We start from the raw sequence: 69,981 nt of genomic DNA, 5'->3' as shown, positions 1-69,981 counted from the left end.
TGAAAATATCAGAACCTCTTGTTACTCGGTGTGAGTGAGACAGATTTTTGTTTTCGTCCTCTCTCAGAAAACCTTTGAGAATCACCCCGTGAACCTGGCTGTAATCCTCTCTGAATGTCTCAAAGAGGAAAAGAAAATCCTGGCTTCAGCCTCTGAGGCACAAGTAAGATGACAAATCAGTCTAGACTGCAGACATTTTTTCTGTATCTGAAACTTTTTAGTCACAAGGAACTTTTGACTTTTTACATTATGATAAATCTGGTCGTACAGCTCAGTGCTTCTTAAGTCAAAATAAAAACAACACTCAAGAGTAAACCAGAGTAAAATACCAAGCCTTAGCTACATCAGGCATCAGGTTTGGCTGCTTGTTTGTTGAACAGTATAATTGAGGTTTAAAGGAAAGACCACTGGAGCCTGAGTCGACAGCAATGACTTTCCATAAGATGTCCTCATGTGTCAATAAAACTGAATACATACGTATCTTTGTTTTTTCAGGGTTGCAGTAGTCCAACCGTGGAGCAAAAAAGGAGAATGCTGGACATCAAAATCAACGACGTCAGAAGGCAGACTTTGGTAAACTGACTTAGACTTTAACTTACATTGATTACAAAGCAGATCTCTGGTTTATGTCCAGAGAAGGATACCATGAAATCAGGAGGATAGGTCACACTGAGTTATAAGAAAAGTTTGTTTTGGAGGTGGATTTTTTGGTTATTTCAACACATTTTCCGTTTTTATTTCAAACACATATTTTACTGTCTTGGCTTTCGACTTCAGTAGGGTGCAGGAACAAAACGTTCTCCCCTTGTCTTCCTGTATGGCATTCAGCCAAGTCCACTGGTGGTCATGACGGTGCATTTCAGTGACACAGTTTAGCTGAGTCATAGCACCATTTTCAATTACACTAACACATTAAAGAACCTCTCTGCATTTATACCAGGATATTTGTTGCACCGGTAGAAAAGACGCAGTCTTCATTTTAGATATAACTCTGATAGAGCTGCATCTTATACACTCATTTCACAGTATTGCATCATCTCTTAATCTGTGAAACTTTGGCTCTGATTCAGGAGGTGAAACAGGAAACCAAGTCCCTGGAGGGCCTGTACGAAAAGCTGGACTTCATTCGGAAGAACTGGCAAAGCCGAGGTATGAAAGGAGGCATAAAGAAGTGTGATTTGTTTCTCGTAAGAGCTTGTTAGTCATGGTTTATATGTCATGTGTCTTTACCAGTGGAGGAGCATGCTGGATTCCCTCAGCCCCAGGCAGTTGTAGAAGAAGAATGTCTCATACAGGCCAACATCATCATGCAAACCAATCAGGTACTGTGTGAACCCGTCAGTAAATCAAGTCACTGTGATGAGGATCATGTACAGAGAGTGTCAGGTCTTGTCTCACCTTGTTGTGATTCCAATCAGCATTATCACCCGCTCACCATAAAATATTTGTGTATTACCCAACTTCGAACTAAAGATACAAACAAGTTGACTCAAATATTGACTGAAGTATGATTTGATTGTGATAAGATCATTTATATTTTAGATGCTCATAAATAGCTCCTCTGATTCCTCAGGTGGTAACACTTCCATGGCAACAAATTCTTATCAGTCTACTTGCAGGGCATCAAACTGAACATTTCAGTTCAAGGTCAAGTTAAAATGTTTGCATGCGTCTCTGTTCTTTGGTACCTTGAACTGACACATTGATTGACTGCAGCACCTGAGTGATAACTCTTCTCACTCAACCAGTCCTGCAACTCTGCCAAAAAAGTGACATATCAGCTCATTGTGTATTTTAACATCCCTCTCTGTTTTTGTGCTTCTTTTCTCTGCCAAAGTGTGATCTTCAAGATACAATGCCTCTAACCACACTTGTTTCTGTGTTGCAGACGGTCCAGAAGCAGATAGTGAAGATTTTAAATCAGACAAAGCAGATCGTAGCGACTCTCGTCGACGTGGAGCTCCCTGAGTGGAAGCAAAGACAGCAGTTGGCCTGCATCGGGAGTCCCGTCGACACTTCTCTGGACTATCTGGAGAAATGGTAAAAAAAATAACTTGTGCTTTTTATCTTTCAAGATGAGAAAGAAACTTTGTATACCTAAAAAGTGTCCTGATTAATATTTGATTACAATTTTCACAATAACAAAGAAAGCTGAGATTGACAGAGAGGTGATCTCACACTTGGAGAGCTTCATGTAGGTAGATAGATTCTACAGCACATTAAGTTTTGATTGTTACAGCCTCACTTGGCAAGATCAAGCCCTCGTCAGGAATCTATTACGCATCACCACCGGCTACCATTATCCCTTACTTAATTACGACATACTGATGTTGTTCACTGCATGATCTTACACACAGCGCTAGACCCTATTACGTGATCCTAGTAACTGTGTGCAGTGATTATCACCTGGCTTGTGGAAAACTTCGAAGCTGGTTGACTCCAGAATTTGACTCCAGCTTTTGACTTAATAAAATCAAATCTGAATTTGATGATAGAAGCTTGTATTTACTACAAAAACACATCATGTTTGGAGTGTTAATTTGTGTTGTATCTGCAGGTTCATGGCGGTTGCAGAAGTGCTGCTACAAATACGCAAACAGCTGCAGAAACTGCAAGACCTGATCACAAAATACAACAGGACTGACGCCTCCAGCCTTCCTGGTCCCATGCAGGAAATCGAGAGATTTGCGTTGTCTCTGCTCGAAAAACTTCTTTCAAAGTAAGACAGTAAATCAGGACTGTTATGGGTATCATATACAGCTAATACACTCAGGCTGATACACAGTGTTACATCGTTGATATGTTTTTCTGTGGTCTTGCTTTGCAGCGCTCTGGTGGTCCAGCAGCAGCCTGTGATGATGAGTCAACCACAGCGTCCTCTGATAATTAAGACCGGGGTGCGCTTCTCAGTGACAGTGAGGTAATGCTACACCGAACACACTCCGACTCGGCTTTTTGAGGGGAAAACTCTCCACTGTAGAGATGTTGCTTGTTTCTGTTTCAGTCACATTATTAGCCTTTGTTATTCGTTGATAAAAATGCTACCTTTTAATCTCTAAATGTGAGCCTTGAACTTAAGAACACTTGATTTTAAGACACATAAGATTCATAAATACACAAAATCCTGAGATATTGTTGTTGAGTATTATAAGAGGAAGACATACTTTTTAAATTAAACTTAAGTTTTTGTTCCTCTGGCTCTTCATCATGAGTTAAACCTTAGTATGATGATTGGTTACCTGATGTATGCATGCCTCTAAAATAAGACTATTTGTGAATATCATAATATAGTAGAGTCATCTACTATATCATCTACAGAGTAGTGTTTCTTTTCTTTTAGTTAATGTTTTATGATTATTCTTGAAGCTTCTGTTTCTCTTTCCTCTCTCAGGTTCTTAGCAAACCTCACAGAATTTGTCCAGAAGTGCCTTCTCAAAGTCACGCCTGTGTTTGATAAGTAAGTCAATGGACACTTTGACAGAGCCTGTGATGATGATTTAAATCATTTCACTTCACATACATCTTGTTTTTATCTATCTTTCCTCTCTTGAAAGCATACATGTCATATCCTAATCACTCCTGTTGTGTCTTTTGTCTCCAAATGAAGGGATGTTGAAGAAACAAAGACACTCAAAGGGTAAAGTGTAGAAACACAATTTAAGAATCAGAAGTGATGAATCGCTAATATTAACATTCATGGACTCGGACACACTGACAGTCTGATGTTGTGTTTGTAGGTTTCGTCAGTTTGACATCGTCAGCAGTGACTATAAGGTGATGGACGTGTACCCAGGAGGTGGAGGATTGGAGGCAGAGTTTGGTCACATGGTGAGAAACTTCACAAACAGCTATAGAAGAGATACATGAATTAAAGCAAACCTTCTCATTTTGGGGATCTTAGAGTCCCCCTGTAATAAAACACGTTAAAACATAAACTTCAGTGACAGTTTGTATTCTTTGTTTGTTTTCAGTTACTCAAAGAGAAGAAGGGGAATTCCAAAGGAGCACAAGAGGTAACAAGAGGCTACAGGTTCATGTTACTGCCCTGCTAGGTCAAAACCTTTGGCCTCAGTTGTGCTGATATCAAAGTGTTTTTATCTTCTCAATAAGTCGCACAGCCTTACAAGTCGGCCTGAGTGGCCACCGCAACCCCAAACAGCATAACCTAGACCCACAACATCTCGAGGAGTCTTCATCCCCCTCCATGTTGCTCTCATCATACGTATGAGAAGAGAAAAAATGAAAGAGAGAAACATTGGAGAGAGGACAGACATGCCAGAGCAAGAGCAAGTGGCCTGTTTTGTCTGGAGCTCATCCCCACTGGGTCAGGCTGCACACTTTACCTCCCCTTACTCCCCAGTTTCATAAAGGAAAAGAGGAGGTGAAGAGAGAGAGACAGAGAAAACAGAAAAATCCTCCATGTCACGGAGGGTAAAGAAGAGGAAAAGAGAGAGAGTACAGGGAATAGAGAGATGTTGGAAACAAACCTGATGATGCTGTACTTTCCTCTATTTCTGCTTTTCTAAGGGAGGAGGAGAGAGAGAGAGTCTGAGGAGAGATGTTGAAAATAGGCCAGAAAAGCCTGTTTTGGCTTGAGCTCACCCCTTTGAGTTTGGGCTGTACGCTCTCCCTTCCTCTACTTCCCCATTTTATCGGGGAAGAAAGGAGAGAAGAGTTAAAGAGCAGAGAGTAGAATCTGTAGAGATGTTAGAAAGAGGACAGCAAAGCCAGGGCCAGTGTGAGAAGCTGGTATGGGATAGACTTCACTCCTACCAGGATAGGCCGTAAGTAGCCCAAGTACTCCTGAAAGGTGCTGATATATTGAGCACTTGGAGTCTGCGCTGTAGGGATCAGATGGTGGCCCCCATCCTGCTCCTTTCATATAATTAAAGCACACAATTCACTAAAGACAAACCAATGAGATGACAAGGTTATGGAACGTTCTGTGTTTCAATGTTATGATAAACCCTGCTGCTTACGGACTCTCTTGGTCATGTTAGCATGCTGTTTTATCAAGTCTGCATATATCAGCCTTTTTTCTCATTATCCGTCCATTTATTTAAATATTTTCAGACGAACGCGTCGGACCGACCGGCCAGCAAAAGGAAAAGAAATCAGAGTGAAGAAGACCAGAATCATCTGTCAGTCACTGAAGAGCTCCACGTCATCAAGTTTGTGTTGAAGTTTCAGCACGGTGGACTGGACCTGAGCATCGAGGTGAGATAACATGATGTTCAAAATACAATCAGATACATTTCTGTTTCTTTTCGCTCCTGACCTTAAATGGTCTCCTCTTGTGTCGGTCCAGACCAGCTCCCTGCCTCTGGTTGTCATCTCCAGCACCAATCAGATCCCTGCCGCCTGGGCCACTATCATGTGGTTCAACATGCTGTCCAACAGTGAAGCAAAGGTAAACACGACACTGATCAAAGCATGAGAAATACCAGGGTTTGTTTAGCTCCATGATTAGACACATTTACCAACCTGACAGTCAGAACATGCATCTATATTTTCAGTGTTTGGGGTGCTTATGATCAGTAGGTACAAATAGTATTAGAACAGCTCCAGTAGACTTCTGCTGGCAGCCTTTAAATAATCCATCATGGCTTTGTGGTGGTTGATGCTCTCAGAAGAGCTCCCAAAGGCAGGATGAATTATACTTTAGATCTTCATTTAAATATAAAAAAATCTGTCAACTCTCTTTGTACTCGTAAGGAAACAGCCCACGATGCTATCCTTTACCCTTCTTTAATATTTCCTCTGCAGAACTTTGTCTCTCACACGTCAGTAGAATTCATTTGATGCCTACAATGACGATCATGGCTAAGAATAACTCACAACACCTGCTTGAACACATGATACCCAAAGTTCTGACCTGAAAGTGCTGCCAAAATGTAAGCCCGACAGGAAACTTGGAAGAATTCCAAGGAGAAATAAAAACACAGGAGGTAGTGCGGCTCTGATGGACTTTGAGAAATACAACTTCTTCCTAAAAATTGAGACATCATCTGTCGATAGTCCATAAATGAAAAAGGAGACCAAGACGGCCTTCCTTCCAAACAAATCAACAAACTACAATATATCCAGAACTCTGCCGCCCACCTGCTCACCCACACCCGCTCCCGTGACCACATCACCCCTGTCCTCCAAAACCTCCACTGGCTCCCTATCAAACAGCGAATACATTTTAAAACCCTCCTCCTCATTACCCACAAAGCCCTCCATAACCAGGCCCCCTCCTGCCTCACCGACCTGCTCCACCACCCCCTCCCGTAACCTCCGATCCTTCAACGTCCGCCTGACCTCTCCCTACCGCCTGACACCAAGCACTGAACCTCGGGGATAGAGCTTTCTCTGTTGCCGCCCCCACCATCTGGAACGCCTTACTACTAAACATTCAAAACTGCCACAATCTGTCCACTTTCAAAACACTCACTAAAACCCTCCTATTTAGAACTGCTTTTAATGTATGATTGCTTTTAAATGTATTTTATCTTTTTTATTCATGTTTTTATTAATCTGTTGATTTATATGATGTTTTTATCCTCTGTGCAGCGTCTTTGAGTATTCAGAAAAGCGATTTATAGATAAAAATGTACTATTAATAATTACTTTTATTTATAACAGATTGGCCCTACTTAGACCCCTAAAGATGTGAAAAAAGGGCTAAGGTTTTAAAATATCACAACCATTCTCATCACCTTTAACCTGAAGTCACATCCAGGTGAAAGTCAGAAAGTCTGATCTGATTGTCGCTGCAGATCAAACTGTGTTAAGCGTCCGTGTCTCTGTTCTGTAGGACCTGTCCCTGTTTCTCAAACCGCCCTCGCTCACCTGGGAGCAACTTGCACTGGTACTCAGCTGGCAGTTTTTGGCTGTGGGTGAGATGGAGCTGAACCCAGACCAGCTCTGCGCGCTGAGAGACAAATTTGTGGGTGAGTGTTTGAACGCCTCGTCTTTAGCTAAATGATGTCACTTCACTCCAGGGATTTTCTTTTCTTCTGAGAAACAAAAATCATTTTGTGAGGGAAGTTGATGTTTTTGCATTGGTCTTTTTCATGTTTTTATTTAGCTCTCGTGTCTTGATTAGAAACTAGATGTAAATGATTGTATGTTAATTATTTTAAAATGTGTTATATTCATGACATTTCCTCCACAGAAGGTCCTGATGGTCTTGTTCACTGGAAGGACTTCTCAAAGGTGAGCTACAGTCTTGTTAAATTCATGTTGACACTCGCAGGACATTGTTTATTGTGCATGCTCACTGAACTCAACCTTCCCTCTTGATGTTTTGGTTTTTGCTCTCGATTTGGACAGATTGAGTCCAGTGCCTGGTTTTGGATTGATGGGATCCTGGACTTGATCAGGAAACATTTGCTGGATCTCTGGCGGGATGGGTAAGGCACAATGAATACTGCATACACACAGTATCATATCATAATTATCACATTTAGCATGAGACGTTGATCTGTGTACCAGCATCTTTCAAGCAGTAACAGTGGGCCTTATTCACCAGCTGGTCTTGGGTCCAAATATTCTTCAAACCTGCTCACAGATTATAGAAAAGTTCTGAAAGTTTCCTCCCTCAGGTTTGTGCTTAAGTGAGAAGAAAGTCTACAAACACTGAAGAGCAAACTACCACATCTTTGATTGTTGATATGTCAACGTTTTCCTTGATTCTGCAGCTGTATATTAATAAGTAAAGCTATAAATCTGATCCTGTGTGGTCTCCAGGTCCATCATGGGGTTTGTGAGCAGGAAAAGAACAGAGGCCCTCCTGAAGGAAAAACAGGCCGGGACTTTTCTGATCCGCTTCAGTGAGAGCAACAAAGACGGAGCTATCACCTTCAGCTGGGTGGATAAGTCTAACAGTGGTATGTTTCTGTACTTTTATGTGTGTGGAAAATATTGTCCACTGCTGTTGTCCCGCGTGATCGCCTGCAATTGGTCCAGATCTGTATCTTGTGTTTGCTTTTCTGCCGTATAGAGACCCACGTGCACGCAGTCGATCCATACACTAAGCAGGAGCTGTCAGTCAACTCTCTGCCGTACATCCTTTACAACTACAGCCTGAAAGCCCAGGCGAACACAAACCGGAAACCTCTGCTCTACCTTTACCCCGACATCCCAAAAGACACTGCCTTTGGACGCTACTACACAGTCCCAGGTATTCTCTCTTACTTGAATTTCCCTTTGATATCAAATTGTTCTTAAGAACCGAGAATAAACAATACCTTATCTGAAGATGAACATTCTTTTCTTTTTCTGTCGTTGACTGAATTATCCTAAAAGCTCCGGCTATAGTCTTGAAAACATTCACCTGAGATGGTATGAATATTTGGCCTTAGCCTCACCCGTTGCTTTGTCTTTTTAAAGCCTTACTGGCTTGGTGTTGGTTTTCTATGGACATATTTTAAAAGCCAATGTTGCCTATTAAGTTAAGGATTATGTTTAATCTTTATTAAACATGAGCCCTGTGTTGACATCTAATCACCTTTGTTCATGCAGAAAAGGCACCACCAAAAAACGGCAAGAATGGATACGTGCTCAAGAAATTCATTCCTGTTTCGAGGTGAGTAAGAAAGAGGACTGAGTGTGAGGGGAAGAGTTAAGAAGAATTATTACCCGGCTTTCTTAATGATATTCTGGTTGTGTACGAAGCTTGATTCTGATTGGTCAAAACCCCTTGACAGCAGTTATTAATATTCGCTAACATGAGCAACACCAGAGTCAAACTGATCACACGTTCAGACCCATTTAACAGGCAGATAAGAATCCATCACCATGGAACGCTAACTAAAGTGGAATCACTGGGATTCTTTTTTTAAAAACAGTAAACATAAATCATTTTCAATCAATAAAATAATATTTTAATCAATGTTTTTGACAACGTGTTTGTATTTTAAGTTAGTGGCCGGGTAACAAGCGGTATAATGTATGGTTAGCAGGTTGTTATGGGGAAAAGGACCCCTTTTTCGAGTCTGTGTCCTGTCTCACCCTTTCGGCATTCTTCTTCCCATAACAACCTGCTAACCATACATTATCCCTTACATAATGGAAGTTTTAAGAATAAAGTCGTAACTTTATTAGAGAAAAGATTACATTCCCATTTAAATCACAGATTACCAAAGCCTAAAACCAACAGTTTTCCTGTGAAATTATTTATTAATTCTCCTAATTTTGACTCTTTGTTCTCCAAATATTACAAAATGACTTCATTCTTATAACATTTCTTCTATATCGTTACAATTTAATACATTTCCACAATTTCGGTATTAGGACTCTTATGATATGACTTAATTCCTAATAAATTACATATTTATTCTTGAAAAAAAAAGGTTTTATAATTATATTTTTTTGACTGTATTATAACATTTATTTTCAAAATATTACAACTTTAATGAAATCTTGAAATTGAACATTTTTCAAAAATAGTTCTACTTTCTGCTTGAATATAAAATATGACATATTTATTCTTTTCTGTTATTAATACATTTTTTGAATATTACAACTCCAACTTCTCCGATTTTTTACAGCTTCATTATTGAAACATTACAGCTCTTGTTCTCCTTATATTACGTCCTCTTATATTTTATTAATTAAAACATATTTATACTTCATATTACCACCTTATTCTTGTTATTATACAACTTAATTTTCTAAATATTACTCTATGTTATGATTCATTCTTGTAATGTGATGACCTTGATCTCTGACCTCTTATTTTAAGGCTCTTGTTCTTGTAGGATTGAATTATGTCCTCCTCTTAGAACCATTTTAAAAAAGTACTCTTGTTGTTACATGCTTTAAAGGGGATTCATTCTATATATGTTTTACAGCAATCCTACGCCGCCTCCCTCTCCGACTCGAGAGCTGGAAATGATGGAGACAGACTCAGATCATCACTTAAACGTGGGTTTGACATTTTACAGCAACAGTCATTCCACTGCCACCATTCAAAGCATCATTTATTGATATTTTTATCTTCTGGTAATATTAAACATTTGTTGCTGTTCATTTTTAGACTTTTCCACTGCAGTTCACTCACCAAGGATTTCTTTGTTTCTTTGTAGATGGGGCATCAACAAGTGATACAGGAACTCTTCCCTGATATATTCTGTCACACACCCGGACACCCTGAACTCTTCACAGTCAATCAAGAGATACTGTGTCTCCAGGACGACTCTGAGTACCCTTTCAGCCAGGACTGACTCTGAGGCAATGAATACAACATGGCACATTTTCATTCTGTGAGCAAAAAGCTTAAATATTTGGAAATTTAAGTGGATCGTATGTCAGTAATGATCACAAATCTAAAAACAAAGTCATGTAAAAATAAAGATCAGGGGCGCTGGTGGCCTAGTGGTCTAAGCGCCTCACACACAGAGGCTACAGTCCTCGTCGCAGGGGTCACTGCTTCGATTCCCGGCCGTGACCATTTCCTGCATGTCTTCCACCGCTCTCTGCTCCCCACATTTCTTGTTTCTCTTCAGCTGTCCTATCAAATAAAGGCAAAAAGCCCAAAAATATAACTTTAAAAAAAAACAAAAAACAAAGATCAACATGTATATAAGGTCTGCTCTGAACTGTGATTTAAAGAACAAAATCGAATCACTAGATATAAAGCATCTGCATTTGCTATTTTGATTTAATCGATATGGGACAATAAAGCATGTTTTATCAAAGTAGTTAGTTATATATATTTTTTTTTTTTAAAGAAAGGAAAGAAAAACAAAGGGAACTTCTCCAGACATTCAAATCAACAAAGAAAATTATTTACTGAAAGAAGAGTACCTTCCGTTATTCACTTTAAATGATGTGCTCAGCGAGTAGATTGCAAAAAGATGCCATTCGAATTTTAAAATAAAGGTTTCTTTATTGTGAAGATGATAAATGCAGACAATAGTTTCGTTTAGATCAATAATATCGGATTTAAAGTATTACACTCGCCACTGAACATAATTTACAGAGAAATAAAGATTTCTCTAAATGCATTTAATGTGGAAGACACCAGCTATGTTTAGTAACGGATGTCTCTTACTTTGTTTTTTTCAATGTATTTTATATTTGTTCATGCTGATACTCTGCCTTTCAGGAATATTGAGTCCTCCTGCTGTTAAAACATACTGTATGTTTTTGTTGTTGTTGTTTACCACTCAAGGGAAACACCATCCTAAAAAAGTAGCTGTACAGTATGTTTTTTTAAGACATAGAAAAGGAAACTGTCAAGACTCAGAAAAACTTGAGTTTAAAGCACCATACAATGTTCTTTTCTTTTCTTACATTGGTGTCTTCTCTTACTTGAACATTTGTGGTTATAATATGCACTATTTTTACTTTTTCTCGCTTTTATAAATTGGATGTTTCATTTCACTTTGATTGTATTTTTTCATTATAATACGTGACAACTAAAACTTAATCAATAAAAGGAATGAATTGTGGGTTGATCTTGTTTATGTCAGACAGAATTATCTCAACCACCATTTGATTAATTTGTTCTAACGTTGGTTCTGAACCCTGCTGTATCTGGAGATGACCCATTACGTGGCCTTCTACAGGACAGGTTGTATTTATCAGAAAATATTTGAAGGGTTAATTCGCAAAAAAGTCTGAATGTTTCAAAAACATATTTTTCTATTACTGGCTTTAGGTATTATAAATCAACTGAATTTTGGGTGGCTTTGACGAAGTCAAAATTACGTTACTAATTAGAGGTGTCTTAACAAATGTAACTTTATTAAAAATGTGTATTAGAAATAAATGTATTTTTTGAAAATTCATAAAAAATTGAGTTATCAGCTCTATGGTTATCAGCGAATGATGCGAGCTGTACCATGATCTGTACCCGGCTCTCACAATATTGTGAGCACATGTTCTGTTTGTTATAGTAGAGCCCTGATTGGCCAACGTCACGTCCCGCCCGCCCATTTCTCCGCCCAGACGCGTTCTGATTGGACAGTTGAGTCTCTGCTCATGTCTCTCCATCAAGAGAATTCCTCGGACGGCACCGCGAGGGACACTGGGTAATGAAGTCCGAATGGCACTTCTCGGTTACAGATATTCTCCTCAAAGAACCACAACTCCCATGAGTGGAGCAGAACCGTCAGAGCAGCCTGAGACGTTCATGTGTGCAGTTCAGCAGATGATTTAACTCTGTACCTGTTAACAGAGCCGTGTTAGTGACAGATATGACGGAGGGGACGTAAGTAATTTACTTTAATTTAAAGGATATCATTGTCGAAATCAAATTCATCTTTTTATGTTTAACCTAAAACGTTGTTTTAAGGCAATAGAAAGTCATTGGTTGTTATTCTACAGTGGTTTGGGATAAAAACTAGACTGTATGTGGCTTTGTTATAGTTTTGAGGTGGATTTTGTATGCCTGTTACTGTTATTACCCACAATAAGCTAACATTGCATTAATCTAGCCAGGGTAATTAGTGCAGTTTGAAACATGTATCTAGTGTATTTGTAAATTAGTTTTTTATAAATGATTCTGTTATTAAATTTAAATAAGCAGCTCTGTGTTCCTCCAGTGTGCAGCATTACTCTAATTATCCACTTTTTCATGATGTTTCTAAATAGTTCTCTTCAGTACAAGAATTTCTTCTTCACTCATTTTAAATACCTTTGTTTGATGAGGTCAGTTACCTCTTTGTATACTTAAATTAGAGTTATATGACTGAATGTACAGCCACACCATGCATTGTTGCAGTGAAAGTTGACAAAAAGTTGCTCTACCTGAACCAGTTACAAATTTGATCAGTATAGAAAATTACACTAATCATTGTTACAGTTTTTGACCCTTCCCCTAAATAAATCTAAAACCTTTTCCTACACTTAGTGATTATGCTTACAATTAAGAAAACAAATACCCAAAGTTAAATATCCTCTTTCCCTTTGAAAAATGTCCAATAATGAACTTATTATCATTGTTATAAAGAATTTTGAAGACTTCATTGGGTTGTGGATTATAAAGAGATCCTGTCATCATAGTTTTTCCAGCAGATAGCACAAGTTCCATAGTTTACACAACCGAAAAGTCACACATTTGTACTTCAGCTGGCTGAAAATGTGTAAATATTTCTTAAAAAAAAAGCTTTTTAAATATTTTTGTTTTGTTATATTGTTTCAAAATCCATGCAGAAAGTCTGGTCTTCATACATCTCAAAAATCTCTATATTTTTTTTCAAGAAAAAGTTCCCTCTTTTAAAATCAGTATCTTTATGCGTCTCAAAATGCGTGCCCTGGTTGTTGTACCTCATAGGCACCTGCGGAGGCGAGGAGGGCCGTACAGGACAGAGCCAGCCACAGACCTGAGCCGCTGGAGGCTGTCTAACGTGGAGGGCAGGCAGACCTGGCGCTATGTGGAGGATCAGGGGGCACCGGACAGAGAGCAGACGATGCTGGAGGCACATTGTCTGGGCCTGGACACGGTAAGCTGTCAAGCATTACAGTTGAATAGAATAGTGAAGAGGTAGCTGGTGGGAGTCCAGAGCTGGGGAATGAACAGCGCCACTTAGTAGGGCTTAGTAGGTGGTGAGGCAGGCTGGCAAAAGAGAGGGAAAACAGGTGGAAGTCACAGTGGAGGGCTGGCAGAAAGGCTAAAACTGAGCTGGACTTGCAGCACTTAAAAAAAAAAAGGAGAATGGCACAACAATCTGACTGACAGCAAGACTTCTTACAGGAGATGATGAGGGGAAAACCAGAACACACAAAGCACTCTATTCTCACATTATAAGGTCTGAAAATAAACAAAAAATAAGACCACACTCACAGGCAGACAGAAGTCACACAGGAGGGATATGTCCAGGTAAGACGGCTCCCTGATTCCAGCAGTAAACAATTAACTTAGTGTTTTATTCACAGGTTCTTTATTGGACTCTGTTTTATTCACTTCTTTCTATTCAGAATTATCAAATTAAATCATACACCAGGTATCCCGAGAGTGTGAGCTACGGTCCCCTGGTGGGCTATAAAGGTACTGCAGGAAGACAACAAATGAAACCATATATACAGTATTTTTCCATTTCAGCAAATTGATGATTTGCACTTGCTTTCAAATATTTACTTTTATGAGGAACTTTTTAACATTTTCATATATTTTGTATGTATAAACTGAAATGTAAGTTAATTTGCAATGTCACTGTTATTAAAGCAAAATATAAGATGCCAATAACAGACAGTATTCTTATATTTTAAGTCTAGAAACTAACCTTTTAAATATTTTAATCTTTCTGTATCCGTGTATATTTATGATCCCTCCCCTCCCACAGAGCCAGTTTGTGTCTGGCTCCCCGGCGGCCCACACAGCTGAAGATGCAGCTCTGAAGGGAATGGACTTCTACAGACACCTCCAGGCTGAGGACGGTCACTGGGCCGGGGACTATGGAGGACCTCTCTTCCTCCTCCCAGGTAAAGCCAAATCATCTTTCTGTGGCCTCATATTTGACACCTGTAATTTGCAGCAGCTGTATTTTGCTCTTTCATGAAAATGCAAATTTGTTTACTGCAGAATTTTGCTAGATGATTCATTAAAAGCACTGCAGCAGACAGAGAAGCACACCTTATGTGGATATAGGTTTGCAGTGTTGCACAGTAAAGCTACAAAAAGAGCTGTGTAGTTTTTTAAGTTCTTGTATCCCCTTTATCTGCAATTGACTGCCTCTAAATTGCTATAGAGCAAAGTTTCAGGATCACACCTCAACTATGCCTCTTACAGCACTCTCTGGTGCTCAGCCAGTAGAGGAACACACATATGCAGTGCGTCCACATTTAGTGCCAAAATAATGGCATCAAAACTACTGAAATATCTCTTTAAGCAGACTGCAGCAGAAGATTTACACTGGAGGTGTTATTGTGCATGTTCTTCTGTCCCTGCATGAATGCCTACACTTGTGCTTCAGGTCTCCTGATCACGTGCCACATAGCAAAGATCACTCTGCCTGAGGCTTGGAAGAAAGAGATGGTGAGATACCTGCGCTCCGTTCAGCTTCCAGATGGAGGCTGGGGTCTGTAAGTTGACAACAAACTTTATTTCATTTTTAAATATCCACACACTTCATTTCAGAGGGGAGATTTCTTGACTGAGAGTTTTAGATTCAGTTGTAGACATGATGCTGTACAAGCACAGTTTATATAACGTCTCTGAGATCCACATCTAGAAGTTCAGTAAAGTCCTGTAACTAGATGTAGGTCCTGTCCATCAGATACATGATGTAGGTACTGGCTCAGGATAACTCTAACTAAGGTCAGCATGCATGCAAAGTGTAACCCACTCTAATTTCTCAACCTTAAATCATATCACTGATGTGTTCGAGCATGATACGATCTTAACCTATGAGAGTCTTGTTGTTTATCTCTTTAGACATATTGAGGATAAGTCAACAGTCTTCGGCACAGCGCTGAGTTACACCTCTTTGAGGATCCTGGGAGTCGAGCCTGATGATCCAGATCTGACCCGGGCCAGGAACAACCTGCACAGCAAAGGTGTGCAGCTGATGCTTAATGTGATCTCAGTTATAACTGAATCTGCAGCCACTGTTACACGCATAGTAATATCTCTGATCATCTGTCTGCGCTGATAACACTTTTACAAGAGCTTCCCCAAAAAAATCTATCACCTGTAATGAAGGATATAAAGATGTGAGAGCTGTAGAAAACAAACAATGATAGTTTTTTACGGTAGTGACTTCAAACTAAAGTGGTGGGATTTTCATCATCTACAGGCGGTGCCGTGGGGATTCCCTCCTGGGGTAAATTCTGGTTGGCCATTTTGAACGTCTACAGCTGGGAGGGGATGAACACACTACTACCGGAGATGTGGTAAGTCTCTGTTTCTAACAACATATAATGTCATCTTCTTTCCATCTATTATGCTTTAATAACACAAAAGGATCTGAGGTTAAAAATAGGATTATATTTTCTCAGTTAGGAGTTGAAAAATATTCCTTCAGCATAACTTTGAAATAAAACTCAAGACACAACGCCCTGATGAAAGGAGAAGCGCTCTGTGAGGAAACCCCTCCTCCCAAATATGCCCTCCTGATCAGTCACATCCCCTACATGGCCACTTCAACTCTCACATCACATCCTCCACAATTGTTGTTTTTATTAGGATGTTGTGTCAAACACAAAGTCACAGAGTGTTTCATGTTAAATACATTTTCCCACTACATTTCTTACTTTCTCAATGATATGGTTCAAAAAGCTGACATTATGTGGTGCAAAGTGTCTCGAACTGTAGGTGGGTAGATGGTGGTACTTATTATTTTTCTGTATATGTAGCCTGCTGGAGACCTGTGGGTCCATTCTTTCCTCAAATGGTCACCATGTGAATAAAACAGTTATATTGTTTCCATTGTCTCAGACTAAATCTTAAAATCTCTTTAATCTGTCCCAGGCTGTTCCCCACGTGGATGCCAGCTCACCCCTCCACCCTGTGGTGTCACTGTCGTCAGGTCTACCTCCCCATGAGCTACTGTTACGCTGTCAGACTGGCTGCAGATGAAGACGACCTGGTCCTCAGCCTTAGACAGGTGAAGAACTCATTTTACACCACAAGGGGGCGCCATACACAGCATACAAAGCCAATAATGAGCTCTAAAAGTATCACAGAGGAGAGATGATGCATTTTCATTTCTGTGTGAATTGTTTATTCGAGTTACACTGTGAGAGTGTCTTTCTTTTGAGTTAAAGGTACAATCTGTAGTATTTAACAGACGTGGTAGAAATGTAATAAAATATTCATAAATATGTTTAAATTAGTTTTATAATCACCTGAATATAAAACTCTTTTTGTTCTGGTTAGCTTATAATGAGCCTTTTATATCAACATAGGAGCTGGTCCCTTTCCAAAACACATGATAGGAAAAAATGTATATTGTCCATGTAAGTATTTGGCCATTATGAGCCTTCTGCAGAGCTTCAGTGCTTCATGTAGTCTTAGAAAATCAAAGTATGGAGTCTACTGGATGCAGAGGTTTGGTCTTTCCAAAGTTTCCCCTCAGTGTCACATCAGGATAAGATCTGATGACCTCAAAGTCCTGAGCCTCGGGGGCCGGGGTGATAAAACCACATTAATAATATTTCACCTCGCTCTTCTTTTACTATGTCTCCCATCTCTGAATCAGTGTGCGAGTAACTATCAATCACATCATCCTCTTTCAGGGATACACATTCAAACTTTGCACGGGGAACAGCTAAGCACTGTTTTTCTTGGCCTGAGCTTTCTTACGTCCTAACATACATACTCTGTATTACATTAACACATGATTTCATCTTTATTCTCCAGGAGCTTTACGTCCAGGACTATTCAACCATCAACTGGCCCGCTCAGAGGAGCAATGTGGCAGCATGTGATCTGTACACACCTCACAGCACTCTGCTCACAGTCGCCTACAGTAAGTATGAACAGCCCACTGCGCACTGATGATAAAACCTGGACGTAGCTTCAGGGTCTTTAACCTTTGCTGCCTTTCTCTGCTGTTTCATCTGTCTTGGTTTTCCCAACATAAACAACTCAGACTCATTGATACGGTTAAAGTCAGTCTGTGATCAGGGCTGCATCTGTAGTTCAACATCAGACTGTTTCAAAAAATGTTACCATAATGGTGACGAAGCACAAACGTTTGCACAACTCAGCCACAAGCACAGAAGTGACCAAAATAACCGAGGGGATTCCCTGGAGACGTGATGTTTTTGATGCAATAATGAGAAAACGTTCATATTTTCCACTGGTCTCTCCTTTAAAGTTCTGTCATGAATCATCCCTGACCTAATAACTCTGTTCCTGTTTCTCTGCAGTGGTGTTAAATGTTTATGAAGCTCATCACAGCACAACAATGAGAGAGTGGGCAGTCAAAGAGCTGTATGAACACATCCAGGCTGACGACCGCTTCACTAAATGTATCAGCATTGGACCGGTACTACACAAAATACTAAATAAAAAGCACTTTCAATGAAATGCATGGTTCGTATTGAAGCTTAGCATGTTATTTGTACTTATTTGGGAATTCAAAAAGCTTGAAGGGACTCTACAAAATGATTCCACCATGTTCTAGAACCTTCATATTTGAAGCAAACTATTATCAGATACAACTAGAAGGGGAGACGATTAAATGTGTGTCTTCCTCCTCAGATCTCTAAGACTATCAATATGCTGGTTCGCTGGTACGTGGACGGTCCAACCTCCTCAGTCTTTCAGGATCACGTGTCCAGGATCCCAGACTACCTCTGGTCAGTCAGACTGTCTTTAAACAATGTCTTTACAACTCTAATCATGTTTAGGTCTTGTTTTTATGAACCTGTTGTGTTGGTCATTATGTTATATAATATGTAACACTGAAAACAGTTTGAACAGTTTGAATACATCCTGAAACAAAGATGCTCAACAAAGCTTTGTTTGTGTTCCAGGTTGGGATTAGATGGCATGAAGATGCAGGTGAGAATCCACTCTTTGTTTGTTTACATGTTCTGTGACACTGGGTACGTACTGTATGTACATGCAGAGATAAATCATGACAATGTTGTTCCTGAAAAGCAAACATTTGAGGTCAGCTCAGTTGCTCAGTTATCCAGAAATCGGAAAATAGATTACAGAACTGACCTTGTGGATTCATGAACTTTTCATCCTTACAATATGTAAAATAACTTTCTGTTTCCGTACTTTATAATCTATCCCTTAGTGAGAGTGTCGGTCCACTAAGTGCCTTCAAATTTCTGACCCCTTTGTTTTCTTTCACAGGGTACCAACGGATCTCAGCTGTGGGATACCTGCTTTGCTGTTCAGGCTTTCCTTGAGGTATCTCAAATGAAGGCTCCTCATTCTTTTTTTTAACACAGTATTTTAATGTTTGCACTATTACATAAGCACTCATGACATGAGGACCAATTCAACCAGATCAAACAAGGAGCAAACGTAAAGATGTAAAAAGGCTGGGGCGCTGGTGGCCTAGCGGTCTAAGCGCCCCACATACAGAGGCTACAGTCCTCGTCGCAGGGGTCGCTGGCTCGATTCCCGACTGGCCGACCATTTCCTGCATGTCTTCCCACGCTCACTACTCCCTACATTTCCTGTCTCTCTTCAGCTGTCCTGTCAAATAAAGGCAAAAAGACCAAAAAAATTATAACTTAAAAAAAATAAATAAATAATAAAAAAAAGATTTAAAAAGGCATTAGATTAGATTTATTCCTGATGTCACCATCGTCACTTTCTTGTGTTTCACTATGAAAACAGCTGTGTGAGCTCATGATGAGATGTTTGTCGTCACTTTCAGGCAGGAGCCCAGGATAACCCCGGACTAGTTGAGTGCCTCCACAATGCCCATGACTTCCTTAGAGTAACACAGGTACCACCAACATCTGTTACAAAGTTATCTTTCTTCAAACTAAATAATAACAACCTTTATATCTTTACTATTGAAACGTGCTAAAGATCAGAACAGTAACTTATGTCTTATCAATTCTCTCACTCTTACAGATACCAGAGAATCCTCCTGAGTATGAGAAGTACTACAGACAGATGAACAAGGTAGAACTAATATGAGAACAGCTTTTGGATGGTTGTTAAATGGGAAGGCAAAGTGGCCTCTGACAGCCTGTAATTTATGTCCACACCTTTTCATCCCAACTTGTTTGTGTCAGGGAGGATTCCCCTTCAGCACACGTGACTGTGGCTGGATCGTGGCTGACTGCACAGCAGAGGGCCTGAAGTCAGTGATGCTGCTGCAGGAGCTCTGTCCCTCCATCAGCCGGCACGTCACCCCAGATCGGTTATTTGATGCGGTCAACGTGGTGAGTGGTGGATAAATGAATGAAGGACTAGAGGGAGCTTTTTCATTTTATACAAGTTTTGGAGAACCTCAACACAGGATGTCAACGAATCTACACACTGCTCTTCTAAAGATTATTCACCTTGTCTTTGTTATTTAAGTCATTGATAGGCTAAACTTTGTGCAGCTGTAAATCTGCTGCAGTAGGCCTCATCTTTGCTGCTTCTCACTTGTGTTTCTGTCTCTTGCAGCTGCTGAGCATGAGAAACCCTGACGGTGGATTTGCCACATATGAAACTAAGAGAGGAGGGAAACTCCTGGAGCTGCTCAACCCCTCTGAGGTGTTTGGTATGTCTGTTGCTAATATCAACAGCAAGTTTATGAAGCACCCTCGTAGATATGTTTAGTCACAAAATACTTCTATTGTTTGTTATGATCCAAATAGTGAGGAAGCAGATGTTTTAATGCCATAGCTAACACTGAATGAAAAGCCGTTACATAGAAAAATCTCCATGAAATGTTTCCTTAAAAGAAGCATCGTGCAAGTCGGTGCCTGACCCCTGAGTCTTCTAGTAGAGTTCACTGCCAGGACAGTGTCAGTGTTGCTCAACCTGCAAATACGCAGATGTGAAAAAGGGAAACAAGGAGTTAAATACAAACACAACATGTATGTCTCATTTAAAGGATCGAACACTTTTCCATTGCTCTCCATATGTTGCAATTGAATGACCTTTTTCAACACAGAAGAGCAGAGAGGATTACATAATCGTGTTTACCTGTCAAAAAGAGGATATACCATGTGTTGTGAAACCTCACTCCTCTTTGTTTCTTCCTCTTATGCACACAAACAGGTGACATCATGATAGATTATACATACGTGGAGTGTACTTCAGCAACAATGCAGGCCCTGAGGCACTTCCAGAAAGTGTACCCTGAACACAGACCGGAGGAGATAAGGTATGATACGCACATGCAGACACGCTTACACTGATGTTTCTGCAGGTATTGTTTTTCAAAGTTGAAGGTTTTCTGCTGTTTTGTTTCTTTGTCAGCTCCACTTTGAGAAAGGGTCTGGAGTACTGCAGGAAGGTGCAGAGGCCTGATGGATCCTGGGAAGGGTGGGAATACACTTCCTATTTTTCCATCTGATATTTTGCAAGTGACTGTAAAGATGGACGACATGCCTCCTCCTGTTGTTCAAAAGAGAAGCCAAAATACCCCCACAAGGGGCAGAGACATATTGCAGCTGGTAGAGTCACTATGTTTACGTCCAGCACTGTCCACTAATCAAAACCCAGATTTAACTGACCAATGACATGGCAAAGATCCCTCAGCTCAGTACAGACTACACGAGAACAGAGTCTTGTGTTTGTTTGAAGCACACACTCACAGTTATGGAAAGTTTAATGACTCTAGTGTTAGTGTGAGTTATGTTTATCTCTTCATTCCTCCTGGTCTCATTGCCGGATGAGCCAACAGACCTGTCAATCATTAATAACATCAAATAAAAATTGATTTATGTACACTACTGCAGTCAGCCAGTAGAGGGAGCTCCAAATGTTTTGGCTTCACTTTTGGAAGCTTATTTTTTTTGTCTGCCGTCTTTTTTAAATCCTCTATGCATTTTACCTGATCCTCCCCTTTGTGGTCTTTCTCAGGTCCTGGGGAGTGTGCTTCACTTATGGAATCTGGTTTGGCCTCGAAGCTTTTGCTTGTATGGGACTCGTCTACGAGGATGAGTAAGTATCGCCATCATTGATCACCAACACTGAACATAATGTAGACCTTGTTTTCCCTGACTCGTCGGGCCACACGGGACCTTGATGAACTCCTCACTTACATACCTAATGACACTGTGGTGCCTTTGTTATCAGGGATGTGTGTGTAGAGGTTCAGAAAGCCTGTCAGTTCCTGTTGGACCGGCAGATGCCAGATGGGGGCTGGGGGGAGGACTTTGAGTCGTGTGAGCAGCGTTGCTACATCCAGAGCAGCACGGCCCAGATCCACAACACCTGCTGGGCTCTGTTAGGCCTCATGGCGGCCAGGTGAGAACAAAATATTGAAGTGATATTCAGCAGTGTAGAATAAATGGTTTAGCTGATCTTTTCCTGACTGAATAATATCTCCTTAATGTTTTTTCCAACCTCAGGCATCCAGACCGGCGAGCCATCGAGCAAGGAGTACAGCTGCTGGTTGATAAGCAGCTTCCCAACGGAGACTGGCCACAGGTAATCATCTGCATATTCTTATGACACCACTCAAACTTCTGTTATTTTGCCACTAGTAATGTAAGAAGTTAATCCATTCATGAATACCATGTGGCTTTTCACTCTTCAGGAGAATATTGCAGGCGTGTTCAACAAGAGCTGTGCTATCAGCTACACCTCCTACAGAAACGTCTTCCCAGTCTGGACGCTCGGCCGCTTCTCAAACCTGTACCCGAGCAGTCCACTGGCCGGGAAGGTGAAGCTCTGAAGACCATTTTTAAGAGCTCATTGTTCATCTGATCTGCAGAGATGAAGATAAAAAACATGAACAGATTTCTATGTTTACATTCTAGCATCCACCAGAGCGACTCCCTCCAAATCTGTAGTGATAATCTGCTGTGATCTGACACACCCAGTTTATGTGCTGTTTTAAGAAGCATAGAAAAGCATTCATGTCCATGCTGCCTTAGTGTCACGCCCCTTCTGTACTATATCCACTCAGAATAAATAATTTTTATATCATTTCATCACGACTGAATTCATCTTTACTGAATGTGTTTTCCACAAGCGGCTACCTCCGGTATTTAAAGGGATAGTTTTTTTTTTTTAAATAGGGTTGTATGAAGAATTTGTCAATAGTCTTACCCACAGAAGAGAAACTGGCTAAAGAACCTGAGCATGAGCTAGGCTATCAAATTCTGTAGTACCACATAATTAAGCAAATTTTAAGAAATTCCAACCAAACATTTGTGTAGATTTGAGTGTACACTCTGTTTGAATTTGTCATTAAAGTACAAAATGATTATAATATCAAATTGCGTATTACTTTTGACTTGTCGACTGAGCAGTCTGGGAGTTTTTAAAGTGCACTGCCATTCAAAAGCTGTGTTGTCATTATTTCCCAACACAGCTGCAGTGGGAAGCAGGAAGACACAGCGGCAGTTTAACTACAGTGTGCCAAAAGGGGCAAAATACTATGTGATTCAAAAAGCTTCCACGTTAATTTTGATGCGTTGTCGCTGACAGCTCTACTTAGATGACAACCAAGAAAACTGAAATTATTTTCTTGGCCACAAACACCTCAGAGAAATGTTATTTAATGTAATATCCTGGCTTTCTTACTAATCACCTGGCTGTATTGAATATTTGAGACAACCTGATCACACACGTCCTATCAAATCAATCCTTGGAAAGGAGTCTGACACATTTATATAGTTTATGATTTCACCTCTTCCTGTTGACTGTGTGGCAAAATATTAGTTTTTGATAGCATTGGTGAACAAAACGTAGGTTTCATTTATGAAAAGAAAAAAGGAGCTGAACGATAGAGACATCGACCAAATTGAAGAAAACAGACAAAGCAACACAAACAGCGACACGGTATCAGCATTCGAAGGGTTGCAGGACTGATGGAGTGAGAAAGAAAACACAAACAGAAAAATGCTATTGTTTTTATTCTAACATAAATGAAATGTAATGTTTTAAAAAGCTATTAAGAGTACCATTGCTAAGAAATTGCCACAAACCATTAGAAATGAGGAATTTTATAATTGGCTGTATAATAAATCACCTTTAAATCAATAGCCTATTTAGTGTCAACTTGTATCTTAAGTTTGAATTAATTAACAGTTTGCACATGCAGATATAGATAGACTGTAATCTCTGAATGAAAAGCAGTTAGATAGAAAAGTCACTGTTAAACGTTTCAGCGTTGTGCAAGTTGGTTCCTGAGCCGTGAGTCTATAAGAAGAGTTCACTGTCAGGACCGTCAGTGTTGCTCAAGCTGCAAATGTGCAGATCTGAAAAAAGGGAAACAAGGAGTCAGAAACATGACGATTGTGTCACATTTCAACATTTACAGGCTTGAACATTTTTCCATTTCTCTCCATATGTTGCAATTTAATGACCTTTTCAAACATGGAAGGGCAGAGAGTCTTACTTTATGATGTTTCTATGTGACAGAGGGGATATAAGGTGTTGTGAACTCTCTCCTCTCTTTTCTCTGTGCATGGGTCTCACTCAGGTGACATCATGATAGATAATACCTACGGGGAATGGACTCGAGCACTTAGGCACATCCAGAAGGCTACCCCTATTTGGAATCTATTAATGTGTTATGTCTGAGATCACTGTCACTATTTACACAGATCAACCTCAAACATTATGACTGCAGGATCCAATCTGTAGTGTTTACATAACACTCCTACTTCCCATTCTTATCACCATTTTCTGAGAAACTCTTCATCTTTAAAAGTCTTCCTCACAACTCTGTGAATAACTTCAGGAAACATAAAGAGTATGATAATATTCTCTGAATATCATCACCAGGAGAGAATATGAATACAGTCTCAGGCTTTTGCGTGGTTAACTTGCAAACTGCCTTTGCCCTACCCAGTGCATGCTCAGAGACATCTCATGATGTCCTAACCTTTATCACAGAGTAGAATTTGGCATTGCACACACATTTTTTCCCGCACCACTTCTCACTGCACTGAGCTGCATGTGTTGGTATTTGTTTTACTCTGGTGAAAAATGTAGCTGTGGGGAGAGACTTTGAACATGCATGCTGTCAGTCAAATGAGTTCAACTCTGCAGATTGCAAGAATCAAATCTTAACTTTAGAAGCACTTAAGTCACAATTTACACAGAAGACTCTCCTGATCATCTCTTTAATTGAGGTAGAAATCGTTTCCAGAGTAAAGTAACGCTCCAGTTTTTGCCTTTCGACCCTCATGCTGTCTGAACTGGAACCTTTCTGCAGGTGTGGTTCTAAGGAATGTTTTGAGGTTTGATAGTGAAAGGTGAGTGTGTCAATGTGACAGTCGACAAATATTTAGAGTGATTCCTTCTGTGTGTTTATTTGTGTAGCTCAGGTGAAGGGACAGGTGTGGGCAGGAGCAGAGAGTGATAGATGTTGTCAGTAGTGATGAGATCATGATAACAGACACACAGAAGTATGAAACTAGTCGAGCCGGTGCTCTCCTCTTGTTTTTTTCAGAGTCTGAGGAATGACTAGATGCTGATTAGGTTTAAAAACACCTCCCACGCATTTTCCACAGAAGGAGGGCAGGGATGTGTGGGGAATTCTCCCAACAACAACAACAACAACAGGAGGTTGTGTCTTTAATGCATGTGTACATGCATTAAAGACTCACCAGTTGGTACGCTCCCTTACGTCGGCTACGAACGACTCTTTGACTCTGACTGACACTGAGTACTCCCAGCCGGCAGAGAACAGTCGTCTCTGTGCCTGGTCTTATCATGCAGGTTGATGTGAACATTCCCCGAGCAGAGACCGTTGCCAAGTAACACATTTTTAGGGAGGTAATGTGGGCACACACCCAGCCGGTGAACTCGGCCCCTGGAGACTTGATCTAAGACATGAACCCATAAAAGTTTGATTTCAGATTTTAAACCCTGAAGAACCAAAGCTCTTAAACTCCACTTTGTCTGACACCATGCATGCATGCACAGGGGGTTACAAACATATGAATGAACTGTGTAAAGGATAATGTATAGTGAACTGGTGGTTATGTGATTAAAATCAGGGCGCAGTCAACATTAAGCTTCGAAGATTGCTCACAGCTGAAATGTTAAAGGCCAGTTCTGGATCTCATAAAAGAACAATCCGGTCACATTAGAAGTCTTTCTTTACTCCTCAGCTGTGACAGTACAGGTGTGGTACCTTGTTGTGATTTTAAGGTTGTAAAAATGCCGGCTTGTCAAAAATGTTGTACAGGTAACAAAATAACTTGAAATGGCGTGCAGGAACTCATACATGATAAACTTGTCATACAATGCTCATAATGCAGGAATTTATATTTAAGTAACATCTTTAATACAATTGTTGTCCTCTTATAGTAGCTACAGCTGCATGTGTTGTATGATACAGATAGAAACTTACCTCCTTTCACCTCCTGTACTCTCACTAAACAAAGGTTTGTTGATATGGACTGTCGGTCACACCACCAATGACCTGCTTTGTGTTGAGGTGTGGCTTCACAGAGAAGGAGGTGAAATCTGTGTCTGCAGATCTGCTGTCCAGCTTTAAGAGACTTTCATTTTAAAGTATATCCTAAAAGACTTGACTTGTGACTTAAATCCATATAGACAGACTTAACTTGTTAAAGACTTGACACCAGACTTAAACCATTAAGGGCCTGACATGAGACTTTAATCTCTGAAGACCTGACTTCAGACGTAAAGCCCCGGGGATTTGATTTTACAACATCTTTAAATCCTGTAAGATTGACTTGACACGTGGCAGCAGAAACATTTATGCCTTGACTGACAAGTCAGCTGTGAAGAGCCACAGGGCTGGAATATTGATGTCTTTAAACTTGAAATATCCATAACTGGAACGGGTTTAGTTACTGTGAAATTTAAGTAGACAACATTTGAATTATACCTGATAGTTTTGCAACTAGCATCTGCACACATGTGACTTGACTTGCAGCTGTCCTTCAGGACTTGAGTCACATTTATCTAAACACTATTCTTTTATTAGAGAGAACATTAAAGTAAGATGGGTGATCTAATTACTCATCTAGTTTTCCTTATCTGTGTTTGTGTATGAAAAACTTCTTTAAGGAAGTCCAGTTTCCTTGATTTATACACAGAAGAAAGCAAGTGGAATGAGTGGAATGGGGCTTGCTTAAAGGCACAAAAGCAAACGATAAATACAAGATTGAAGCTACTTCAGTACAAATGGCTGATTAGGATGTATATAACCCCTGTCAAACTTAACCACATGTCTAGTAACATTTCAGATATATGCACCAAATGTCAAAATGAAAAAGGAACCCTTCTTCACTGTTTATGGGAATGTCCAAAGATCCAGAAATTCTGGAAAGATGTAATTACCTGTCCGTCAAAGGTGTTTAATATTAGTATCTCTCTAAATGTTAAACTGTGCATACTTGGAATTTACCCAGCGGAGTTCGTACAAACACAGAAACAGACCAAATTACTGGACTTTGGACTTCTACATGCTAGGAGAGCCATCACATTGTGCTGGAAGAGTTTGGAGGCACCCCCTATGACGATGTGGATGAAGGAACTTTCACAATGTATTGGTCTGGAGAGACTGACATATATTGCAAAAGGAAAACGGAAGGATTTTGCGCATCTCTGGGAACCATATATGAACATTATTGAAGCTGGACAGTAGATCGCATCTGAAAAATGTGGGATCAATGATATCTTATTCATGTCTTTATTCTTATTTATAAAAAAAAAAAAATCACATTCACTTTATGTGATGGAGTGTGCGTGTGTGTGCGTGTGTGTGTGTGTGTGTGTGTGTGTGTGTGTGTGTGTCTGTTTATTTAAATTGTAATAAAACAAAAATGGCAATACAAAATATGGGAAAAAAAGAAAAACTGCTTTAAGGAAGTCCAGTTTTCTTGATTTATACACAGAAGAAAGCAAAAAAGAACTGACAAAAAGACTAAAAGATGCTCCTCTAAAGCTAATTGAAAGAGAGAGTCGTGTGTGAAGGATCACAAAGAAAAAACAAACAGGTGAAATATTAAAGTCTGTGTTGAGTCTCCAGACACAGGTGTGGTATGTGTCTTTGTATGTGGTAAAGGTTACAAACAAAGCACCTTGTCAAACACCCTGTGCAGAGAACATAACACTTGGAGTGGTGTGCAGAGCGTGATGATGCCATATCAGATAAACCAGTCATGCTCATGAACTTCTTTGCAGACATACATTTCTGCATGTGCTTTGTAAAACAGGTTCATACACTCATCCTCTCACCTCCTGTACCCTCGATGAAGTGGCTGTCCTGTCTTCGGTGACCGTATCTTTGTTTAGGTGTGGCTTCACATAAAAGCAGCTGCAGGTGGAATCTGCGTCTGTGGATCTGACTGTCGGGCTCGCAGTAAGTTCACCGGCTGATGATCTGTAGCTCTTTGACTTTAATTGATTTTAAAAGCTTACGTTTGCAGAGCGTGACTGCAGTTTTGGGGTATTTTAGATAATTTATAGCAGTTTTTCCTGACCTGAAAGTGTTTTTGTCTTATTGTAATCAATTAGCTCAGGTGCTTGCTTCTGAGGGGACCACGTAATGAAAGAAATTCTGTTGATTTTTTGGTAAAACGACTTTAAGCTTGAGTAGTTGCAAAGACGAAGACTTGTCTCTTATTTATGTTCAGAAACAAGCAAAATGATCTTGCTTTCTCCAGCTCCAGCTTTGTTTTTTTACTTGATTTCAAAGTTTCGTATATGAAGATAAGATAAAAATGGCAAAAATATTCAGCTGTTCTTTGTCCGCCAGTGTCACGGTACAGAAAAACACTGGAGGTCAGAATCAGAAAATGGATCACTTGTATCTTTGTGCCCTCGAGGACATCCATACGTCTGTCTGCTGCTGTGATTTTAATCTTTTAATGTTTTCTTTTTAATTTCAGGCCTGAGGGTTTGAAATGCATAAAAACAAAGGTAAATGAAATCCTCTTTACCCAAACCTCTTTCTTCCTACATATTTGACTTTCCTATTCACAAAGTATTGACTTCTTACAGGAGGGGGCTGTGGCCGGGGAGGCCATGGTCATGGCCATGGTCATGGTCATGGACATGGACACGGAGGAGGAGGAGGAGGAGGAGGACACGGTCATGGACACGGTGGTGGGCAAGGACAAGGATGTGGTCCGAAACGTAAACGCAGGCACAAGAATGGACACAAACACCGCAAGTGCCACAAGAAGGGGAAGGACTGCCACGGGGTGAGACTCTGCTAAGTTTAAATTAAAAACAGGAAGTCAGTTTTATTTGAACTCAGATGTGAAGCTTTGAAAGATTGTGTCATTCAACCTGTGCAGATCACAGACACTGAAGATGTTTTTAATGTTAACTCAGAACAGACTGAGACAGTTTTATTGGGTGCAACTTTTATTTTATCTCTATCTAATATTTATCTTGTTGAATTATTAGGTGTCAGCCAGGCAGACATGGATCCAGGTTTTTATTTGACAAATGAACATATTTATTTACTCTCACTGTCTCCACTTAAAAAAATGCATTAAGACTACTAACCCTGACGCTTCTGAAAGATGTCATATTGTATTTAAAAAGATAAACGTATAAAGTAATTCAACTGAGAAGCAACATCCAAACCTTCTTGTATTAATTTCCTTAAGATAAGACGTATGTCCAAAGCTTCCCACAGACTGTTTCAACACAGACCAAATTGTTCATGAACTTTTAAAATATGTTAAAAGGTTGTGGTAAAGTCGGGGTGAAAATCTAAGCAGTTTGGGTTCACACATGCAGTCCAAACAGGAAACTTTTGGGAGTTCTGTGCATGTGTGAATAGAGCCTAGGACACAATCCACTTCCTCTCTGCTGACAGTAAAATTGATTTATAATAGACAAACTAATCCCAACTCTTTGTCTCTTTTTCTTTTCTTTTGTCTTTTCTACGTCTCTGCTCCAGTCGTCCAGCAGCTCCTGCAGCAGCAGCAGCAGCAGCAGCAGCAGCAGCAGCGACTCCGATTAAATGAAGACTCCTGGATGATGACGAGAAACATCTGCAAACCTTTGTTATTGCTTCTAATGCAAGAATCAAATTATCCTATAACTCAATGTCACATTCAAAACTCTGCACATGTAAGCGAGCTTTCATCTCATGTAATAAGACACGTTTGGTTTCACAGACTATGAAGCAAAAACTCAAGCAATAAATTTCATGGTGAAAACAAAGACTGATGAGTTCTCTTCACACGTGCAGCTTCAGTCTCGCTCTGTTCTGACAGGTGAGACATTCAGGTTGATTGGCTGGTTTGATCAGCTGTTTACACATTTGGATAATATGAAGCTGTGTTTCTGGCCTCTTTCACTTTGATGCGTTGTAAAATCTACAGAAAGTTGAACAATCATAGACCTTCATGGGCCTTGGATCAGAAGAGATGGTGGTGTAGGATGTAATACTGTTTTGCATTTCTGTCTGACAGAGGAAACACAGTGTGTGTTTCTGCTTTGTTGGGTATGATTTTGGTTCCACTCCTCCCATTCTCCTGGATAAAAATCGAGATAATAAAAATGTCTTGAAATTGAATCCTTGCAAAGACCAGATTTCCCATCCTGTGGAAATTGACTTGTTAGAAATGCAGCCATAGTAGTCATTACTGTCCTCCTTTCAACTCTGAAATAAACAAATTATCAAGAGAAAAATGTGTTTCCTGACATGATGATGTCATATTAGTATTTTAACATGTTGAAAGGTAGTTAGAATTTGTTATTTGACATCAAGACTTGACTTCATTAAGTTTTCAACCTAATTTCAACATTGAAATCAGATTAAGCGAGGTACAGGCTTTAAGATAATCAGGCCTGTTTTGCACTCATTTCCTGTGGTGTGAGGTATGTCAAGAGTACTTTTAGTTTCCCTGATCTGCTTGGAATAATATCGGAGCTGCACCGATTTTCTAATATTAATTATTAAACATGTTAAATTTCTAAAATCAGATATCCTGTTGTGTGAAGGGAACCCTGGGGACGGCCGAGCACAGACACTGTGGATTGTCACCTGGAAGGATACGGTAGCTAATCAGGACGTAAGGTGACTGAAGAGGAAGCATTTTGATACATTAGTAAACACAAAGCTGATGGAGGTCAAAAATAAAAAAATAAAAAAACTTGTTGATTTGTGGCAACATTGTTTGTAAAATGTGAAAATGTGTTCTGTAAAGCATAACACAATGTTTTGACAACACATTATTTGGTGCCACATTGAGGCAAAGACATTATTAATATTGTTGTACATAATCCTGATGACAACAAAATCTAGAGTGTGGTCACAGCTCAAACAGATGTGGTGAGCTTCGGGCCCTGCCCCTGATGATTGCCATTGGATTCATTTTAGTCTGAGGTGTGGCTCCATCAACAAAAGGAAGCAGAGCCAGCTGAGGGTTGTTTTTTTGGAACTGCGCTTCAGCACACGGTAAGTTCCCTCCTATGATGGCGTAATTACCAGAGAAAAATATGTACTGTGTACGTTTGAGTATACGTTTTATTCAAAGATTGATCTTCTTGCTTTCACATACTACTTCTGTTAACTGTATTTAAATATTTCAGCACCCTGTTTTTCTCAGTAAGCCTTATCCCAGTGACGGGAAGCTTTCTCCAAAGTAGTTGATGCATGATGTAATACTCCTAAACTGCTTTGCCTGTTGTGACATTAGCAACTGTATTTTCTGCACGCTGTTTAAATGCGTCATTCTTTTTCATAACAGTATTTTCTGGGTTACATAAAGAGGGGATTATTTTACATAAAGCTTGTTTTCTGTTTCAGGGTTTGGATCTACAAATTTAAAATGTGGGGGCAAAATTCAGGTAAATAACTCATTTAATGAGACTATTTTCACTTTACTCTGACTTTAACCTAACAAAATTTATCAAGCAACGATTTAAATGAAATTGAAAAATAAAAAGCTCAACCAAACCTCTTGTGCTCAACCAGGAAACCAGTATCCCACTGGCTTTAATCCTCAGCCAGGATACCCACAGTATCCGCCCCAGCCCTGCCCTCCTCAGCCGTACCCTCCTCAGCCCTGCGCACCCCAGCCCTGTGCTCCTCAGCCCTGTCCACCTGCATATCCTTCACATGGAGGACATAGTCATGGACCAGTGACTGGTTGTGGGGATGGACATGGTCATAGTCATGGTCATGATCACCATGGGCATGATCATGGTCACAGCCATGGCCACAATCATGGGCATAGTTGTGGTTATGGTTGTGATTATGGATGTAATCATGGGCACGGGTATGCGCTTCCTGGGCGTGGTTTTGGGCGTGGTTTTGGGCGTGGGCGTGGGCGTGGACATCATGGACATGGGCATGGGCATGGAAATGGACATGGGCATGGACATGGACATGGGCACGGACATGGACACGGACACGGACATGGACGTGGGCACAGGCACAGGCACGGTCACATGCATGGTCACTGCCACAAGAAAGGCAAGAAGTGTCACGGGGTAAGGTTCAGTTTGTTTGTTTGTTTATTATAGTAAAGTTCATTTGATGGTGTCTCTTAATTGTACCACAGTCAATACTCTAACCCCCCCTACCAACAAAAAACATAACTACATGATGAAGGAGGCTGCTGCCTTTGAAGAAATAATACAAAATGCTGGACTGAGCTCCTGTGAGGAGTTTTCTCTGGTAATGAAACAGTGTTATTAAGACTGATGCACTTTAAGGAAACAAAAGCAAACCAGATGAATAGGAATGAAGATTGATTATTTCTGTGTAGTTATTTTAATTCATGTTGGTGCTGCTGCTCTGTAAGTGTCAGACATTCCCAGCATGCTGCAGTGACAGCCTTTGTTTACTGTGAGAAATACATTTGACCTTTAAAGAAAATCAGGATGAGAGTTTTCTCCACAGAACAGTAATAACTGTTTATTTCCAAATCCAAATATTCAAGGACGTAATAACTTATTCTACTTGTAATTGATCCTTATTAGTCAGATACTAGTGTATATGTAAATCAGTTCAGTACAATATGAAAGCTCTGCTAAAAGAGCATTAAACTGTTTTATAACCCTGCTTTCTCACATATGATTGTACAGCCAGCTGTGTTAAATACCTTACTCTGATTGGTCAAAACCCTAGGGACAACTTGATCACACGTCACAAATTAAATAAATCTGAAGAAAGGAGTATATTCTTTATGATTTTACCTCTTCCTTTAAGCCAAAACATCACATTCAAATAGCAGCAGTGAGCAACATGGAAAAGGTGTTTTTAATATTACCCTTAATCAATTTGGAGAGCACAAACTTTAGATTGAAGGCTTATGGGCTGATCAGTCACTAGCACAAGAGACGAGAGCAGAAACCACTGAGTGAGGTTTAAACACTCAGGAGCTGCAGAGTGAAAGAGACGTCGACCAAATTGAAGAAAACAGACTTGAAGAAAACACAAATGGCAACATGGTTTGAGCTTTGGCAGAGTTATAGGACTGTGAAGGAAAATGTTCTGTGCTGTCCAGATAAATCAAATGTAACATTAATAATATCCTCCGTGCTGCTTTCTGATCCTTCTGAAAACTTGTGTTTTGCCACAGTGTCAACAGGCAAAGGTGAAATCTGCCAAACTTCTTAGACTGATTTGTGTTGATATGAAGATCAGGTTGTTGAATTTGTTGATGAGAATCAATCACCATTGTTATGGGGTTATGACCAATCAGAATCAAGCATTTAATACAACGGGTTAATGTAACAGTAGCAGCACACCAGTAAAATGAGTTCAAAAGGAGAAATGCTATCGTGGGGAGTAGATAAATGAACAGATCTCAATATTTATGTTTACACAAAGGCACAATAATGGAATTAGATGTTGCATGAATGAGAGAGACTTTGTATCTTACATTTAACTAAAGTATTTCTGTTTTTCCTCCCTTTAGTCCTCCAGCAGCTCCTGCAGCAGCGACTCAGACTAGAAGAAGACTTCTTGATTGGAGGACAAACAACATGTTTCGACCGGAGTCCTTCCTCCTGTAAAATAATCAGTTCATCTAAACTACTTGAGTTTTATTGTGTTTGTTTGTTTGCTTTCTTTTACAAATGCAGGGCCGTAAAAGACGACAGTGAATGTTTTTTATAGTCAGATTAAGCCGTCATTAACTTTACGGCCTTGTATACATTTACGCCAATAAAACAGAATAAACATGTTACTGGATACCTGCAGTGTGGTTTGTCAGTCTTTCTTTGTGATCATTAACAACCATTTTGTGATATCATCAAAAACTGGTTTCCAGTAGTCATAATGAAGTGATCTCAAACAGACAGTTTTTGACTCATATTTTAACCTCACAGTTGATGATTATCATACTGTGGGTGTTACCTATTTGTGTGAATTTATATTATCTGTACTTACTCAGGAAGTGATGAATGAGGACCTTTGTTCAGCAGTGTTTACAGCTGTACCCACCCTGCAGTGCCCTTGCACATTCACTTCAATCCAGTTATAATCACGTGCATAATCAAACACGTGCTCAGCTGTAAATCTGACTTCATGACATTTTTTGTGCTGAATTAACCCCGTGTAATCTGTTACGCACAGATTAGGGAATAAAAATCAGAACAAAACAGAGCTGCTCTAAGTTTTTGCACATTACACTGAGGCTGAACAGCCTGGTGCATATTTGTAAACGTTTTAAAATGAGGTATTGCAAAGTCATCTTAGAGCCTGGAAAACAAAAAGCATTTTAAATATGTATATATACGTTTTGATTATATGATAATATTATATGATATTTTATTTCATTTTATTTTATTTTATTTTATTTTATTTTATTTTACTTATTGAAACTTCTTTCTTGATTGTACCTATGTCTGGGTTGGTTGGTTGGTTGGTTGGTTGGTTGGTTGGTTGGTTGGTTGATTGGTTGGTTGGGTGGTTGGTTGGTAGGTTGGGTGGTTGGTTGGCTGGTTGGTTGGTTGGTTGGTTGGTTGGCTGTTGTTTCCTTCAACCTCAAGCTCTCAAAAAATAATCTCTGTATACAAAGCATTCAGTTTTTCTGCAGTTAAGTGTGATCTTTGAAGAAACCTTTCACCTCCAATTGTATTAACAGGAATGTTATTGTAAAAATGATGTGACCACTCCTCATGTCAGCCAGAACAAGTCCCAACAGGGACGACATGATGTCATGGTGTCCTCTGTGATCCAGATATGAACCATTCCTGAAGTGTTGCGTAAGAATATGAGCAGAGAGTCAACTTTTCAAGATTCAAGATATGGTTAATTTACAATCTTCAACAAAATTTAGCAGCATGGTCATTCAAGTAGTCATTGGATTATGATGCAATGTATTTAAAGTACCAAGTGCAACCACAGTGTACATGGTTTAGATATTTAGTCCAGTGTGAGGGGGGAGAAGATCATAAAACATGAAAAAGACTCAAATTGTATTAAAACTTTGACTCCAAAAGTTTAAAACTCTCTCAGAAAAGGATGAGCTGTAGTTTTAAATAGACTCTTACAGATGATTGTAAAGGGGTGTGTGTGTTTGTCCATATCTTTGTCTGTTTATAGCCGTATTGACTGAATGTTAAAGATTACACACACACACACCCATTTATGTCACAAGGCAGAAATGTGGGAGTTAAGACTCTGCCCAAAATCATGTGAGGTGGTCTGAACATAAAAGCAAGCAGCAGGTGACCGCTGTGCCAGTCGACCTGCTCTCCAGCTCACAGTAAGTCAACTCAAATCTCTGCTGAGGATCTGAAACTCTGCAGTTTGTACCTGTGTGTTCATTCATTTAAGGTGTTTCTTTTTTTGCTTTCAGTATCTGTAGTTTCATCTGGAGAGATAAAATGTACGGGCACAACCAAGGTAAATATCAAATCCACTCTCAGATACAATGATGACTTTTAACAGTATTATAATCAACTTCTCTTTTCTTCTCCTCTTAAGGAAACCAGTACCCTGGTTACCCAAACCAGCTAGGGGGATACCCTCAGTATCCTCCAGGGACTGCCCCTCCACCTGTCTACCCTCCTCAGCCCCACGGCCAACATGGAGGCCACCATGGACACGGACCTGGACCTGGTTGCTGCCCAGGTCAAGGCCAGGCACACGGGCATGACCACAGCCACGGCCACAGCCACGGTCATGACCACAGCCACGGCCATGGCCAAGGACATGGGCATGGACACGGGCATGGACCGTGCACTGGACATGGACATGGACATGGAGACAAGAAGAAACACAAAAAGGACAAGCACAAGCACAAGGATGGACACAAACACGGAAAATGTCACAAGAAAGGAAAGGACGGTCACGGGGTAAGATTAAGTCGGCTTCTCTATGATTTAGATTGTGTTGGTCTTATCTGCAACAGATACAAAGTTGAAAACCAAAAATCATAGAGCGAAAAGAAATGAATAAGAAGAATCAAAGTATTGCTCTTTTATCATCCCAAATCTGCAAACTATTTAAACCTTGAGTCGAGAAACAAGATGGATACAGCTTGTTATTCATATAATCTTACATTTACTGTAAAAACATCAGCTTTAATTTAACCTTTACAGGCTTTAAGAATATGTAAGTGTCAGATTAATGTGTCTGTGTTGTCTTTATCTCATCTGCAGTCCTCCAGCAGCTCCTGCAGCAGCGACTCGGACTAGAGGCATCTGAAACCTTCGTCCCTTTATCAAACATTGGGATTATTATTTTACTGCTTACATGTTTCTATATAATCTTTTAAAATGTCTCTGTTTCAAAAACTGCATTTTAAAATTGTATCCCACTAACCATAGGAAGAGCTTCTCCTGAAATCTCCTTATTTTGATGAAGAGAGGCATTACAGACCTTATTGTATCCATGACTGTGTTTGTGAGAATAATAAAGGTGCTAATTTCACTATTCAATCAAAATGCAATCTTCTACTTTTTTGTATTTTGTGCCCATGCTTCATAATATAGGTCTCTGTCTCTTTTGCTATTGCAACTAAGGTGTATTTGCCCAGAGGTGGACTATGAGCCACACCTTGGTCCTATCAGTACTGTAAACCCTGGAGCTGGCGCTGCAGTCACTGTAATCTCATTTTCAAGGCTTGTGTCATAAAACAGTTATTCATGTTGACATCTAGAGTTGAGATTTTAAGATGACTTATCTTTGAAGAGCAATATTACTTGGTCTAGTAGAAGTAGAATACCATTTAATTAAATGACAGACCTAGAAATTATAGCTAAACAAAGATTATAAACTCATGTATTTCAATACTTTCTAACATGTTGCATGTAAAATGAGGTTCAAGTTGCATTTTTTGTGTTGCCGTTATTTGAGAAAGCTATTTCAGACAACTATATATACTATTTAATCTTAATCTTAATCTTTACATTGTAATAAATTTCAAAGTTTACTTGTAAAGTTTTTCGTTTTATCTTGTTAGTCGCCGGTAACTACAGCAGACAGAAGGTCAAAGTTCAATATGGAGTTGTTAAAATTAGCAAAGAAATATGAAATACAAAAGTAACCAAAAAGTTTTGAAACAACGTGAGAACATTTAAAGGTACAGTGTAGAAAGGGGAGTATATAACGGTATTGCTCAATCCCTGGAAAAGAAGCTCCTGTGATGCATGAGAAGTGTGATCCTTCCTTTATCAAGTAATCTTTATTTAAAAAAATATGCACAGTGTATATAGTTTGTTTATTCTGTGCTGCTGTAGAAATGTTGCAGAGCAAGATGGCAGCCTCCATGGAAGGGGTCCCTCCCCTTATGTAAATATAAAGGGATCATTCCAAGTGAACAAACTGGTGATTATAACCTCATTGAAACATACTTATGATTATTATATTCCATTTCTGTCTGTTCTGCTAAAAAATCTACACACTCTACCTTTAACTAGTGCAATACAAAGTGAATGCATTTACATACTTTCTTTAAGATAAGATAAGATACTCCTTTATTCGTCCCACAACGGGGAAAGTCACAGAGTTACAGCAGCAAACAAGAAGGTATACAGTGCAAGATTATATATACATTTTTTTAAAAATGTCCATCAGAGACGACAGCTTGCCCATAATTCTCCTGTCAGCCACCACCTCCACAGGACCCAGGACTGAGCTGGCCTTCTTCACCAGTCAGTTCAGTCTTGCTCTCCTGTATCCTGTCCGCCCACAGCAGATGAAATCCTTCCAATGAGGCGTTCGTGTCTGCTGTTGATGAATTCTGATTCTGACGCTTTAAATACAGTCCAAATGACAAACACAGTAGTGGTATTAGCTCCTCTCCCCGGCAGGGGGAAGCGGCAGCATAGCGTTCCAGAAACAGAGCACAGGCTGAGGCTTCCTCGGTGGTGTGTACGCCCTCCGTTAGGTCACCGTATTGACCAATCAGGACTCTTGGTTTCTCTTTCAGGAAGTAGCTGCAGAAACTACAGGGGAAAGAGCAAGGAGAGCAGCAACACACACCTGACAGGGAAGCCTCTCTTCAGACGCCCTTACTGCAAACAAACTATAATTATGTCCTTAACTGTTCTCACTTCGGCCTACAGGTATGTGGCACGTCTCCTGGTAAACATGTATAATAACGTCATCTGTTTGCTGGTATTTTGTAGTTCTTGAAATGTCAGACATACTAGGATGAGGTGGGAGTAAGTCATTTCGATGTTTGGTTCTATAAGTTAGTGTTAAAGGTATTAATGTTGGAATTAAAGGTCACCTCCTTGCACTGTTAATGTGAACGTACACTTATATCAGGTGATCTGTTTAGGTTGTACAGGTAACATTAACAATCCCCTCTCTCTGCTTGCTGTTTGCAGACTGAGGTCCCTCTGCAGGTTACAGCGAATCAAGGGCCATATGGTGAGCAAAACCCTCATGTACCAACACAGTTTATTGTGTATACGCTAGATTTATGTTTGTTTTTCAACCTAGAAGACAAAGAAAATTCAAAGCATCAATTTTGCAATGAAAAAAAGAGTTGCATAAGCAAACATTAAGTCTGTGGTATTAATCCCAAATTCATCATAATCAGGATGTTAACCTCTACAATACACACGTGATAAAAGCCTGAGTTTGTTGCAGTATGGGAAAATAATTTCATTTAAAGAAGCAATGCTTTTTCTCACACACAAAATTAGTTATTTGGATACATTTTGGAGTCAATAGGGATTCGTTGCAGACACATGTGTTATTGTAAAACATGAAGAACAGCAGCTAGAGGAAACTGTGAGTTGTTTCTAATATGCACAAAGGGATGATATATAGTAAGCTGGTGGTTATGCAAATCATAATCTCCTCAGGGTGAGACAAACCCTTCTGCCTCAAGTTGAGGTCCTGCTCACCCTGTTAGGATTCTTATTTGCATAACCACCAGCTCACTATACATTATCTCCTTTATTACCTGGCCAACAAGACATAAACAAGAAAAATTTATTTCTACAGCTAAAACAGTGGACCCTCCAATTCAATGGTTGATAACGCTTCCATAGCAGTGGATTCTTATCACCCTACTTGCGGGATGAATTGATATTTATATGAACTTTTCATTTCAGGATGAAGGGAAAACATTTGCCAGATTAATTTTAATAATTCACATTAGAGTGAACATTTCCATTGAAAATAACGTTAGACAGGGTGAACAGGACTTCTGCAGGAATATTGATGACATTTCTGTCCTCATTCAGCTCTCAAAGCTCTGCATGAGGCAAATGTCACAACTTTGAACATTGTTGTCTGTGATTTTCAAGTGTCAAACATTATGTACTGATGCTCCACAGTGTAAGTCAATGCTTCTGATTTAAATGTAAGGTATATGAGGGATATAAGAGTTACTACTATCTGAAATCATTCTGACAGGTCGACATATGAACAAATGAGTCTACAGAATTTGAAATATGGATCCCAGTACATTGAATCAACAAACTATTATGACTGTTTAAGCTGTGTCTGTATTGGTGTGGTGTGTTATTTGAACTCTGGGTCCTTATTCCCTGAAAAGCAGCAAGTGTAAAAGTCCTGGTAAAACACAGCAAACTGAGTCAAATGTTACATCATGGTTATAAAAACTGACTTCTACAGATTAGTCCTCTTGTCTCTGTTTGTGATCAGATGTCGAGTCAGGTGGAACCCGAGGTTCTCCTGGAGAAAGTGGGGAACGCAGGTGTGATCACCGTAAACAGACCCAAAGTCCTGAACGCCCTCAACATGACCATGATCAGACAGATCTACCCTCAGCTCAAGGTATGTGCAGAGTCTGTTAATACAGGATTTAACTGGGGCAGATGTCAAGGCCCTGAGTGTGTCGGGGGTTGTGTATTACAGCAGCATGTTCACTGAGGGTTAACGGCTGCCTCTGTGTCTGTTAGAGTTAAAGTGCCCCGATCCTGAGATGGATTTGTTTATCTTATTTCTGACTTTTTTTGTAGGAAAAGACTCAGACTCTTACACATTTCCAAACAAAGACACTTTAAATGGAGACCAGAGGATTCATACAAATTATTTATCACAGTATTGCTGCTTTTGGAAGGCACAAGTTTAATTTTCCTTCAAGTCTAGTGTCCCTTAAATCTTCACAGATCACATACTTAAAGGAGGGGGAAGACGCTGACATGTAAACAAGTTGTGATGATAAATAGTTGAGGGTATCAGTGTTTGCTTTTGGTGATATGAGTAGAGGTGTTACTCTGAGCTTTTGTTTGAAACAGTGGTGCTGAAACTGTCTGATCCTAATTAATACAATTTTTGTTTTTTTCGATGATAATTTCACAAATATTTTCAGCATTTTCAAATTCATTTTGTCTCTGATTATAGAAATGGGAAAGTTGCAGTGACACTGACATCGTGATCATCAAAGGAGCTGGAGGGAAAGCTTTCTGTGCTGGTGGAGATATCAGAGGTGAGCAGCAGCCTTCATGGTTTTTGTCACTGGCATTCATTAACCCCAATCTAGGACACTCATGTTTAGACTGGTGTTTCACTCTCGCCACAGAAGTTATTCAGTGTCAGTGTAAGGAATTACTTCACAAAAAAATCTTGTAAAATTTCCTTTTAAACATGTACAGTTCTTCTCGGGGTATTTCCAGGATTCTTTAAGACTTGATATTTAGTTTACCAGATGATAAAGTGTTTTAACTCTGTGGAGGCGGTGGTGATGTGCTGGTTTTATGTGAAGTGCAGTAGGAGTGTGTGATCTTACACCCGGTGCAAAGCAGAGTGCAGCAGTGATTTCGTGCTTCTGAATGTTTTTGGGTGAAGACTGTTTTTTTAGGTGAGTGCTTATGTAAACGTTTTGGATATTCTGCACACTTAAATTGAAAATGATTCCTCTTCTTTGAGACGCCGGTTTGCCTTGGTGGTAAAATCATGCACCACGCACAGAGGCTGTGGTCCTGCTAGCAGGGGGGCTGAGTTTGATTACAACCTGCTGTGCTTTGCTGCATGTCGTTCCCCACACTCTCTCTGTTTCCTCCTCTATCCACTGTCCTATACTCTCCATAAACAAACTTTGAAAAGCATTCCTCCTCTTTTACAATTTATTAATATTAAAATGCCTGCAATTCATGGAGAGAATGGATGGTACTAAGAGACTGGATTAGATAAGAGTCTTACATAGCTATCCCTCCATTCCCTCTAAAATGATACATTAAGAAGTAAACATTCTATGCCTGTCGAATATCATGACAGCAGTTGAAAGCTAAAGTCCTAACATATTTATGATGTGACACCTCTGTGGTTCAGGTTTAGTATGCTTTAAGCTCCAAACCCACATTGCTAGGCATAAAAAAAGATTGTTGGAAAGATTGAGATGTATTAATTAAAGGTGAAGTCTGTGATTATGAACCTGGTCCTATTTTGACACATGTTTTGGTCTATATGACTTTAATTGCTGAAAAACATCGACTAAGCTAGCAATCACAAGATGAGCTGTAATGTCTGCATCAGAGTTTGTTTTGATACTGATGGGCTAAGATGTTTATTTTAAGGGTTGTAAAACAAAAAGTCGGCTATATCTATAGAAACGGATCTATATTTCCAATGTTTTGTAGGAAGAGGGTTGTGGAGGCTGTTTTTATGTCAGTCTTGGATTATGGGGACATAATCTACAGAAACGCACCATCCTCAACCCTCAAACGCCTCCATTTATCACTCTGCATTATGATTTATTACAGGTGATCCCATTAAACACACATCGGTGTATTCTTTACATAAGGTTGGCTGGCCCTCTCTCCATGAAAGACGAAATATTTATTGGCATCTTTTTATCTATAAAGCTTTCTTAGGAAAATTACCACCATACCTCACTGAACTTCTTAATTACCCAGACCGTTTATATCAGACTCGCACCTCAAAAACCAGCTGCTTTTGCATGTTCCCCGAGTTCGGTCAGAACTCTGCTCCTGACTCCTTGAATTAAAGGGAATTTACCCTTTGGACAATTTTGAAACTTTATTTTCAACCTTTCAACCCCGCTTTGTAACTGTTTTAGCTAGGTTTACCTGTATATCTTTATTGTATCAATTTAATCAACAGTCCCTTCATATTTTAGGCCTTTTATAGTCAATCCCATACATCTCCTTTTATTTGTATTATTTTATTTTATCTTTTAATTGTTTTTATCTCCAAATCACAAATGACCCTATTTGATAACTTTGATACTCTTGATGCCTTGTTGATTGTTTTTTAAATGTCACTGTAACTGTAACCCCTCAATGATCTCTTGAGTATAAATAAGGGTTGATGATGATGATGATTTTGTTTTGGTTTATAGAGATTTTTATTCATCTTTAAGGCTGGAGGAGCTTCATCATTGTGGCAACAAACATAAACACAGAGTTTAAGTTTGTGAAAATCATGACCATACTTTCCAAGATACATGTCTCCCCAACCCTAACCCTAATCCTTGTGTCTGTTTTATCGTCCATCCACCCACACTTATCTCCTCTTTATTTGCTGCTCTTTAACATTCTCATCTGACTTCATTGTTCTGATCATTTCTGCAGCACCTAGACGACTTTAGAGGGTAGATATATGTGGTTTTGGGGCGGGCGTAATTTTCCCCTGAGGACAGTTTCAACAATAAATACTCTCTTATTGTGTGTGGCTCGGTTGCAGTGGGACTTATTATCACTTTGTCATATAAAGATGAATCAATGAAGTTTTGAATTAGCTGTACTTGTAGATATAGAACATGTTCAGCTACAGTCCACCTTTCTGTGTTGTTGCCATGGCGATAAGAGGTGGAATGCATGAGTTGATCAGTAGAATGTTTCGCTGTGACATCACAGTCCTGAAGATATCCTGCGCAGGCTTTAAACCAGGACTTCAATCCTGTTGGAGCTTGTGGGTTTGTTAGTTGGAGATTAGAGAGAGATAGAGATCGTTTTTTGTTTGAGCTACTGTGTTGTATTTTCCCTTTACTCATGGAGTTCATTGAAGCAAGTAACGGTATTTACAAACCGATCAGGGTGCTGTTTGACACACCCATTTATGAGCGTGCCAAGCAGATCTGCTGGCATGTTCAGTCATACAAAACCAAGGTGGCTTTCATGGTCGAGCTCCTCCATCTTCAGCAGAGAAACAAGCTTCCATCTGAGCTGACTGCTGAGGCCATGATTGACCTCTTGGTGGAGGACAGCAAGAGCACTACGAGAATCCAGCTGTGGGAGTTTGAGATGGAGGATTTCGACAATGATGTCAAGCCTCTACTCCACCTGGTTTGGGAGGTCAACACCAGCATGCTGAAGCGGGACGTCGAGTTTGAGGCAAGAAGACTCCTCGACTCACCAGCCAGCATACCTGCCTCCTTTAAGCACCCCAAGGTCGTCAGGAAAGCATGGGAGTATGCTGGGACTCTTGTGGAGCAGCATCAAAGGGCACCTGGGCCCAAACAACTTGGCCCTCAGGATGTGGTCTTGAATGTGGTTCCAAAAGTCCTGCAAGGCTTTTGGAGACCAAAAGGACCCATTCCCAGAGAAATGCCATCTCAGAAGCTCAGTGAGATGGCTGTTGGAGTCACCAAAGCTGTGCTGGATCGTGTCTCCACAACACTGTCGTCAACCCTCCGGAAAGTCACCTTCTCTCAGTCTGTGAGAGATCAGATGGTCATCCAGATCGACAAAAAGGTCAGACAGATGTACACAGCGGACACCCTGAGGAGGAAGCTGAACTCCTTCGAGGCTGAGGTGCTAAAGATCCTCACCTGGTTCACTGCCAATTCCATCTGTGAGCTGTTTGAGCCTCGAACGCAGACTGTCATCCCTGCTGCTCATCCTCGTACCCTCATTGCGGTCAAGGAGCCAGATGTAAACCAGGCCACACAAATCCCAGCTCCCGCTGTAACCCTGCCAGCTGAACCTCCAGTTAAGGTTTCAGTCCTGGAGGGAGAAGTCATGGAGGAGGAACCATCTGACAAACCAGACTCTGCAGTGTTACGAACTCCATCACCTCCTGCTATCCTGCCAGCTGTTGCTGTTGACCTGGCTTCAGACCTGGAGGATGAAGTCAAGGAGGAACCATCCAAAGAACAGGACTCTGCTTTGGAACTAACGCCATCACCTCTTGCTATCCTGCCAGCTGTTGCTGTTGACCTGGCTTCAGACCTGGAGGATGAAGTCAAGGAGGAACCATCCAAAGAACAGGACTCTGCTTTGGAACTAACGCCATCACCTCCTGCTATCCTACCAGCTGTTGCTGTTGACCTGGCTTCAGTCCTGGAGGATAAAGTGATGGAGGAACAGTCCACCAAAGAACAAGAACCTGACATGCTGGACCATCCAACAGCTGTTGATACTGATGAAGATCCTGCTGTGGTGCCATCTCCACTACCTCCCTATATCCTGCCAGTTGAACCACCAAACATGGTCTCAGTCCTGGAGGATGAGGTGATGGATGAGCAGTCCACCAAAGAAAAAGAACTTGCCATGCTGGACCATCCAACACCTGTTGATCCTGATGAAGATTCTGCTGTAGTGCCATCTCCACTACCTCCCTATATCCTGCCATCTGAACCACCAAACATGGTCTCAGTCCTGGAGGGTGAGGTTTGTGATGTGAAGACCAGCGAAGGACCTGCTAGTGTGCAACCTCCTGTGATCCATGAAGAAAAACCTCCTGCCATCAGCCAGGTACCAGAAGAACCATCACCAGTGTCCCCTGTGGGAATGACTTCATCGCCTCCTGCTACCCTGCCAGCTGTAGCCACTGCCACGGCTTCAGTCCTGGAGGGTGAGGTCAAGGACAAGGTCAAGGTCCCAAAGACCAGAGTCCAAAGGTTCCTCAGGCGGCTCAGAAAGTTGCTGTGCTGCTGCACCCTGCCCAAAGACGACTGAGCAATCATCAGTGTCATTATAAATGACATATACCTATAAATAATTGTTCATTCAAAAACTAAAAAAAATAAACATGCTTCACTGCAGTCCGTTTTCAGATGTCATTTTCACTTGAATATATAGTGAATGAATGAAATCTAATGTAAAGGTGTTCTCTGACAGGTTATTGAAGGTGCTTTTCATCATGTTGGTCTATTTTTAAAGCTGTAACAGGGATTCTGTCAATGTTAGAGAGTTTGAAGGTTTTAAAGACAAGAAGTTTTCATGCAGACATTTTCATACAGCCAGAAAAACACTCGACACAGAAAATATAACATACAATGGTTGATCAGAAGCTCTTTTGAGGTACAAAGGTTTGGTCTTGTACTTCCTTTTTCAAATGTTTAACATTTTTAAACTCAAAACTTGTTGGTTTGTGTGAACTAAAAGATGAGCCTTTCTCACTGTGCAGCAATGACGGTATAACTTTCTACAGTATGTGATCGTAAGTGATGTTGCTTTACTGCCTCACTGCAGCTCTTTTTAAAGCAGGTACCTGTTCCTAGAGTTAAGTTGGGATCCAAACTCTTGCCTGGTTTGCCTGTCACAATGTTTCCCTTCTGGCTGTAGGTAAAATACTTGATCTGTTTTCTTCTCTCAGCGGTGACAGAAGCGGGGAAAGTTGGAGACCCTCTTGCAGAAGTCTTTTTCCGTGAGGAGTACATTCTCAACAATGCTATAGGTACGTTTATTCAGAGTTATACCTGTGTTATCTATTGAATGGAGACACATGAACTTTATCAGTTTGTTTATTTTAAGTCAGATTTATTTCTCGTCTACATCTTTAATTTTGTCCTTCAGGAACATACAAGAAACCGTACATCGCTCTTATTGATGGGATTACGATGGGAGGAGTGAGTACTTTGATTTTTTTAATTTTTATTTATTATTTATTTATATTTTTACTTGAAAGGGCAAAATAACCAAATAAATACAAGCAATATTCTTAAATCAAATCCTTTTTCAGTTATTGTGAACATGTTAGTGCAAATGTAAAGAAAGAGGTGCATGGCTGTATCCGCTATACCCACATATATTTAATGTATATACATACACTACCAGTCAAAAGTTTGGACACACCTTCTCATTCAATGTTTTTTATTTATTTTAATTATTTTCAACATTGTAGATTAATACTGAAGACATCAAAACTATCAAATAATCTGGTTTGGCCATAATATGGATTACAACAGTAGTCAAATAGGGCTATCCATTGTGTACTAGCCCTACCTCTGAACAACACAACTGATGGTCTCAAACACATTAAGAAGGCAAGTCATTCTACAAATGAACTCTTGACAAGGCTCATGTTAATTAGAAACCATTCCAGGAGACCACTTCATGAAGCAGACTGAGAGAATACCAAGAGTGTGCAAAGCTGTTATGAAGGAAAAAGGGGGCTACTTTACAGAATTTAAAATATAAAACATATTCTGCTTTGTTTAACACTTTTTGGTTCATTAAATAATTCCATATATGTTCTTTCATAGTTTTGATGTCTTCAGTATAAATCTGCAGTTTTTCAAATAATTAAAATAAATACAAACCCATGACTGAAAAGGTGTTTCCAAACTTTGGACAGGTAGTGTAGATATAAACCTGGACTACAGATTTTAACATTGTATGCATACATTTATTTTGTATACACCAATGTGCAAATTATTTAAGATGTAACTAGTACGTTTTTGTTGTTCCCGTCAAGAGGAGGATGAGAGCATGAAATATTATTGGAAATATAAAAGTCTGCTCGTGTAGGAGTTATACATTTTATCCATTTATTCCAAATTGAATCATAATTTTGGATTGCTAAATAATGAGTCAACTTCTTTTTTTCATGTGTCCAATATGATCTTCCTCCATTCCTAGGCTCTTCCGGATTTACCTGTTTCTAGTGATTGTATATGACTTTATATTTCAAGTTCGGTTAAGCCTTCTCTGTTCATTCCAAAACTTTAGATATTCTAAAATTTGATTTGGCTCCTGTTTGTTTTGTTTTGGTTCCACTGTTGAGTAAGGAGCAGTGTAAGTTCACATTGGCCTGTAGGTGTCAGTAGTGAACTGTCTCTCACTGTTACTTGCTGCTTTTGGCAGGAAGTCCTCTGATTGGCTTAAATAAAGAGTGACAAAGCATGTTACTCCCTAAAAATGTGGTTTTATTTGAATCTCATCCTTTGACCAATAATAAGCATGATCCATAATTTAACAGAGCTGCAGTAATAATGCTCATTTATCTGGAATAACATGGGTTGTAAGGTTTGTGGTTTATTGACTCTGTCATTATATTGTCAGAATCAGCTCTGTGGTTTTAGACTCTGAGGTCAGTCTGTTTCCAGTCTCATGACCTTGACTTTTATCAACCCCTCAGGTCTCTCACAGGCTCCCAAATCTATTAGGGTCATTACTCATCGTGTGTTTGTGTGTTTGTGTGTTTGTGTGTGTGTGTGTGTGTGTGTGTGTGTGTGTGTGTGTGTGTGTGTGTGTGTGTGTGTGTGTGTGTGTGTGTGTGTGTGTGTGTGTGTGTGTGTGTGTGTGTGTCCCTGCGGTGCACAGATGTGTGAAAACCAAACAGCCTTTTGCAGAGCATTGAACCTCAGCACCTCGGCCCTGACCATCAGGGTGCTGTGAACTCTGTGGTGTTCTCTCATCTCTTTATAATTATTTCAAAGCAGTATGTGATTCATATTCATATTTTGATGAGATGTGTCTTTTGTTGGCGGTGTTATTTGCAGAGAGACTGTTATGTATATGTTTACTCCTTCAGTGATACTTTGTATTTCTATCTTTTATGATAGTTTGTCAGCCATTGGATGGGGTGTCAGGGATTGTTCCTCATGGGCTGTAACCTGGTCTTACAGACTCCCAGGGCTCAATAGTGGAGACCAAAACATGTGAGAGAGGGACACTATGCATACAATAACACCTCTGAAAATGGCCCAGCATACAGGTAGACAGGAGCACAAAAATCTGGCGTCCTTATATGTGCACATAACCAAAAGTAGGTGATATCAAAAACACTATGGATATTAAGCACACTATTCCAGTCTCATGTTGTGTTGAAACTAAAGCGTAACCACCCTCCACTAGCCAGGCCGTAGCTCTGGTTAACGTCTGCTGCCATAATGCTATAACGCTCTACTACCTGCATGTAAACAAGCACAGATGACTGATGGCATCTCAGCGCAGCGTGGTTTGTCAGTATGCTGATCTAGTAATTGCAGATAAAGATGTATATAGGCTGTTTCTGGTTAAACTGACATATAACCACTACACCAGAGCAATGAGGAACCAGTACAAGCATGTGGACATTAACCTGCAAGGAGGACTGAAGGCTGGTGGCACTGTTTTCTCAGCTTTAGGCTAGTCGATTAGTCAGAATTTTAATTCCTGTTAAACCACTAGGAAATTAGCAGTTGCAGAGAATCCCAAATCAAGCAGGATTTGCTTATGGGTGTGACCTTATGATTGACAAATGGCTTCGAGGCAAATCAAAACTATCTTGTTTAGTATTTGATTGTTGTCAAAGACTCTGTTGGCTGTTCATTATTTTAAAAAGGCACATTTGGCTTGTAACCTTTTTTAGAGTCCAGTTTCCTGTCTCAGTTACTTTTTAAAGACGCAGTTTGCTAATCAAGCAAGAGCTACAATCAGCTGATAACAAAGCTTCTACATAACACTTGCCTCCTAACATCCAGAGAGGCTCTGTTAAACGGCATGGCAAGACTTCAAATGAAGAGCTCAAGGCTTCAAATGATCCTTAACAGAGCGATGTGTGAAATCAAAGAGCTTTGTCCATTTCTTACATATGTCTTAGGTTTGAAACAGGTTTGGTACTAATCTGAAGTGTTCATCTTTAAAAGCATTTTGTGCCCCTCAGCTGCAAATGTGTGTGAGGTATAAATCTTTGCAGCAACATCCATATTTAAAGAGCTGTTGAATGCTGTTGCTGCAATTGTGTTTTATCAGAAACAGATCTATTGACCAGACATTTGAACACATACATAGACTGTCCATCTGTGTTTGTGTTGTCTTTATCAACCTAAACACACTAGAGAGGAAAAGCACAATACACAGCTTAACCAAGTGAAATCAAATTTTTCTGTGTGTGCTGTGTACCACAAATAAAAGATGTGCCTTCAGGTGGATCATGATCTGCAAAGAAAAGGACGTCCTCTTTTCTCTCGCTGTAAAAAGACACGCAGCTGTTCTCTCATACTTGACTGTTTGGCAGAAGCTCACAACCCAAAGGCATAACTTTGACTTTTCTGGACACATTTTCACTTTAGTAAACATCTCATGCTGAGAAATTCACCAGAGTCTGACTGTTGGAAGCTGTGAAGTGAAGAAAAAGTCCTTTAGTTTGTTTGTGTTTCTGTGTTTAGACAGCCATGATGATAACCCAGCCCCCACTCAATGCGCTCCCTTTCAAAGGCAGACACAGGCTGTAATTTAATTGTCAGATCAGAAACAGAAAACAATGTGTTGTGTGGTGCTGTAGTGGATGCAGGAACAGCTCAGCTCTGGTTTATGTTGCAGCATATGGTGCGTTAGGAGTCCCTTCCACTCATCATCCCAGAGGAGAAGTTTAAAAGCTGTGATGTTTGTTGAATTATCTGTGCTGCTTATCAAACACTCTTTATCTTTTATGAATTCATTGCTGTGGGAATAAGGTGGTTTGAAGTCCGCTCGTCTGAGCAGAGAGAGAAGAAGCCAATGTTGACGTAAGCCGTCCTGTGGGTGATGGCTGCTTAATGTGAAAGACAGACTCGTTCTATATATGGAAAAGTCAGAGAGCGACCAGAGTCCTTGTTCCCAGATCTGCTCCGAGCTTGGGGCAGAACTCCCACGTCGAAGCAGCATTCTTGTGTTAGTGATAACAAACCATCAGGGAGTGAAGGCGAGTTAATATCAGGTCAAAGAAGACAAACTCAGCTCATGTCACGCACAACATTCATCACTCTGCAGTTTAAAATCCCTGGAATTAAAGGTCCTGAAAGCTGAAGTGTTATTAATCCACATCGACTGTGCTCGACTGATTCTCTCTTTCTTCACAGCGTGTGAAGACTCCTCTTGAAGGGAGGGTTCAGTTTTGTGAGGTAGGGCTGTATGAGATACTGATCAAGAATAAGTGTGCTCAGTGTTTCTCACATAATGCACCGTATCTGGGCGAGTGTAATTCAGACCATTTTCATTTTTACATTCATCATTCGATCTGTATGAGATGGCCCTCTGTGATCATTATTCTCACAGCTTGTCATTGCTCTCTGCTCGTGAGACTGATAACCTGCACGACCGACATCCTCTGCAGGTGATCAGAGAGAGAGAGCATTACCTGGCAACCAGGTAAAGATGCAAAGAAGCTGACACAAAATATAACCTTTAAAGATGAGTTTATTGATTTAATGAGGGATTTATGTACGCAGATAAAATATTGTCCCTCTGATTCCTCAGTTGTTAACAGATTATTTTAAGCTTCCTTGCAGGATGAATTCACATTAAACTGAAGGTTTACATTGATGGAGAGCTGAACTGGACTTCTACAGGAGCATAGATGTTGACATTTCTGTCCTCGTTCAGCTCTACTTCTTCTTTTTGACGTTGACTCACCTTTAAACATGAACGAGGAAAATGTCTCAACTTTGAACATTGTTGCTGTCATCTCTACCTCTTCTGGTTTCAGTGACTTTGTAGAGATCAGCAGCTTAGAGATGCTCTTTCCAGCTCTGTATCACAGGACAGGATGTTGCTCCTCTTTTCCCTCTGAGATGGTTTAAGGTCCAGTAGCTCCTCAGGCTGCTCTCGCATCTGTGCCCGCTAACTGTCATTATGTCCCCACTCTCAAGACCAGCCTGAGACCACACTAACATTTTTACCACAGTGCTAACAGGCAGAGGGGGAAAGTGACAGACTGCTTTCTGTGGATTGATTTGATATTCAGATTGAGATTTAATTATCATGGGCTTTTGACCAACCAGAATCAAATAACACAGCTGGGTAAATATTGCTTCAAAACCCCTGACTTTACCTCGAAGATACCAAACACATTCTCATCAGATTCTTCCTTACAATGTTCCTAAGAGCTTGTTCAGTATAAAAGTTGTTGTCCGATTGATGACTACTCTGCAGCTGTGTGTCTGTATCCTCTTACCCCTGAAGAACAGAGCTTCTTTGTGCAAATGTCCACATCGTCTTGGAAGTCGAAGACAAGAAAGCGAGAGCCAAAGAAACCTCAGCACAGACTTTGATCTCTGTATTCATCGTCTCATCTTTCAGATCCTGAGCACAGCTTGTTTAGAAAGTGAATACTTTGTGGAGGAGTGATGTGGAAAGATGTCGCCTTCTTCTTAAGTGTTTGTGACTATTAACTGTCTCGGGTGTCTCTTTATGTCTGCTTCAAGGCTTCTGCATTATCTGAACCACATCAACTTTCATACTCTGAGACGATCTAATGCTATTTTTCATAGACAGAACATAAAGCTGGACCTTGCATCCTCATCTCCGCCACTTCTGTCAAATTGAAGCCAAAATCCCCTCCATATCGCCTCTTATCTTGCCTTTTGCAGGTCAATATAAGGCTCTGCAGAGGTGTCACTTTAATGGATTTCCCCTCACCTGTCCCGTAAACATGTGGCTGGTATCAGAGCTGCAGTCGGAGTAAACTTTCCCAGCTTGATTGTAAATTTAGAAGCTCATTCTGTTTTCAGTCATCAGCTGTAAACATGCTCCTCTGCATATTTCTACCACTTCTAATGTTAACATCAGGACGTGGAGACATGTTCTTATATGGAGCTTGGTGGCACTGCACCAGCTCGTACCAATGTTCCACTACTTCTATGGGTAAAACAGTTAATGTTGAAATAAATGGACTTTATGTCCTCACCATGTATCCAGCGAACATGGCAGAAAAACTGTTCCTGTTTTCCTCTTTTCTGTCTGTCTTTAGAGAGTAATCTTAAGGTGTCTCTCTGAGCACAAGTCAGTGTCCTCACCCCGGGGTTTAGAGGTCTGGACCCTCTGCTGCTGTTTTAACGAACACGTCTGGACTCTGGTCTCTGGACTCAAACATGAACCCGCCTCTTTACTTGATCTGCAGATGTTCACTCGTGACGGCCTCGGGATGACAGGAAATGAGATTTAAGAGTCCAGCAGAAATATTAGATTTACTCATTACATGTCTTTTTTTAGCTTCACCCTCTAAACCAGTGTAACGAGACGTGTATTTGATTAAGGATGCGTTCACAAACAGCTCAGTCTATCACTCACAAAGAGAGATTTATCCAGAACAAGGACTGTAAAAGTGAGATTTATTTAAAAGATATTAAAATATGTTTCAAAAAGAACTTTTACCAATTAAATAAGAAGTAAAAATGCTAAAGGTTTTGATAAAATAATTATTTACACAAAGTTGTTTTTAATTCCTATAATTATTGGATTCACTCTACATGAATTTGTCAAAGTTTGACACATGAAATCTCTAGAGGTACACAGAAAGCTTAAAGTTTGACACTAATCTGATTAAATACAGCCTTTAACAGATCTATTTTGTCGTGGGTTTGAACTATGATCTCATGTTTTCGTTCTTCAAAGTCACACAAAGATTTATGAGGATATGAACTCAGAGCCTGTGTTTGCTCTGAGTCTGAGTACTGACGAGTTTAAAAAGCTCAGTGATCGTAAACTTCAGCTGACGAAAGTCACTGTCTGTCTCCTTTGTGTGTCTGTGTTTGGGGTCTGGCTCTTAGAAGAGTAATTACTCTGCACTGAGGTCTGTTTATTCTCCAGTGATCAGATATTTTTAATCCTCTCTGCTCATTTGTCAGCCAGCAGTAACCTGAAGCAGGTCAGCGCTCTGCGTCTGTATGCGACTCCTTTATTTTGTCAGGCTGGTAACAAAGTTACTTTTACATTTTGATATTTTTTTTATGCTGAAAATAAGCATCAATAGAAAGCTGCTTATGTCTATTATGTGTAGTTTGTGCATTTTTGGCACCCTGCAATCATTGACTGTATAAATTATGGACGTAGTATCCGTGACGTCACCCATCTGTTCCTGAGCGCTGTTTTGAAGCCAATCGTCGGCGGGAGCCATATTGGAAATTTAGAACTCAACCTAATTTAGTGTGAGGTAAAGAGGCGGGGTTTGAGCCTCCTAGCCAACAGCTATGTGTTCCCGCCTGTCAATCAAGTTAGTCATGTCCTTATTTGGGAAAAAACTCGTAATCTTAATATCTTCTGAACTGTCGCATTAGAAAAAAATTCAACCCCCGTACAGTGTGTGCCGATAGAAAAATTAGCTACATAGACCCAAGTCGTTTCTTCAACCAGGCTGTAAACATGTTTATTAATGCTGTAAAGATCGTATTTTTGTCATTTGTGTGTATGTGGCTTCTGGTGTTTCTGCAGCCAGCCTCAAGTGGATGCTCAATGAACTGCAGTTTATAACACTTCCGCATGGGCTTCATATTTTGAGACCAGAGGTTGCCACTTGGCTGCAACCTCTGGCGTAGAATGTGCAAGCGCAGAAGTACAAAAACTGCAGTTCCTTAAGTGTCCACTTGGGGCTTGCTCTAAATACCCATGTGAGAATGGCCAGAAGAAGTCTACAGCCTGGTTCAGAAGAAATGATTTTGGACTGAATACCTAATTTCTTGACTGAAGGAGGGATTCATATTTTTATGATTATTCTGTTTTGAGATTAAGGCTAAGAGTAATGCATAGCTTTGCATAATTAGGGGTGTGACTAACTCATCAGTCACACCCCTCAACTCATCAGTTACAGCTGAAGAGGGCCTCTCAACTGGCTTTTTACACATGAACTTTGCTACAGCTGCAAATGTGTGTAGTGGTCTGCAAATACGTAATGCAATCCATAAAGGCATGTTGTGAAGGTGTGTATGCCCTGACTTCAGGCCCATGGGCTCACTATTATCACTTAAGCTGCTAAAACTTGCACTGTTAGCCTGTTACTTTGTGCAAGGTATCGGAATAGGTGGCCAGGTGGATCTGCATTTGCATTTTTGGATCAATTTTATATTTTCAAAAGGTTTTACAACAAATTTAGCTTCACAGGTCAAGGCCGGGAGTCGAACCCAAGACCTACTGAGGACTGTAGACTCTGTATATGCAGCGTCTGCTCTGAGATAAACCTGCGCCCAGAGTTTGCATTTCTAACCAGGAACATTTAGCAAACCAGAAGTGTTTCAAGGCATGTTTGATGTTCAGCTGCACTGGCAGATGTAACGTGACTTCACTATGTCTCCTTGTCATAACCCTATGACTGAATTCATGATCAGAAATAAATCACCAGTTTAATCCCAGCTTGTAGTTCATCTGGACCCTTAGGGGGATTTACCTGCTGACCCCCCTCAGCTGTTAATCAGCAGCAGTGACTCTCTGACATATTGATTTCTGTCTGACCTGACCAGTAAACGACCCCTCTCTGAGGTACAGTCAGAGCTCCATCACAGCACACTCCTCCCTTGGAAGGATGATTCATTCATTAATGAGGAATCTTCCAGAAAACTGAAGGTCAGTGGAGTCGTGTGATTACTTTAGAGTGCTGGATCACCTGCCCTCCAGGACCCGAACGTCGTTTATCATCTTTTAACCTTCAGCTGAGTGCAGAATCCACCTCTGTGTCTCACGCTTTGTGACTTATTGTATGGCACCAACATTTTAAGTAAACTGATCGCTGTTATTGATTCATCCTGCATTTTGTCATCGTCCAGTTGGCCCGATGATAGAGTCCTCTTGTATTCTGTTATAAGGATGAAGGACAGCTGGCAGACATTCATAGATTATTAGTGTAATACACTTGTCACGTATTATGGCTGAACCCAAAAAGCAGACTTTAGACAGGTCTTGTTTCCAAAGTTTTATTACAGAAGTGCAGGGTGAAGTGATAGCTGGTGGGGGTCCTGGGGTGCTGAGGGAGGGATCCAGACGGTAGTGAACAGGCAGGTGAGTGAGGAAGGTGGCGGAGCTGGCTGCAGATGGGTCCTGGAGGCAGGAAAAACAGGTGTCAGGTGGATTGAAGGCAAATGGACAAAACTGGCAAAAAGTTATCTTAAGAAGAGCTGGACTGTTTTCGAAACAGCCTGCTACATACTACCTACGATTGTAGTAGGCAGTAGGTACTCCCTACTACATACTGCGTTTGAATTTAGTCTGTAGTCTGACTGTTCTGTTGGGTCTGGTCTGCAGTACGCTGGGCCAGACATCGCTGGATTTCTGATTTCAGAAAGCGGAAGTAAACAACGGCCAAGCTGATAGAGAAGCTGCTTCTTTAGCATCACTTATGATTTAAAAAGTTAGGAAGTGGAATTTAATAATTTTCACAGCACCTAAAAACTGAGTTCCCCTGTCAAAAAAAAAGAAAAATGAAAAAGCGGAACGAGCGCCGTGAAACAGAACGCAAGGCAGACTGGTCTGATGCATACTGAGGCAGGGACTGGATGTCAGTGCAGGGTTCTTGTAGGCAGTGGTGTTTGGATGATGGCTGGCAGGAGTGTTGATTGTAGATCCAGTGCAGGTGAGCAGAGAGTAAAGGAGACAGAGCAGGAGGGGGAGGGGAAACAAAAACACACCAGGCACTCCTCACTCACACTAAAAATCTGAAAGTAAACAAAAAAACACACTTACAGGCACACAGTGGTCACAGAGGAGGATGTGTGACAACACTGGCAGACAAGTGTATATTGTAATTGTGTGTGCAGGTGCATGTGTAGACGTAGGAATTATTGGGGCTGCATATTTGTGTTTTTGTTTGTAGTATTCAATTCTGCTTAAAAGTGCTGAATATGTAGGCGGGGGGAGTATAAGAAGCGTGCTGGTTTCTGTTTGTAGTATTGACCAATCACATATCAGCAGGCTTTATGTTTGCAGGAAAAACAGTCTGTATGGAGAGCAAAATCAGGCAGAACTAAATCCACAGTTTGACATCCCAAGCTGCTTAATACCAATTGAAGTTGTCTGGAAGTTGTTTATAGCTCACTGCTGGCTACACCTGAATGCTTTCAAAATGAATTGTCACTCACAGAGGCAACTATCATCATCAGACATTCACAGAAGGGTTTCAAGATGACAGATTAACACATGTTTATTAACATTTTCAACTCTTAAAATAGTTAAAGTATTTTAAAATGATGAAGTTCAACATAACTGCATGCATGTTCACTCTCCTCTCCAAGGACCAAATGTAAAGAGACGTTGTTTACAGTAATAACCTCATAAACAAGTGATGATAAATGACACTCACACAGAGTCCTAACTGTGCTGGAAATGTCCTCTGGCCAACACCACTCATTAGCAATAACCTCTGTCTCTGCTGGGAGCCACGCACACGCACGCGCACACACACACACACACGCACACACGCACGCACACACGCACACACGCACACACGCACACGCACACACACACACACACACGCACACACGCACACACGCACACACACACACACACACACACACACAGTCAGCGGTTTCCATCCCAAACTTCAGCTCTGTATCGAGGTGACAGATATTAATGCTCTCTCCTCGTTTCCTCTCTACGTTTCATCTCCATCCAGTGTTGAACTCTGCTCCGCCGTCTCTTCATCAAAGCATTGATTTTTTTCATAACCTTTGTCTTCCTCCACCTGCAGGGTGTCGGTCTGTCGGTGCACGGACGGTTTCGAGTGGCCACGGAGAAGACGCTGTTTGCCATGCCAGAGACCGCCATCGGTAAGAGCGTCCAGCTGAACAGGCTGCTGACCTCACATTTATTTAGATGCAGGTTTATATATAAAGGGACAGGTATGAAGCAGGTAAACTAATGTCACATACTACAACATTTAAAGCCTCAGCTTGTTTGGACAGTCTGTCCCTTAATGAACCTTTAAAGTGAATAAAAACCAGAAACAACAAGATACAAGAGACAGAACAAAACAATCCCAACACTCAAACAGATATCTCATTATAGGATTCAAACTTTCAAAAACAGATCAAAACAATGGTAACATGCTCCAAACTTGAGAGCAATAATAGTTACCTTAAATAACATCAAACTTGTTGTGGTAACTCACTTGAGGTTGTAGATGAGTGACTTCCCTCACACATGTGATAAATGCAAGCAGTGATATGTTATATAATTCTATTTTTCAGCAGCTGCAAGCTTCCTGCATGTGAAATCAACCAGACCGTGTCTTCATTGTCTGATCCTGGAGTGTAAGCTAGTTTGCTCTTTAGCTAATTGACTCCTGCAGACAGATGGTCCTGTCCTGAGGCGCTGAGGAGATTAGTAACAAATCTCCAGCAGATAATGAATCACTGCTGAGATTTTGGCATAAACTAGCTTGTTGGCATTTAATTCTGGAAGACTTATCGTGCTTCTATAATTGATCATGAAAATAGTTCGATATTTATTGTTTGCAGGCATTACAGGTGCTGCTTTCCTGCTTTTGTTCTCAGTCCTTTCTCATTGAGATCATTAATGGGTATTGAGTAGGTCCTTCAGCATCTTTGATGATTACTTTAAAGCTCTGACAAACAGAAAAAAAACGTGAAATGCTTTAAGAGCATCGTGCCGAAGTTTCTTGGTTGTTCGTTTGTTCACAGTTTCAGGGACACGCAGTTCATCCTCCATGTGACACAAACAAGAGCTCACAAACATGAAGCTTATTCTGTATTTTGGAGCAATCACACAGTGATGACTCCTCAGCTAATGCTCTCTTTGTTTGTGACAGGTTCTTTGTGTCTATGGAGCTTTGTGATAGTTGTTTAACTGCAAAATTTTACAATTAGATGATTATTTCACACTGAATGACTATGAAGAAAAATCTCATCAAACTGTTATCTTTGATACATTCCACCACGTTCTTGTCAAACAGGTCTACTTGTACTAATTTGATTATTTTTCAGCTTGTTGTGTGGCAGCATTTCAGTTATGAGACGATGAGATTCATGCACAGTATAACTATGTTACTATATATGCAGGCTTTTTAGAATTTGTTAAAAAATCAAATCATATTATCCGTAAATTCCACTGTATTCCTCTAAAAAAAACATCCTCATGTCCTTCTGTGAGGGTTTTCAGTTTCTTTTCCTGCCGAACTTTTCAGTCATTAGTTAATAAGTATAGGGGAGCCCGCCTAAATTACTACATAAGCAGGTGTTTAACACTCCTTAAAAAGTTGAATCAAATTATTACCTGCAAAGTTCACTGCAATCCTACTGAAGATATCCTCACATGCCTCTGTGGTATTAAAAAAATATTTTTATTTCAGCATTTCTTCATTATAAGATGATTAATTCCAAGTTAATACAGCTATATTGCCAGAAATGCAGTTTTAATTTGAAAATTGTATAAATCAAGTCATATTGTTACAAGCAAAATCTCCTAAACTCAAACTAAACACACTTTCATGTAGCTCTGTTATGGTTGTCAACTTTTTTTACAGCACAATTTAATAATTGAAAGCTGAAAAAGCACATCAGTCCTTCATATGTAGATTTAAAATGTTCATTACAAATTGAAATAATAGTTCTATCCAAAATTTCCACAAGCTTTCGTTTAAGCATGTGTTCTACTATTCGTGTGCTGATTATCAACTTATTTTACTGCAATTTATTTTGTTATTAGAGGATCAATTCAATACTAATACACTTAAGTTGATGTTTATGGGTTTTTTATTTCAAATTAATTTCACCACGATGTTGTGAAACACGTCTCTCCTTTTTGTATTTGACTCCTGGAGCAGGATGACGATTATTTCGTCAGCAGAGAGGAGATGAGTGTAACAGGAAGAAAAGGCTGAGGTTGTTTTTGATGCAGTGTGACTCTTGTGTTTGTTTTTCTCAAAGGCTAAGCTGAAATAAGAAGTAAACAAAGACTTAAATTTAATTTCACAGGCTGATGTTTGGCTCTATGAGAGGTTGTTGTACATCACCTGCCATCTTTGAGGGAGCGTCCTCTGTATCTGTGAGCTTGTTTTCCTCTAATCCATGGAAGTGCGACTTTGTGTTATCTCATGTTTGCATGTTCTGAAGCCTTTAAATACTTCCTGTTTAGTCTCATCATTAGCTCTCATACCTGAAGCCTGAACCTTGTGATCGCTTTAAAACTCTCCTGTCTCTTCAGAGAGAAGTGGTTAATCCTCTTTGAGGCCGTTGTGTTTTCACATTATTTTTACTGAAGCACCTGGTGTACAGGTTTGCCTCTGTCATCAGAAACTTTGACCTCACGCTGCACTTTTTCCAACAAGACATTGCATTTTATTTTTTTCGCACAGATTGCTGCTTATTTCAAACTTGATCCCGGGGTCCAATCCTCTCAAGAGCTTCTCTGAAGTGCTGTACTTTACTGAAACTAAGCTCACTTTGCAGAATGAGGCTTTTTCCACTGCCTGTTTTAAGTTTCAAGTGCTGAAAGGGTTGAAATATCTCATATTATGTGAAGCAGTCCAGGATACAGTGGAAATATATTTGGCTGATTACAGAAGCAAGCTTTAACACCTGTGCAGCTATTCTGCTCAAGAGATCACCTTTCAGATTAAGGTTTGAATGAGCTCAGCCAGAAATGATGTGACTGCTCGGCCAACAAAACAAGAGAGAGAGTGAAGGTGAATCAAAAAAGATGAAACATCGTACATGAAAACACCTTTCAACATATCTCAGATGGTCTGAATTATGTTGCATTTATGCTCTCTAACCTCTGCAAAATATTTCTGATTGATAAAAAAGCTGATATAACAAGGTGAAACATTGAAATGCACCTTTAGTGTCTCATTCTTCCAGGGGAGTGTCCAGACTTTGTTTAACTTGATGGCGGACTCTGGGCGCTGACTACAGGGTGGCATGAAGTATGTGTGCACACAGAGACAACCAAGTGAATTGCATGGATCGTACAGACACAAATATAAGGTGGTTTCTTTTTCCCGAGTAGTGCATCTGAAAAAAATGGGATCGTCTTATACACAGGGTTTAGACTTTTAAGTGCAAATACTCCGCCACAGTGTCACTCACAACTACAGCGCCAGAGGGATGAAAGATGGAGAGACACGGTGATCATTTAGAATAAAGTGGCTGAAAGTTCAACCAAGTTTGAAGCAGAGTTATGACAATTTTTGAGTCATTAAGCAAAAGCTTCCCTCCAAATTGTGAACTCAGGGAAATACAGATTTCTTCTGATTTTCAACAAAACTTTTAAAATTGATCAAAATATGATGAAAGTTTGTGTTTTGATGTACTGAATTGTACATGTGTAAATACGCTCGGCTTTGTCATGTGATCCGTCATGTAATCTATGATAAGTGACATGTTTTCAATCATCTCACAAATCCTCTCATGATGGACAAAAGGCAGAGGGCTCATCTGTTATTCCTCTGTGGGTTTAATCATGTGACCTGGGTTTCCCTCCTCGCCCTTTTGTCTGGTCATCGTTTATTAAAAGCTTCCCTCCTTCAGTCCCTGAACACCACCAACAGCAACACTTTGTGATTCAGTTATCAGCCTTTAAAGACAAAGGCGTGAGACGAGGACGGGTGAAAATCTGTGTCACAGTCTAGATCGTCCGCACGTGGAAACTATCATTAAATTGATTCTGCTGATAAGTCTTGTGTCTCCAAAGCCTGATAAATCTCCATCTCGGCGTCAAAGAGCTCCAACACTGAGCCTTAACTTTCAAAAGAAACATGATTGATTGATTGATTGATTGATTGATTGATTGATTGATTGATTGATTGTGTTTCATTCGTGTCACATGAAGTGCCCGACCCTTGTTTGTTTACAGGACAACAGAAGTAAAGTTGCAGAGGTCAGATGTTCTCCCTTTGATAAGTTTAGTATCAATGGTCGAACTACTGGGTGTGTTTTTAAGTTTTAGAATAGTTACACACTTTATATCTTCATGACTCCACACACATCCGAACACCCCTGCACCCTTCTTACCCTCATGCGTTGAGGTTAACCCCTCTGCAGTGGGATTAACAGATTTAACGCAGCTCTGTCTGCGTTCTGAACAACAGCCATAATCTGCTGCATTTATGATATTACATTTTCAGCTGTGAATCAGGTCACATCATCTAATCCTCCCCTCTCCCATGATGCACTGCCCCCCTCCCCCGAAGCCTCTTCCCACAGTCCAGACCACCTCAACTGTGACCAGTGCACCAAACCAAGCGGACCCACGTTATTGAGAATCAATTCAGCTCAGATTAAAACCTCGGACTGTGATGAAATATTTCAGAATCATTAATTCTTGTAATCTGCATGTTGAGCTTTTTGTCGTGTGCCAGGAATGATCTGTTCTGTAATGTTTGTACCGAATCAGAGTGAACATGAGTCACCTCTGGGTGAGGCGGGGATACTTTAGGGAGGTAGAAGACATTTGGAGGTGCCTGGTTTTTTTGCTCTCTGCTGCTTTTAATTGTGTCCGAGCTGCAGCAATACACCGATACACAGAAAGCTCATTAATAACTTTTAAAATTATTCATAAAACATTAAAACACTGTTTCATAGTCGCAACATCTTAAATATGGGGACTTTCTTTTCCGATGTAATAATATATTCAATGTCTTTTAGTTTGGACTTTTTCTGGTGTAAAACAACAGGAAGACAGGAAGATTAGTTAATTTTTTTACATATGTTTCTGACTACTGAAAGTTTTGGGGAACTGCATACATGTCCTGATACTCATTGTATCAAGTTGTTCCAGCTCTGATCTGCCATCAGAGTAACTAAGGTGTAATGAAGGTGAGACGGTGGTGGTGTGTAACATCAGAGCCGTAACACACAACAAGAACTCAAACTAAGACACTGAAATGAGCCCGTTTTAGATTTTGAGTTTTTTTTTTTTCTTATTTCATTATTTATTTATTTTTAAGACGTTTGGTTACATCAACTGCTATGTCCTGGTCAGACTTGCTCTGTGTATGTTAGCCAATCAGGAACAAGAAGTTGCATCACAGATCATAAATGCAAATGAAGGTTGTTTTCATTTTAGAACTGGTTTGATTGGAGAGCCTTTAAATGCAGCTCTGCATAAACTTTCATCACATTTCTTCAGACAGATTCAGATGTATCTCTGTCATGATGCTTCAGGCCTCTCAGCAGTTAGTGTATTGTTTTAGGCCATGAGATATCAGTATGAGTTAAAGTCTCTGTGAAGCTATGTTTATGTTATTGTTTGTTATTTACTGATGGGCATGTTGATGGATTAACAGTGACAGGTGATCATGTTGACAGTAACTGAATGAGAACACGTCTGACACCCAGCTTTTTTTTGTTTTTTTTACAGGACTGTTCCCTGACGTTGGAGGAGGATATTTTCTGCCCAGGCTTCAGGGAAAGCTGGGACTGTTTCTGGCCTTGACGGGCTTCCGTCTGAAGGGTCGTGACGTGCAGAGAGCTGGTGTGGCTACTCACTTTGTCGAGTCAAAAAAGGTACGTTAAACTTACAACCTTTTCAAGTAGTTTCTTTATATTCTGATCAATTAAATAAAGCCTGATTAATTAAGAAATACATAACACACATTGCTGTCTCTTAACAGCACATGTCTCCATGAGTGTGTGTGTTGGTGCTGCTGCAGGGTTGTGTCCAGGACAGCCGCACAGTAGGGGAGGGTGGGGTCAAAGCTCCGCTGGAGAGCCGGATGCTGAGTCACTGCGTGTGTCACTTGTGTAAAGTTGCAAACGTACAGCAGCTGCTCCAGGGACAGGTTGTGTTTGTTTGCTGTTGGCGTGAGGTCAGAACAGCAGGTGTCCATGTTTGGGACTTAGACCTTGACGGTTTGGACGGACAAACTGCGGGAGGGATTTAGTTTATTGCTGAAATAATAATTAACTTTGAGACTGATAAACTTGAATAAAGTATAAGAGTTTGTTTGCTACACACATATTGAATCTGTTGAGTATTTCCCATGTTTGTGTTCCTGCAGAGACATCTCAAATCTGTGACCTTGTAGATTCATGAGTTAGTGTTGAAACTCTTTTGGAGCCCTCGTGCCGCCTGATGAGTTCAAACCTGCACACAAATTTTACAAATGTAGAAAATGTCAAAACAATCCAGGGCATGGAGTTCTTGAAAATGTACGTCTGTGCTAAAAGAATTTAGAAAGTTTAGTTTTTAACCAAAAATTTAAAACCTGATCACTTGAAACTGATGGCAAAGCTCAGCACTTTTAAGAGATACTCCAAATCCTGGTTGATTCAGCAACAAACTTTTACCCCGGTCTCATTTTTTACAGCTGAATGTGTATTTTATTTTATCTTGCCTTACCCAGTTTATGTTTTTTCCCCACAGATCCCAGAGCTGGAGAAGGAGCTGGTGGACCTGAAGTCTCCCTCTAATGAAGATGTCACCAAAGTGCTGGACACCTACCAGAGCCAGGTAAGAACCCTCACACATGTCGTCCACTTTAAGATCACAGAGATACTCTTCAGTCATCTTATGTCTGTGCTGATGATGTTTCTCTTCTCTCTTCAGAGCAGTCTGGATGCTGAGAAGCCCTTTGTCTTGGACAAGCACATGACTGACATCAACAGGTATGTCTACATTTCTACAGCCTTTTTCACTCTTCTGACAACTTCTAGGAGATTTGAGGACAGCCTGCCTCTGATTCCACCAGCCCCATGAAATAAACATCATCACTTTGCTAACTCAAACAGAGTGAATTTACCTGACTCGTACCTCCTGTGTTCAAACTGCGGCTCACCTCGTCTTCATGCAAACTTTTTCAAATCAGTGCCGCCTTATAAAGGAGTGTAGTGCATGTGTGAAAGGAGGTTTTGCACCCTGAAATCACTTACTGGCAGCTGTGAGAAATAAACCTGATAACTTTCAGATATTTGGATGATGTTGCTTTAATGACATCCTGAATTACATAAAACAGCTGAGTGGTACGGCCTGGCTCAGCTCTCTTGTTCGGTTATTTGTGTTTCCGATGTCAAAGGATGCCGTTAGTATCTGCAAACTTTTTAATATCACCTGCAAATAGAGCTAAGCTAATATTAAAATGTGGACTTAAAGCACTGCAGACAACAGAACGGTCACTGGGGACTATCACTGGTTCAACCTCTTGACCCAGTATATAAAAGAAAGCAGCCGGCTCAACCCTGTGCTAATCATTTCAAAATTCAGACTCGACTCTGTTGTGTTTGTATCATGCTGAAGACGAAGTGGTCACAAGAGTTTAACGCTGTGTTGTTGTGAAGATCACCTGAGAATGAGGGCGTGCTTTTATCTGCTGTAGAAAACCAATATTTAGTTCCTGGTTCCAGAAACGGGTCCAGAGGAGTCAAACCGAGCAGTATCAAGTGGTGGAAATGAGGCTTTAGTCCGTCTATCTCTAACAGCTGTCTACTGTGTCTGTGATGCTCTGCTCTAAGATTATCTTCCTACTGAAGATGCACATCTTGAAAAAATGATAAGTGCTGTACAACAGCCGGGCTCTGCAGTTCTTGCAGAAATAACAGGATTAAAGTAAAAGCTACATTCGTTGGGCCTATTTTTAGCTGCGGGGCTCATTGATGCTTTTAATAGTTCTTGGACAAGGAGGAGCTCTGTGGCACGAGGTATATCAGGCTCACAGATAATACTGGCTCGTATATAATTCATTAACAGTTTGTTTTGGTCTCTTCATGTGTTTGACTGACTATAATAAACAACAGATGAACTGCTTTGACCTGAGGACACAGCTCAAAAGCGAGGAACTTTTTGCATTATAAGAATCCCTCGGATTTTAACTTCCATGAGAGTGGATTGATGTTATCTGCAGAGTTCATTAGTCCATGTCGCTGTTTCTTCTTTTCAGGCTGTTCAGCTCCAGCAGTGTGGAGGGCATCGTGCAGAACCTGAAGGCAGACGGCTCAGAGTTCGCAAAGAAACAAGTGGAGGTACGATCCTCACCTGCTGCTCTGTGAGAGTTACTGACTTCATTTGAAGGAATCTGATCGATTTTAGAGAAATCAAGCAACACCTGAGCAGAGACGCAGACAGTTTTTATCACAAACACATGTTACACGCCATGTGTGATGAGTTGGAACCAACAGATTAATCAGTCTTCTGGTGTTATCAGCTGATATTTACCAACAAAAGCTGCTTGGATACTTTTGTTTGTTTTGTTGATCATAAATTGAATATCTTTGGGTCCAAAAATACATTTCAAGTTCAGTGTCATCAATTTGAACAAGAGGACAAAGTTTGATTTTCTTGTTCTGGTTTTCGTTGATAAGTAAGGGATATAAGTTATAGTGAACTTGTGGTTATGCAAATAGAATCCTGACAGGGTGAGCAGGACCCCAATGCAAATCGTTCTGTATGCACTAACCCACCTCAAACCTGGCTAGTGGCTACCAGATAACGACTTTAATAAGTTGACACAAAATATTAGTTTTACGATTATTCTGTTGATTTAAAAAATATTTATATATGCTGCTTAAAACATAGTCCCTCTGATATCATGATCAGTTATGGCTCACAGATTCTTAGCGCCCTCTTTGCAGGATTAATGCATATTAAACTGAACATCTTAATTCCCTTTCATCAAACATACAATGAGAGACCAATTAATCCACAAGATTATATCAGTCACATATTTATTGGTATTTAGGTTTATTACAATTTTTTCTTCAATTTTTTTTAATATTAATTATAAATGAATTATTTAATTTAATATGAATTCATTCATTCATGTAGTTGGTGAAAAATGTAAAGAAATGTTAAATATTCGTTCATTTGAGTATTTTTTAAAGAAACTGTTGGCTGATGAATAGATGTTGACCATCACGTGTGTTATCAGTGAATTATTTCCCTCTGAAATCTCTACCTGTCTCTCTGACTCTCACATCACTCAGTCTCTAATGTGGTTGTTAAATACACAAAACCTAAAGTACAGCTAATGACCCACTGTGTCTGTGAGCACCCCTCCTGTTTCCCCACCCTCAGATAAATCCCACTAACAGAGCGGGAAAGGAGCTGCAGCATTATTGAGCCTCAGCAGTTTATGTTAGTGATTAGTATTTACCCCGTTTTAAGCTCTTAATGGGGTTAGTCACAGTCCTGACCAAAATCCCTCCTGTTAGAGCTCTGATCAGACCACAGCGGCTTCCCTTCATTCATTTAATCAAAATTCAGATATTAATCTTCATCCATGACCTTTTATCCTTTTTTCACGTCTTTTTCAACCCGACTGTCTGATGTTATAAGACCTGAGAGGAAAGATGCAAAAACAAGTAGTTGACACCTCCCTCATCCACCACCGCCTCTCTTTGTGTAAACTCCACTTCAGGATTAACAATACTGCACATTGTCAGCCTCAGTTACAGCTAGTTAATGAGCTTCCACATGATACAAGTCATGATCTTGGGGTTTTTTTTACATTTAAAATATTTTTTTTTTAAGGCGACGTGCTGTGTTCACATTTTCATTGTCCTTTCGAACCATATAACTCTGAATTGGAGTCAAAGAGGGGACGCCCCAGGCATCAAATATTTAGTATGAACCCACATCCTCAGTGACTACTCCACCGCTGAATCCATGTCCTGTCTCATACATTAAACATTTATACCCATCTCAGTCTAGAGTCACACATCCCTTTGTTTCTTCTCTGTGATTATATACAGATCCCTTCTTTGTGTTTGAAGGATCAGTTGCTCATAGCAAAATGTTTTTCTTCTTCCAGACTCTGTCCAAGATGTCTCCCACATCCCTGAAAATGGCCTACAAGCAGCTGCAGGCGGGGGCAAATCTGAGCCTGCAGGACGTGTTGGTGATGGAGTATCGTCTGACTCAGGCCTGCATGGTAACAACCAAATCTCTCCTTTAGAACAGAGTCACACTTCTGAGAATCAATCAACATGATTCATTTTTTATCATTTTCACTCTTATAAGTTGTTACCGTTCAAGAGGAATCTGGGTTGTGTTATTTAAAACTGAAATAGAGATCAGATTTCGCAACATTTTTACACATCTGCATCACACTGTCAAAAATTTCAGGACTTTATATTCTCAGTATGATGACTCAAGTCCTAAAACAACAACCAGGGGTGCCTGTTGGCCTGGTGGTCTAAGTGCATGCCACATGCATTGAGGCTAGAGTCCTCATCACAGGGGTCTCTGGTTCAACTCCCGGCCTTGACCCTTTGCTGCATGTCTTCCCCCCACTCTCTTCTCCTGTCTCTCTTCAGCTGTCCTATTAATAAAGGCATACATTATTCAAGATACTACCTTTTAAATTACTATTTAATTCTTGTCATATTATGGGACTTCATCTTGTAATAATGATTTTAGATTTTAACAATATTATTGCATTTATTCTCAAAAAATTGCAACTCTATTCTTCTGGTTTATTAACATTATTCTCAACATTTGTTTTTGTAACATGATGACTTTATTTTCAAAATGTTACAATTTCCTTTCTTGTTTTTTATATATTTTGACCTTATTTTTGTGATATAATGACTTTATTATGACTTTAGGCTACATAAAAATTCTCATTAAATTACTACTATTTCATATTAATATTATGACTTAAATCTTATATTATGTCTTTATTATTGTATTATGATTGAATTATTTTGCTAATTTTAGAACTTAAGGTTTGTGAAATGGCGACCAAAAAAAAACTCTGACTCATTTTGTTTAATGTTTTAACTTTAATAAGATAACTTTACTTTCATATTATGTCAGCTATACTCTTTTAATATGATGACTTTTATCTGTAAATCTCTTGTTCTGTGTTGTGGTTCTAATTCTGTATCATAGTTTCTGATTTTATGAGTTGCTCAGCTTTGACACAGTACACTCACTTACACCACTTTAGGCTAAATTTCCAGTGGCCTTAATGTTCTAACTTTTAATTACTTTCAATGTTTTAATGTCTGGATTAATCATCTTCATCATTGTAGAGTCCAGTCTTTCAGTACTTCATCTTTTGTATTTGTTTCCTTTGTTTCTGCAGAGAGGCTTTGACTTCTATGAAGGTGTGAGAGCCGGTGAGTGTCTGCTGTGCAGGTGTCCCTCAGTGATGTCGCAGTGATTTAGATGGACTGCACAGAGAGCTACAAACTGAATACAGAGAAAAAAAGATTATATTGTTATGCATTTAATTAAAGGATAAGTTAATAATAGTTTTCCTCTTTGCATGTCTGCAGTGCTGGTTGATAAAGACCATAGTCCAAAGTGGAACCCGTCGACGTTGGAGGAGTTGTCAGACCAGACTGTGGACCAGTGGTTCTCCTCTCTGGGGGACAAAGACCTGACTCTCTGATGACCCACCTTCAAACACACACACTACTGAGCCTTCATCGAGCCTGCTGTCCCCACAATCCTCTGCATGAGTAATGTGAGAGGACTGTGCTGCTGAGCAGGAGAAGAACGGTTATATTAGTACAAACAGGTCATACACTACACAGATGGACTGGATGTGATTTAATACTGCGGTGACATTTTACAGGAAAATCCAGGCTGCTCTTCCACCACTGAGGAGCTCTGATTCATGTTCACAGCCAGAAATAGAAAGTAGTAGCAGCAGAGGTAGCCAGCAGATGCCCTGTGTGTCACACATGAGAAATGAGTAGAGTAAACTTGCTCTGCAGCTGAAGTGAAGTCTGTTTTTTATTATTTCACATAAAGTGGGTACTCTCCTCTGCTGCAGAATCAAGAAATGTGCCGCACAGCAGCATTAGCATGAGTGCATCGGAGGAGAAAATGATCTCACCGCTGAGTGCTTTATTACATTTCCTTCCTGTGGGTGTTTGTTGATGTGACATGGATCAGGATCATCAGTGTTTCTGCAGAGTGCTCACTTGCTGTAATACAGATAATGTGTTGTCTTCTATCTCTCTTGTTCTTTTTGTAGTATTATCTGCATTTTCCAGATTAACACTCCCAAAACAGATCACAGATTTAGATCTATATTAACATTTCCTCTGAATGCCATGTCTCTAGTGTTTAAAAGCATTTTAGAAAACAAACATGGTCTGATATTGAGTCGTTTTTAAATCAGCTTCTTCTCATGGTCACTGATTTCAGTCGGGATCATAGACTCTGTAGGAAGTGGACGCAGCCTCTGGATTAAAACAATTAAGCCAACACTGAAGTGCCTTAAACCTGCATTCCCTCTAACAGCCAGTAGGTGGCGACTCCACTGGTTAAGTTATGAGAAACTGACCTTACTTCTGACTTGATTTACCACATCAGTAAACATTTTCCTGATGAGTTCATGGACTCAGTCAGAAGCCTGCGCTAAAAAACAGATGAAGCTCATTTATTAAGTTACGATTACAACAAAAGATTAAAAGACGATAACGTAGGGTATATTTTAAGGCTTTGCAATACACTTGTACCATAAGACTGCAGCAAGATCAGCTGTAATGTTAATTTTCAGCTTAGAACCTTTGTTTAAAAGTTGTTCCTAGCATTGCCAGATTGTGTGCACAAATGAACACCACAGTGTAACAGCATTTACAAGACACTCGCTCATCTGCAGGTCAACTCTCTTGCCCAAATATGGTCATTTCTGGCTCCAAAAAAACAAGATACTGTTGTTAAACTAAGCTCAAAGCTTCAAAGCTGCAGATAACAGAGAAGGTGATATCATCGTTACATCCACTTCTTATTTACAGTCTATGACAGGTATCGAGCCCATTCGATCAGACACTCTGCACCGTTATGTGAGACGACAGTTAGTCATGGATACTGGAGCAGAAAGCAATAAAGACAGATGAAAGATTAAATATTAAATGTTGTGTGTTCTTTGTGCTTGAAAGCTGCTTATGTTTTAAAGGCTAACTGTTATTGAGGGCAGGATCTTTATGACCTGCTCGAGTGCCTTTTTGTTTTTTATCAGCATGAACTCACTGACCTGCTGCTCGGATATCTTTATGATGTTTATGGGTTGATAACTTGTCTTCTTCACTCAGAGTACGGGAAGAAACACAGTAAATTTAGCCGATATTATCTAAAAATAATAATAAGCTGCTGCATAACTTTAAACAAAAGCCAGTCCTATCTGAAGACATGGTGCATTTTACCAGCAGGGTGTGGCTGCAGGTTTGGATAAAGTTAAAATACAGGTCTCAAATAGAAGCCTGTATACATTAACTGGTTATCTGGTTATCTAGTTCATGCACTGCAGCAACAAATCTTTTACTTTCACTCAAAGAGTTCAGCCCACATTTAGCCTACTGATGTTA

The 69,981-nt window shown here is 40.1% G+C and overlaps 6 protein-coding genes and 1 long non-coding RNA gene across 10 annotated transcripts in view; 6 read left to right on the top strand and 1 right to left on the bottom strand.

Moving 5' to 3' along the window:
* The window catches only part of LOC117820556 (signal transducer and activator of transcription 1-alpha/beta-like), a 13,291-nt gene extending 1,850 nt beyond the window's left edge, over positions 1-11,441 (top strand). Inside the window, exons 4-24 of one of the 2 annotated variants that reach the window (XM_034694375.1) lie at positions 68-163; positions 496-573; positions 1,071-1,149; positions 1,234-1,322; positions 1,889-2,040; positions 2,558-2,719; positions 2,828-2,920; positions 3,392-3,457; positions 3,608-3,637; positions 3,738-3,828; positions 3,972-4,013; positions 5,074-5,217; positions 5,309-5,410; positions 6,800-6,935; positions 7,160-7,200; positions 7,318-7,397; positions 7,735-7,874; positions 7,988-8,167; positions 8,509-8,572; positions 9,840-9,912; positions 10,074-11,441. In XM_034694375.1, coding sequence (XP_034550266.1) covers positions 68-163; positions 496-573; positions 1,071-1,149; positions 1,234-1,322; positions 1,889-2,040; positions 2,558-2,719; positions 2,828-2,920; positions 3,392-3,457; positions 3,608-3,637; positions 3,738-3,828; positions 3,972-4,013; positions 5,074-5,217; positions 5,309-5,410; positions 6,800-6,935; positions 7,160-7,200; positions 7,318-7,397; positions 7,735-7,874; positions 7,988-8,167; positions 8,509-8,572; positions 9,840-9,912; positions 10,074-10,211 — 2,076 coding nt within the window. In that variant the 3' untranslated portion in view covers positions 10,212-11,441. The remainder of the gene's footprint in view (positions 1-67; positions 164-495; positions 574-1,070; positions 1,150-1,233; positions 1,323-1,888; positions 2,041-2,557; positions 2,720-2,827; positions 2,921-3,391; positions 3,458-3,607; positions 3,638-3,737; positions 3,829-3,971; positions 4,014-5,073; positions 5,218-5,308; positions 5,411-6,799; positions 6,936-7,159; positions 7,201-7,317; positions 7,398-7,734; positions 7,875-7,987; positions 8,168-8,508; positions 8,573-9,839; positions 9,913-10,073) is intronic. The other variant, XM_034694376.1, reaches the window with a different exon arrangement.
* Positions 11,442-12,073: 632 nt separating this feature from the next.
* On the top strand, positions 12,074-22,509 carry lss (lanosterol synthase (2,3-oxidosqualene-lanosterol cyclase)). Its single transcript, XM_034694578.1, has 22 exons — positions 12,074-12,202; positions 13,268-13,436; positions 14,277-14,415; positions 14,907-15,015; positions 15,368-15,489; positions 15,729-15,825; positions 16,403-16,538; positions 17,294-17,402; positions 17,806-17,924; positions 18,140-18,237; positions 18,415-18,442; positions 18,746-18,802; positions 19,278-19,349; positions 19,481-19,531; positions 19,645-19,794; positions 20,024-20,120; positions 20,624-20,729; positions 20,825-20,890; positions 21,431-21,511; positions 21,647-21,817; positions 21,922-22,000; positions 22,110-22,509. The coding sequence occupies exons 1-22, from the start codon at positions 12,189-12,191 to the stop codon at positions 22,245-22,247; spliced, it is 2,208 nt and encodes a 735-aa protein (XP_034550469.1). The 5' UTR covers positions 12,074-12,188; the 3' UTR covers positions 22,248-22,509.
* An 8,341-nt stretch (positions 22,510-30,850) lies between these two features.
* LOC117820236 (keratin-associated protein 21-1-like) lies at positions 30,851-33,679 on the top strand. Of its 2 annotated transcripts, none has more exons than XM_034693954.1 (4): positions 30,851-30,926; positions 31,278-31,318; positions 31,446-31,963; positions 33,397-33,679. In XM_034693954.1, the coding sequence occupies exons 3-4, from the start codon at positions 31,629-31,631 to the stop codon at positions 33,491-33,493; spliced, it is 432 nt and encodes a 143-aa protein (XP_034549845.1). In that variant the 5' UTR covers positions 30,851-30,926; positions 31,278-31,318; positions 31,446-31,628; the 3' UTR covers positions 33,494-33,679. The 2 variants fall into 2 exon arrangements, with proteins under 2 accessions (XP_034549845.1, XP_034549844.1); XM_034693953.1 differs by lacking the exon at positions 30,851-30,926 and adding an exon at positions 31,110-31,129.
* Positions 33,680-35,121: 1,442 nt separating this feature from the next.
* On the top strand, positions 35,122-36,378 carry LOC117820417 (kininogen-1-like). The gene is made up of 4 exons (XM_034694165.1): positions 35,122-35,190; positions 35,284-35,330; positions 35,412-35,782; positions 36,089-36,378. The coding sequence occupies exons 2-4, from the start codon at positions 35,312-35,314 to the stop codon at positions 36,122-36,124; spliced, it is 426 nt and encodes a 141-aa protein (XP_034550056.1). The 5' UTR covers positions 35,122-35,190; positions 35,284-35,311; the 3' UTR covers positions 36,125-36,378.
* A 1,458-nt stretch (positions 36,379-37,836) lies between these two features.
* hibch (3-hydroxyisobutyryl-CoA hydrolase) lies at positions 37,837-69,522 on the top strand. Its single transcript, XM_034693738.1, has 14 exons — positions 37,837-37,996; positions 38,264-38,306; positions 39,555-39,686; positions 40,257-40,341; positions 45,414-45,494; positions 45,614-45,666; positions 56,454-56,532; positions 62,084-62,229; positions 63,089-63,175; positions 63,272-63,330; positions 64,599-64,680; positions 66,468-66,587; positions 67,746-67,779; positions 67,939-69,522. The coding sequence occupies exons 1-14, from the start codon at positions 37,965-37,967 to the stop codon at positions 68,052-68,054; spliced, it is 1,149 nt and encodes a 382-aa protein (XP_034549629.1). The 5' UTR covers positions 37,837-37,964; the 3' UTR covers positions 68,055-69,522.
* On the top strand, positions 42,747-44,859 carry LOC117820088 (fibrous sheath CABYR-binding protein-like). 2 transcript variants are annotated; one of them, XM_034693736.1, is made up of 2 exons: positions 42,747-43,939; positions 44,051-44,859. In XM_034693736.1, exons 1-2 carry the CDS (start codon positions 42,866-42,868, stop codon positions 44,771-44,773), a joined length of 1,797 nt encoding a protein of 598 aa, XP_034549627.1. In that variant the 5' UTR covers positions 42,747-42,865; the 3' UTR covers positions 44,774-44,859. The 2 variants fall into 2 exon arrangements, with proteins under 2 accessions (XP_034549627.1, XP_034549628.1); XM_034693737.1 differs by having other exon boundaries at positions 42,747-44,326; positions 44,486-44,859.
* Positions 54,669-54,971, bottom strand: LOC117820090. Its single transcript, XR_004632688.1, has 2 exons — positions 54,925-54,971; positions 54,669-54,808 (listed from the first exon to the last, which is right to left on the bottom strand). It is a non-coding gene; the product is annotated as an uncharacterized LOC117820090 (long non-coding RNA).
* Positions 69,523-69,981: the final 459 nt, after the last annotated feature.

This window comes from Notolabrus celidotus, chromosome 10 (genome assembly GCF_009762535.1).
Source record: "Notolabrus celidotus isolate fNotCel1 chromosome 10, fNotCel1.pri, whole genome shotgun sequence".
NCBI lineage: Eukaryota > Metazoa > Chordata > Actinopteri > Labriformes > Labridae > Notolabrus > Notolabrus celidotus.
The sequence above is the reverse complement of the archived record's forward strand: the minus strand, read 5'-3'. Positions and strand labels throughout refer to the sequence as shown.

Excerpts from the sequence above, each read along its gene's own strand:
- lss (XM_034694578.1), top strand. Across the intron at positions 17,925-18,139 it reads AATGTATCAGCATTGGACCG|ATCTCTAAGACTATCAATAT; the intron begins GTACTACACAAA and ends CTTCCTCCTCAG. Across the intron at positions 18,803-19,277 it reads CTGTTCAGGCTTTCCTTGAG|GCAGGAGCCCAGGATAACCC; the intron begins GTATCTCAAATG and ends CGTCACTTTCAG.
- LOC117820236 (XM_034693953.1), top strand. Across the intron at positions 31,319-31,445 it reads AATGTGGGGGCAAAATTCAG|GAAACCAGTATCCCACTGGC; the intron begins GTAAATAACTCA and ends GTGCTCAACCAG. Across the intron at positions 31,964-33,396 it reads AAGGCAAGAAGTGTCACGGG|TCCTCCAGCAGCTCCTGCAG; the intron begins GTAAGGTTCAGT and ends TCCTCCCTTTAG.
- LOC117820417 (XM_034694165.1), top strand. Across the intron at positions 35,783-36,088 it reads AAGGAAAGGACGGTCACGGG|TCCTCCAGCAGCTCCTGCAG; the intron begins GTAAGATTAAGT and ends TCTCATCTGCAG.
- hibch (XM_034693738.1), top strand. The coding sequence starts at position 37,965 with ATGTCCTTAACTGTTCTCACTTCGGCCTACAG. Across the intron at positions 45,495-45,613 it reads CATTCTCAACAATGCTATAG|GAACATACAAGAAACCGTAC; the intron begins GTACGTTTATTC and ends TTTGTCCTTCAG. Across the intron at positions 62,230-63,088 it reads ACTTTGTCGAGTCAAAAAAG|ATCCCAGAGCTGGAGAAGGA; the intron begins GTACGTTAAACT and ends TTTTCCCCACAG.
- LOC117820088 (XM_034693736.1), top strand. The coding sequence starts at position 42,866 with ATGGAGTTCATTGAAGCAAGTAACGGTATTTACAAACCGATCAGGGTG. Across the intron at positions 43,940-44,050 it reads ACCTGGCTTCAGACCTGGAG|GATGAAGTCAAGGAGGAACC; the intron begins GATGAAGTCAAG and ends TCAGACCTGGAG.